Source organism: Lactuca sativa, chromosome 7, assembly GCF_002870075.4.
Source record: "Lactuca sativa cultivar Salinas chromosome 7, Lsat_Salinas_v11, whole genome shotgun sequence".
NCBI classification, from domain to species: domain Eukaryota; kingdom Viridiplantae; phylum Streptophyta; class Magnoliopsida; order Asterales; family Asteraceae; genus Lactuca; species Lactuca sativa.
In genome coordinates, this window is record NC_056629.2 from 170,372,644 (window position 1) to 170,444,732 (window position 72,089).

Below are 72,089 nucleotides of genomic sequence, written 5' to 3' on the forward strand. Positions count from 1 at the left end.
AACAAGGCAACAATAAAGAATAGATATCCGTTGCCGAGGATTGATGACCTATTTGATCAATTTCAAGGTTCGAGCTATTTCTCGAAGATCGATCTAAGGTCAGGATATCATCAGCTAAAAGTAAGAGAGCAAGATATCGAGAAGACTGCATTCAGAACTAGATATGGACACTACGAGTTCTTGGTTATGTCGTTTGGACTAACCAATGCTCCGATAACATTTATGGATTTAATGAATAGGGTTTGTAATCCGTTCCTTGATAAATCCGTGATAGTGTTCATAGACGACATTCTGATTTACTCGAAAAGCCAGGAGGAGCATGGCAGACACTTGCGAGAAGTGTTAGAAGTTTTGAAGCAGGAGAAGCCGTATGCAAAGTTCTCTAAGTGTGATTTTTGGATTCGAGAAGTCCAATTCTTGGGTCACGTGGTCAACCAAGAAGGGATAATGGTTGATCCAGCAAAGATTGAAGCTGTGATGAAGTGGGAACAACCGAAAAGTCCCATGGAGATTCGAAGCTTTTTAGGATTAGCCGGATATTACCGAAGGTTTATCCAAGGCTTTTCTTCGATTGCTACTCCATTAACAGCTTTGACCCACAAAGGAGCTACTTATGCTTGGAGTGATAAGCATAAAGAAGCATTCAAGAAGTTAAAGAAGAAGCTATGCGAGGCACCGATACTTTTTCTACCCGATGGAGTTGAAGACTTCGTTGTTTATAGCGATACGTCTGGTGTTGGATTGGGTTGTGTTTTGACCCAAGGAGAAAAGGTGATAGCATATGCGTCTCGACAGCTGAAGGAGGATGAAAAGAATTACCCGACTCATGATTTGCAGTTAGCAGCGGTAGTTTTCGCTCTGAAAATATGGAGGCATTACCTCTATGGCATGAAGTGCAAACTTTTTACTGATAATAAGATTCTCTAATATCTCTTTAATCAGAAGGAATTGAATATGAGGCAACGACGCTGGCTAGAATTACTTAAAGACTACGACTGCGAAATACTTTACCATCCCGGTAAAGCTAATGTTGTTGCTGATGCTCTCAGTCGGAAAGTCAATCTTGAAAGGAAAAGGCCAAGAGCGTTGAGAATTGAATTTGTCTCGACCATTGTGGAAAGTATAAAGAAAGCACAAAGCGAAGCTTCTAAAAAGAATGACTGAAAGGAGGAACGTTTGGGCAAAACGTTGGTGTTCGGTGTAAACAGTCATGGACTGAAGGTGTTCCAAGATCGGATTTGGATACCTAAGACAGGAGGAGTCAGAGATCTTCTGATGGAAGAAGCTCACAAGACCATGTACTCGATTCATCCCGGTAGCACTAAAATGTATAGGGACCTGAAACCCTACTATTGGTGGCCGACGATGAAGCTTGACGTTGCAAAGTATGCGGCTGAGTGTGTGAATTGTGCGAGAGTCAAGACACAACATCAGAAACCGTACGGGAGTTTAGAACCATTGCCTGTGCCTATGGGTAAGTGGGAAGACATTGCTATGGATTTTGTCACTAAACTGCCCAGAACAAAGAATGGTCACGACATGATTTGGGTGGTCGTTGATCGATTCACTAAGAGTGCGCATTTCATAGCAGCCAAGGAGAAATGGTCTATGGAGAAGCTTGCGAATTCTTACATGAAGGAAATTGTGAGGCTTCACGGTGTACTGTTAACGATTGTGTCGGATCGTGATAGCCGTTTCACCTCAAGGTTTTGGAAAAGTCTACAAGAGGAAATGTGTACCAAGTTATGTTTAAGTACAACTTACCATCCGTAGACTGATGGTCAGAGTGAAAGAACAATACAAACACTTGAAGATATGATGAGAGCATGTACCTTGGAATTCCTAGGTAATTGGGATGAACATTTACCATTGGTAGAATTTTCCTATAATAATAGTTTTCACTCGAGCATTAAGATAGCACCTTATCAAGCTTTGTATGGACAGAAGTGTCGTACGCCGTCTTGTTGGCTTGAGGCTGGGGAAAAGCAGTTTATGGGACCGGAGATGGTCCATCAAACTGCTGAAAAGTTGAAAATAATTAGAGAAAGAATGTTAGCAGCTCAAGATCGTCAAAAGAGCTATGCTGACAAGAAGTGAAGACCGATGACTTTTGAAATTGGAGATTCGGTTTTGCTTAAAGTCTCGCCGTGGAAGAGACTTATAAGATTTGGTAAAAGGGGAAAGTTGAGTCCAAGGTTTATTGGACCGTTTAAAGTTCTTCAGAGAATTGGGAACCAAGCTTACAAGCTCGAATTACCCGAAGAACTGAATGGAATTCACAACACTTTTCATGTGTGTTATTTGAGGAAGTTCACGGGAGAAGTTCCCGACATAATTCCAATTTCTGAATTGAGAATTGATGAGAACAAAAGGTTGATTGAAGAACCAGAGGCAATTGTTGACCGAAAGACTAAGAAGTTGCGACGCAAAATGGTTGGGTTAGTGCTTGTCCGATGGAAACACACGAATGGGCCAAATCTCACCTGGGAGACGGAGAGTGACATGTTGAGTCGCTATCCGCATTTTTTTGTTGATGTGTGATTCCGGGGACGAAATCATTATAAGGTGGAGATAATTGTAACGCCAGTGTTTCCGGGATTGCCATTTTTAGCAATGTAATAGTCTAGGTTAACCTTTGTAACCCGTTTTGAAATAATAAGATTGTATTATTTGAGTATTATGTGTTTTGTGCTTAATTGCTTAATTATGTGGTTTGATTAATTAAGAATAAAAATAAGCGTCAAAATTTAAGTGTAAAATAAACTTGATATCTTTGGTTAATGTTGTAGTAGTTGAAACGAGGTTTCCGAATATATAAAGAACGCCTAAATCTGACTTCGTATGAGGAAGTTATGATTTATCGAAGTTTCGGCTTAGCGGTGTGCAGCCCGAAATACTCGATTTGAGATCGAGCGGTTTTGAGCCGAAGCAATCTAAACGAGGATCGAAGGTCTGGTTGTTGGTATCGAAGCGATAAAAAGTTAGGCGAGAACGGACGTCAAACGAAGAAGTTATGAATTTATAACGAAGTTTTTCTGTCTCGGCCTATTAAAAATAAATAATAAAAATAAAGTTAAAATTAGCTGATGGTGTCTAAACGAAAGTTGTAGAGCGTATTCTCACCTTCGCGTGGATATAAAGAACGTTGAAAACGGAGTTCGTATGAAGAAGATATTAATTTCCGAAGTTTATTAAATATTTTGTATTTAATTTTAATTGAAAAATCCGGTATTATCCGAAGGGGAGTCAGCGATCCGATCTGAAGTACGCCCCGCGTACACCGAAGATGTCGAAACTCGCAGCAAGTGGCTTCGGATGACGAACGCAGTGACGAATTCGGACCAGTACGACCCGCGTACTCCGAGGCTTTAGCCTCCTATAAATAGGATGCGAGGGCAGCCGGTTCTTTTGTTCATTTTCTCTCTTCTCTCTCCCGTTTTGCATTGTTTTGCGTGCCAGAAATACCCCGAAGCCCCGGTATTATTCTCGAGCCCCGAGGCAAGTCCCGAGATCCCGAAGATCCCGAGAAGTGCGGTTCCCGAGCCGAAGCTCTGCCCGCGAGAAGTTCGATTTTTGTGAAGATCTTCCAGATCTGCTGAGGATTACTACTTCTGCAAGTCGTAGTGTTGTCTGATCATCTTCTGATCAAGTGAGTGTATACTACCTTTCATAAACACGATAATAATACAAGTATGGTTTGAGTGTATTAAGTATATTGTTGTTTATATGTGTGAATGTGTATTCACTTTCTTCTATCTCATAGATATGATTTATTCTCTATGAAATACGTGTTATGTGTGTGTGTGCCTCATCTGTTATGTGGAATATGTATTGATTAAAGCATGCTATACAGGTTTTTAAACTATGTATAAAAATGTATATATTTATCTACTAATATGTTGGGTAGAACATGGGTAGATGGTTGGTGTGTAATAAACAGATGAGAGGCCTCATTGTTGTTTGATTTAGTCATCTAGCGGAGTTTAGATGACGACCACAGACTTTTCTAGACAGTCTTGTGGAAACATTAGCAGGTTCGCCACCTATAGGTGTTAATGAACTTGGGTGTTCATTTGTTGTATTCCATCCCCCTCATGGTTGCCTTATTTGACTTATATTGCTGAGGAACCCCTGAAGCATGTGTTGTCGCCCCGATGAAATATTCTTAGACTAGGTCTCTTATGTTAGTTGTTTTAGGGACATAAAGTGAGAATAACGGGAATGGGTAATTGGGTTATTGTTGGTTGGTGAAAATTAAATATGATTATTTATTGTGGGTTGAAAACCCTATATGCTCACCAGGCTCCCAAGCCTGACCCACTCAGTTTTATTTGTATTACAGGAAGTGGCGCGAGGGCATAAGATGGATGAACCATCAAGTTGTTTTGTTTACAAGTCTGTATATGTATATATTTGTTGAATGACTTGTAATGTTATCGTTTATGCTTATTGGTTTGTATCGGAACATGACACCCCGAGTTTTGATTATATAATGAAAAATACATTTCTTTTATGAAATGCTTTGGTAAACATTGTTTTATCATGTTTTGTTTTTGGGAACAAATTCCGCAACTCTTTCAAATCAAAAGGATTTACTCTGAAAATATTTTAAAAGCATAAATGAAAATCGGTCTTTTCTGGCCGAGATTTTGGGGATGTCACACGTTGTATTTATGAGAGTATTTGCTTTATGTGATTAGGCGGAGACTAGATCACATTTCTACCGAGTCAGATATTTACCGAGACACCGAGGTGAGTCTTCTCACTATACGTTACCTAGAGTGGTATATTGTGTGGACCAGAGGGTCTTATGTGTTATGTATGAGATTATGTGCTATGTGTTATATGTATGTTGTATGATGTTATAGACCGGACCGAAGGGTCCAAAGATACAGACCGGGCCGTAGGGCCCAACGAGGTATGACCGGACCAGAAGGTCCAACTAGCTACGGGACTGGAGGGTCCCGTTGAGACACATCGACCGGAAGGTCGTATTATAGCCTCGAGTGGTGTATTTGTTGTATGCGGTATTTTGGGGAACTCACTAAGCATTTATACTTACAGTTGTTGTGTTATGTGTTTCAAGTACTAGTGATGAGCGCAGGAAGGCGCCGGCATGATTCGTACACACACACGCATTGGAGTTTATGTTTGAGATTATGGGGAGATGTTTTGTGATGATAACATTTGATACAATATGTTTTGACATGATTTTATGAGTAAATGAATGTTTTAAAAATGAAAAATTGTTTTAAAAATTTACGTTGTTACAAGTTGGTATCAGAGCCTTGGTTTGAGGGATTCGGATGCATCTTTGGGCGTATCTGAACTCAAACTGAGGATTTGAGGAAAATTTTGATGATGAAGTAAAATTTTTGAAAAGAGTAAAAAGATTTTTTAGACAAAAAGAGCAGAACCGTGTGTACGATCAGCCAGCGCTCGAACGGTGAATCCCCAAAAGTACCCTTACATTATGTGGTATGAGATATGTTATGTTACATTATGCATGCTAGAGTAGGCTAGGTATACATATTAGGACTAGAGTGGCCTGATTTGTAATGCCTTAGCCTAGGAGATTTCTGCTGCTGAGATGCTTTGAGAGCGAGTAGATAGCAGATAGGAGCTCATGAGAATAGAGTACTTGTAATCCAAGATCCAAGGAGGAGGACTTGGAGTGAATGTTGATGCGGTGTGGTCAGTAGTATTGGGCCCGTACTACTGAAGACACTGGATCAGTGGGCATTCCAAGTAAGAATATTTTGGACAACGGAGGACAAGTAGGGTTGCGTCATCGAGCATGAGTATGCTCGATCGAGTCTCTGATAATTTTTGTTGTATTTCAGAGGCATCATGGTTGGGACTCGACACACACCTGAGAGCAGTGGTGTCAGCGACGAGGAGATCCGTCGATTGATTCACGAGGAGGTGGATTCTGCCATCCGGGCTGAGATTCCTGAGATGTTTAGGGACATCAAGACTACTTTCATTGGGACTTTTGATGAGCAGTATGCAGCGTTGACTGAGGCTGCTGCAGCTGCAGCTGCAGCTACTGCTGTTGTTGCTGCTGCCAGACCTCAGGGAGGTGACTCGTTGTTGTTCCGGGAGTTCAGCAACACGAAGCCACCAGAGTTCGACGATACGCAGGACCCGATTGCCACTATGAGATGGATCTCTGACATCAAGCAAGGTTTCTATACGTGTTCTTGTCTAGAGCACTTGAGGGTTCGGTTCGCCCTGAACCAGCTCCGCCTGGGAGCAAAGGATTGGTGGAAGTTCATGACGGCGAACTTCACCTTGGTTGAGATTTCCGAGGTGACCTGGGAGAGGTTCACCGCTATGTTCAAAGAGGAGTATGTTCCCCCGGTGGAGAGGGAACAGTTGATTCAGGAGTTCTTGACCCTCAAGTAGGGTACTGATTCTGTGGCAGTGATCACCAGGAAGTTTCATGAGAGGGCGATGTTTTGCCCTGAGCAGGTGTCTTCTGAGCAGGCTCGTATGAGCCGTTATCTGAGTGTGCTGAGGAGAGATATTCGGGAGTTCGTGGCAAACTCAACTTACCGGACATTTTCTGAGCTCCAGGAAAATGCCCAGAAGAGGGAGATTGAGTTGGAGACTCAGGCCAGGGAGGAGGCCGAGTCACAGAGGGTGGATCAGCGGCCAGCTCAGTCTCAGCCGGCGGCCAAGCAAGCTAGACCCGCAGATTCGAGATCTGGGGGCGCGAAGGGTTGCACTTGTGGGAAGTGCGGTAAGAGTCACGAGGGGTCGTACAGGGTTGGGGTATGCTACAAGTGTGGGAAGGAGGGGCATATCGCGAGGGATTTCCCTAAGGGATTTTTGGTTTGCTTTCATTGCAACCAGACCGGCCATCGGAAGGCCGAGTGCCCTCAAGTTCTTCAGGGGTCTGCGCCTGCTGCTAGGGCTACCGAGGTTCGACCGGTGAAGGCCAAGGCCCCGAAGGCTCGTGGGAGAGCATTTCAGTTGACTGCGAAGGAGGTCCACGCGGCGCCCGATGTTGTGGCTGGTATGTATTCTCTATTCATCTTTTATTTGAGATGAATTTTTATGCTTATATGATGACATCCGTGTTGGATAAGGTGTCTAAGTCCATAACTTATTTGGTATATACTTGACCCGACCCGACATGGTCCATTTGGGTTGCATTTCACCCGAACAAGTTATGGATAATTTATGAGAGTTATACACATATGTTTATTAATATATTATAAGTTATAATATATTAATATGAGGTTATGTTGTTTAATTAGTCTTAGTCTTAAATTAATTATGAATTAATTTAGAGATTAAAAGGAAGACTAATTAGATTATGGGCTATTGGTTTTATATGGTGTGGGCTAACACTCATTTGTTAATGGGCTAGGCTTGGATGGAAGTCCATGGACCTTTTAACCCATGGGTCCTTGGAAAAGGAAAGGTCATGGGTTATTAGGGTTTCACCCTAACCATGTACACTATATAAGCATGCTTATGGTGCATGAAATGGAACTAGTGAACTAGTGTGTGTGCTTGTGTGTGGCCGAAATTAGTGTGTGTATACACTCTCTCAAATTTTTCCAAGTGTTTGTGGTGATTTGTGATTCCATTTGAGGCATTCACACTATTGGTGCTTGGCCCTCAAACTCCTTAAGAATCAAACTCATCAAAAAGGTATGTAATCTCTTCTAACTCTTTTATGTTGAAATGCTCCCCATGCCATGTTAGATAGGTTATGAACCTTGGAAAATTATTATTTTGCATGTATTTAGACAAACATAGATCCAAGGTTTATTAGGGTTGCATGCACACTTAGGAAGTGTTAGATTGCTCAAAACCCAACAGTGGTATCAGAGCCTAGGCTTGCTTGTTTGATACTTGATGCAATATAATTGAAAAAGTCGAAAAACTTGTTGTCTGCCTGATGAACTCGCCGAGTCCATGGGGGGACTCGCCGAGTTCATGTGTATCTTCAACCTACTCGCCGAGTAGGTTCATGCACTCAACGAGTAGGAGCCACAGAGTGCAGATTTTCGACTTTTGCTGCTGGAAATAGACTAGAAACATTACCCTAAACTGTTTTGGTGTTTTAAAACTTGTTTTAGTTGGTGTAATGGTTGTTCTAATCCATTTACAATAGCATATATCAAAATTCCATGATTTTTATGTGTTCATATAATTCTTGAAATTTTGATGATCATGTTCATGTTCTTATGAATTTAGAAGATGATAGGAATTATTTGCTGAATTGTTTAGAATTAATTCTTGATCATTTATGTGTTTTAATGGAGTCCATAATTTGTCCTCAAGTTATGGATATCCAAAGGTCACTTTCTTTAACACACACATTTAAACACATAAGTTACATGAAAATGAAGAGTCTTCATTTTTATGAACCTTTAATTCATAAGTTATGAAATGAAAAGTTTTGGATAGTTACAAAACTTGCCCTCAAGTTTTGGAATTTGTAAAGTTTCACACACTTTAATAAACTTTAATTCCAACCCTTAGAATTTTAATTGTTAAAATTCAACCCTTATACTATTTATAACATTAATGGTTAATTATTATATATATGTATAAGAATAAGTCGTTCTACCATTAGTAGGCCTCATTCACGAAGCCGGTCTATAAGGTGGGTATAAGGTTGTTGCCTATAAAATGGCGACTTAATGGGTGTCCACTCTCGTTAGCCGAACGGGTTGGACAATGACTTTAAATCCTCATTAAAAGTATAATGATTATTATAAAGTAACTAAACCTTTTAATTCCCAATCTTAGTTATTTTAGGAAAAATGTGAACATGGTGCTAGTCCATGGAATTCACACTTTGTACCTTACCAAGTCGTTGGTGGAGCGTGTGTGGTTAACCGGCACACTAACTTGGACTAGTAAGGATCACGAAGGGTGACTTAATGTTTGTCATGGATCAATGGAGCGTGTGTGGTTAACCGGCACATTGGTTAGGTGATAATATTAAGGGTACCAAGTGAATTAGCATGGTTATTCACACCTTGTTTTGTGATCGTCGGCATCCCAGTCACAAAACTTGAAGGGCACAATCGAGATTGAAACATGCCATTGAAAAGTTCAATGAATCTCAAAAGAATCTAGGAATTTCAAATCCAATTAAAACCTAATAATTCATTTTGTTTTTCATGGTGGAAATTGGTGAATCGTCATTCACCTACCTTTCAAATATATTATTACTTAGATTACGACATCCCTCTTCTAAGTATAATATATTGTGATTGGGTCCTAGCCTTAATATTACATTTGGGTGTCTTATTAAGGATTCTATATATCTAATCTAAACTTGCCTTCTTCTTTCAGATGTCTTCCAACACTAATGCTTCGGGCTCTAACCCAACTGGTTCTTTCTCTCTCATGAATCTTTGTGGGAGGGTCATCTTTGATGGTTCCAACTTCATGGATTGGATTAGGAACATCAGGATGGTTACTCGTTATGAGGACAAGGAATATGTTCTCGATAAGGAGTTAAAAGAGCTTGATGAGTCTACTGCTACTCCTGAGGAGATCGCTGAATTCAGGACACATGAGAGAGATGCTACTAAGGTGGCATGTATCATGATGGCCACGATGACAGCCGAGCTCCAAAAGTCATATGAAGATTTCTACCCTTTTGAGATGCACCAAGACCTGATGGAAAGGTACCATCAGAGTGCTCGTCAGGAGCGGTATGAAATAATCTCCTCCATAATAACTACCCGCATGAAGGACGGTGATTCCGTCACGGCTCACATGCAAAAGATGCAAAGGTATGTGGACCGTTTGCTGAAGCTTAATGTGAACATCCCTGAGGAGTTGGCAATTGACATCATTTTGCACTCCTTACCTTCTTGTTATGACCAATTTCGTATGACATATCATATGAACAAGGAGGAAGTTACCCTCAGCAAGCTTCAAGGACTCTTGAAGACCGCGGAAACCGGTCTTAAGGGCAAGGCGGTTGTTACCTCTACTACTCCTACTCCAACATCTACCCCTGTTTTGGCTATCGGGCAAGGCAAAGGGAAAAAGAGGAAGCACCCTTCGAAGGGTACCAAGGGAAAGTCTCTTGAAGGCTCCTCATCGAAGACCAAGAGCGGTTCTGTCACTCCTTCTGCCATTCCCAAGGATGCTGAATGCTTTTATTGCCATGAAAAGGCACACTGGAAGCGAAACTGCCCTAAGTACTTGCAGGATCTAAAGGATGGGAAAGTGAAACCCACCCATGCAGGTATTTACACTATATTGTCTAATTACTCAACATATTCTAACTCTTGGGTGCTTGATACAGGATGTGGTATTCACATATGTTTTGATTTGTAGAGCCTAAGAAGAAGTGAGGATGTGGAGCACGGGAAGATAAACTTGATCATGGGGAATAGGAAGGCTTCACCTGTTTCTAAGATTGGAGTTTATACTTTGTTGCTTAATAATGGGTTAAAATTAGATTTGAATAAATGTGTGTACTCGTCTGAAATGGCGAGGAATATTATTTCTTTTCATGCTTTGTACAAACAAGGTTTTACCTTTTCGTTTGATAATGAATGTGGTGGTATTAATGCTTTCTTTAAAAATGTGTTTTATTTTAAAGCGTTACCTTGTGATGGTGTGTATGAAACTGTGTCGATTGTAGACAACTTAGGAAATAATGTGTTGTATATTGATTCTTCTACTAGCCTAGATAAAGCATCATTGTGGCATTGTCGTCTTGGACATGTAAACAAGAAACACATAGGCCAACTCCAAAAGAGTGGAGTCTTGGAGTCATTCGACCTTAAATCGGATGATAGTTGTGAATCTTGTCTACTTGGAAAGATGACAAAATCACCCTTCACTGGAACTTGTGAAAGGGGTGAGGGTTTGTTGGACCTAATACATACTGATGTATGTGGGCCATTTAAAACCGCCACAAGGGATGCTAATCGGTACTATGTGACTTTTATTGATGATTTTAGTAGATATGGGTATGTCTACTTAATCAAACATAAGTCAGAAACCTTTGAGAGGTTTAAGGAATTCAAACAGGAAGTAGAAAATCAATTGGGCAGGAACATTAAGATGCTTCGATCCGATCGAGGTGGTGAGTATCTTAGTACCGAGTTCCTTGACTATCTTAAGGAGTGTGGGATTGTCTCACAATTGACTCCTCCCAGGACACCATAGTTGAATGGTGTAGCTGAGAGGCGTAATCGAACCTTGTTGGACATGGTTCACTATATGATGAGTCGAGTTTCGCTACCAATCTCTTTTTGGGGGTATGCCTTAGAGACTGCCGCCCATATCCTTAATCTAGTCCCTACAAAGAAGGTTACCAAAACACCTCATGAGATGTGGACTAGGAAGGTTCCTAACTTGAACCACATCAAGATTTGGGGTTGCGAGGCTTTCGTGAGGCGTGAGACTCATGATAAGCTCGAACCCCGAAGTGAAAGGTGTATTTTCATCGGCTACCCACAGAAATCCTTCGGTTACCTCTTCTACAGACCCAGTGAGAATGTGGTCTTTGTAGCGAGAAGAGGGGTCTTTCGTGAGAGAGAATTTATAAGCCAAGGAGACAGTGGGAGGCAAATTGATCTTGAAGAAATTCAAGAAGCAATTGGTGAAGGAACCTCAGACACTAGCAATCAACCTGAGGAGGAAACTCCTGTTGAGCAAGTTGACATGTCTGTACCTCCGAGGCGTTCCACATGGGTTAGGAACACACCTTCGTTTTATTATGGCTTTCATATTACTACGGAAGGTGATACGTTTATCATCGATAGTACACTGGTAAATTTGGATGAACCTAGCAGTGTTAAGGAAGCCATGGCAGGCCCGGAGTCTGCTAAATGGAAGGAGGCTATGGACAGTGAGATACAGTCCATGTATGAAAATCGAGTTTGGAACTTGGTTGACAATGTACCAGGCCGTAAAACAGTCGGGTGCAAATGGATCTTCAAGAAGAAGACCGACATGGAAGGAAAAGTGCATACTTATAAGGCTCGACTGGTTGCGAAGGGTTTTACTCCGACTCAGGGTATTGATTATGATGAAACCTTCTCGCCGGTAGCAAAGATTAAGTCTGTTAGGGTTATGCTAGCCATTGCAACATTTCATGATTATGAAATATGGCAAATGGATGTCAAAACCGCTTTCCTTAATGGAAAGTTGGCTGAGGATGTGTACATGAATCAGCCAGAGGGTTTTGTCAGTGCAGAGTACCCTAACAGAGTATGCAAGCTTGAGAAATCCATTTATGGATTAAAACAAGCATCTCGTAGCTGGAATCTTTGTTTTGATGAGAAGGTCAAAGAGTTTGGTTTCTCGAGAAGTGAAGATGAGTCTTGCGTGTATGTCAGAACTAGTGGGAGTATAGTTAGCTTCTTGGTACTGTATGTGGATGACATACTACTTATAGGAAATGACATCCCAACCTTGCAGGAGGTTAATTCCTGGCTTGGGAAGTGCTTTGCTATGAAGGACCTAGGGGAGGCTGCCTATATCCTAGGGATAAGGATATTAAGAGAAAGGAGTAAGAGACTAATTGGACTTAGTCAGAGTACCTACTTGGACAAGGTGTTGAAAAGGTTCAACATGCAGAATTCCAAGAAAGGAGATTTACCGATCCAAAGCAATGCCAAACTGAGTAAGACTCAGAGTCCGAGTACAGAGGCAGAGATAGCTTAGATGAGCCAATTACCGTATGCTTCCGCTGTTGGCTCGATCATGTATGCAATGACTTGTACCCGCCCTGTTGTGGCATTTGCTTTGAGCATGGTCAGCAGGTATCAGGGGAACCCTGGCAAGGCTCATTGGACCGCGGTAAAGAACATTCTCAAGTAGCTGCGGAGGACTAAGGACTGGATCCTTACCCTTGGTGGGAGTGATGACTTGAGAGTATTAGGGTATAGTGATGCTGGTTTTCAGACTGATAGGGATAACTTCCGCTCTCAGTCGGGCTGGATCTTTACCTTAAATGGAGGGGCAATTTCTTTGAAGAGTTCCAAGCAGGAGACGGTGGCTGATTCGACTTGTGAATCAGAGTATATAGCAGTGAGTGAAGCAGCGAAGGAGGCGATATGGCTAAAGAACTTCATCGAAGACCTTGGAGTTGTACCAGCTATTAAGGAACCTATGGAGATTTTCTGTGACAACAATAGTGCGGTTGCCTTAGCAAGCGAACCAAGAGATCATGGCAGATCCCAACACATTGACAGAAAATATCACTTCATAAGACACAAGATTGAAGAAGGACTCCTCGTGACAAGGAGAATATCGTCGGATGAGAATCCTGCAGATCCCCTTACGAAGGGACTGACGAGGGTTAAGCATTTTCAGCATGCGAGGCGCATCGGGCTGAGGGACGATATTAGTTTTTCAGATTAGATAGTTTTCCTGAAACTTGTAAAATGTAATCGACGTTTGATGATGAATAAAATTTGTGATTTATTTATGAGTAAAGTGTTACTATCATTGTCAATTATTTACTATTGTTTCAGTTTTGCATGTTTTGACTTCCAGAATAATTAATTTATTCAAACCTCCACAATCGGTCATACGTCGGAAGTAGGTATGAATCACGATTGTCATGAATTGGGTTTGTAGATGGCTAAAGGTGTTCAGACATGGCAATGGTTGCTGCAACATTCATGAGTACTCATAAGTTATGAGTATTGGTATAAACCCACGCTCACTTGTATCACTTCATGGAATTTATCTCGAGTGATCGTGAGACGATAATATCATATAAGTCTTCAAACCTAGAGATATGAGTTCTTACCTATGAGTTGGTTGTGCATTGATTGCATGTAAACGCATCAGTAACTTGATGTTATAAAACGTGCCTTTGTGTACAATTCAACAAGTAGTAGAACAAGCATATGAGTCGAAGTTTATCTGTTCCTTCTAGAAATAGAAGCGGTATCTGGGCCCCTCGATGATTTTGTGTTGACCCATGTACCGGGCCCGGTTAGGACTAAACTGATGTGTTCAGTAAAGTTCTTTGTCAAACAAATCGGAAATCAAGAAACAACTACCAGACAATAAGCAAGACATAGTTCCATGTGTTTGTCCGGCTGATATCATGAGAACAGAGGATTAAATGATCACTTGTCTTAAAATGGCGTTTCATAGTTCAACAGAGTTTTCGAGAGCTACGATTGCTGGTTGGTTCCTGAAGTTATATAGGCAAATAGAGTTATTAGACTTATCCAAGTGGGAGTCTGTTGGATAAGGTGTCTAAGTCCATAACTTATTTGGTATATACTTGACCCGACCCGACATGGTCCATTTGAGTTGCATTTCACCCGAACAAGTTATGGATAATTTATGAGAGTTATACACATATGTTTATTAATATATTATAAGTTATAATATATTAATATGAGGTTATGTTATTTAATTAGTCTTAGTCTTAAATTAATTATGAATTAATTTAGAGATTAAAAGGAAGACTAATTAGATTATGGGCTATTGGTTTTATATGGTGTGGGCTAATACTCATTTGTTAATGGGCTAGGCTTGGATGGAAGTCCATGGATGATCCATGGATCTTTTAACCCATGGGTCCTTGGAAAAGGAAAGGTCATGGGTTATTAGGGTTTCACCCTAACCATGTACACTATATAAGCATGCTTATGGTGCATGAAATGGAACTAGTGAACTAGTGTGTGTGCTTGTGTGTGGCCGAAATTAGTGTGTGTATACACTCTCTCAAAGTTTTCCAAGTGCTTGTGGTGATTTGTGATTCCATTTGAGGCATTCACACTATTGGTGCTTGGCCCTCAAACTCCTTAAGAATCAAACTCATCAAAAAGGTATGTGATTCGAGGATGTGTCCTTAAGATCTTCAGTGTGGAGTTTCCGATTGATCTGGTTCCGATCGTGATGGGGGACGTGTGTGTTATAGTGGGTATGGATTGGTTGAGCCGATATGGAGCTGTGATAGACTGCGAGTGTCAATTGGTGACGATTTGAGACCCTAGTGTGGGAGTTCTTACGGTGTACGGCGAGGGTACACATACGGGGTCAGCATTTTGTTCGGCTGCCAAAGCGAGATAGGGTCTACAGCAGGGTTGTAGGGGATTTGTGGCATATGTGATGGATGCGAGGGTTGATTCAGAGAGACCGAAATCAGTTGATGAAGTTCCGATAATGCGTGAGTTTCCATATGTGTTTCAAGAGGAGTTGCCGGGTGTGCCTCCAGAGAGGCAGGTAGAGTTCAGTATTGAATTGGTTCTGGGAGCTGCGCCTATCGCCAAGGCGCCTTATCGCCTTGCGCCTCCGGAGATGCAGGAGTTATCCTCGTAGCTCCAGGAGCTGCTGGGGAAGGGGTTTATAAGGCCGAGGAGTTTGCCATGGGGGTACCTATTCTTTTTGTCAAGAAGAAGCATGGTTTGCACCGGATGTGCATTGATTATCGTGAGTTGAATAAGCTAACGGTCAAGAACCGTTACCCATTGTCGAGCATCGATGATTTGTTCGATCAGTTGCAGGGAGCATCTTGGTCCTCCAAGATCGATTTGAGGTTTGGTTATCATCAGGTGAGGGTGCGGGAGGAGGACATCCAGAAGACAACATTCCAGACTTGTTATGGGCATTACGAGTTCGTGGTGATGCCTTTCGGACTCACCAACGCACCGGTGGTGTTTAGGGATCTCGAGAACAGGGTGTACAGGCCGATGTTCGATCGCTCAGTGATCGTGTTCATCGACGACATTTTGGTATATTCGAGATCCATAGAGCAGCATGAGGAGCATTTGAGGGAGATCCTCGGAGTTCTGAGATCGGAGAGGCTTTATGCCAAGTTCTCCAAATGTGAGTTCTGGCTACGAGAGGTTCAGTTTTTGGGGCATCTCATTAACCAGAATGGGATATTGGTCGATCTGACCAAGATTGAGGCGGTCATGACGTGGGAGGTGCCGAGATCACCCACCGAGATCAGGAGTTTTCTGGGTTTGGCCGGCTATTATCGGAGATTTATTAAGGATTTCTCCAAGATCGCCGTGCCACTCACCAAGTTGACCCGGAATGGTGTTGCGTTTTCTTGGGGTCCGGAGCAGCAGACCTCGTTCAAGACACTTCGCCAGAAATTATGCAAAGCCCCAGTGTTAGCCCTTCCGGAAGGGATGGAGGATTTTGTGGTATATTGTGATGCATCGATATCCGGAATGGGAGTGGTGCTTATGCAGAGGGGGCATGTGATAGCATATGCATCGAGGCAGCTTAAGCCTTATGAGTCGAGATATCCCACTCATGATTTGGAGCTGGGAGCGGTAGTGTTCGCTCTCAAGATCTGGCGACATTATCTGTATGGGGTTCGGTGTACGATATACACTGACCACAAGAGCTTGAAGTATTTTATGGACCAGCCCAACCTGAATATGCGCCAGAGGAGGTGGTTGGATGTGGTCAATGATTATGATTGTGAGATCCTGTACCACATGGGCAAGGCTAATGTTGTAGCCGATGCACTGAGCCATAGGGCGGAGGGCGCCCCAATGCGAGATGTTTGTTTGAGATTAACAGTGATGACCCCGATGTTGGATGCTATTCGTGGGGCACAGGCTGAGGCTGTGAAACCAGAAAGCCAGAAGAGAGAGCGAGTTGTCGGGCTGGTATCGGAATTCGTTACCGATAGCCGGGGGCTTATGACATTTCAGGTTCGGATATGGGTATTGTCCGTGGGCGGAACACGTACCATTTTGATGGAGGAGGCTCATCGATCGAAATTCTCGATCCATCCCGGGGCCACTAATATGTATTTGGACTTGAAAAAAGAATATTAGTGGCCCTGTATGAAGAGGGGTGTCGCATGGTTTGTAGAGAAATGCTTGACCTGTCACAGGGTGAAGGCCGAGCACCAGTGTCCACATGGTAAGCTGCAGCCATTAGATTTTCCCAAGTGGAAATGGGAACAGATTACCATGGATTTCATCACCAAATTGCCAAGGACCATGAGGGGTGTCGATGCAATTTGGGTGATTATGGACAGGTTGACGAAGAGTGCTCACTTTCTGGCCATCAGTGAGAGCTCTTCTGCGGAGAGGTTGGCAGAGATATACGTGAGAGAGGTGGTATCGCGGCACGGAGTGCCGATCTCGATTGTCTCAGATCGAGATGTTCGTTTCACTTCTAGATTCTGGAAGAAGTTTCATGAGGAATTGGGTATGAAACTGCATTTTAGTACCGCATACCACCCACAGACTGACGGGCAGAGTGAGAGGATGATTCAGACGCTCGAGGACATGCTCCATGCATGTGTGTTGGATTTCGGCGGGAGTTGGGACACGTATTTGCCCTTGGCGGAGTTTTCTTATAACAATAGCCATCATTCGAGCATTGGCATGCCGCCCTTTGAGCTGTTGTATGGGAGGAGGTGTCGGACCCCTATTTGCTGGGGAGAGGTAGGGCATCGTGTGATGGGTAGTACCGAGATTGTGCTTCAGAAGACAGAGCAGATCCAGCAGGTCAGACAGAGGTTATTGACCGCTCAGAGTCGTCAGAAGAGTTATGCGGATAGACGCCGGTCCGAGCTCGAGTTTCAGGTCGGCGACTTCGTGCTCCCAAAGGTCCCTCCTTGGAAAGGAGTGATCCGATTCAGGAAGAGGGGCAAGTTGGGGCCTCGATATATTGGTCCTTTCAGGGTGATCACGAGGGTAGGCAGGGTAGCCTATCGTTTGGAGTTACCGGCGGAGTTGGGTTAGATTCATGACATTTTCCACGTGTCGCAGCTACGAAAGTGTATAGCCGACGAGTCGGCAGTGGTGCCATTAGAAGATATTTAGGTGGATGCGAGCCTGAATTATGTTGAGAGACCGGTAGCGATTAGGGATCGGAAGATCAAGGTTTTGAGGAACAAGGAGGTGCCTCTGGTACAGGTCCAGTGGCAGCATCGGAAAGGGTCAGAGTTAACATGGAAACCGGAGCGTGAGATGCAGGAGCAGCATCCATAGTTGTTTCCAGAGTCAGACTTTGAGGGCGAAGTCTGATTCAAGTGGTGGAGAATTGTAACATCCGGATTCCTAGGTATTATAATCTGTTCTTTTATTTTTGGGTGTTGTGGGGAGACTCGGCGAGTTGGCGTCTAAACTTGCCGAGTATGGTCGCGGATTCGTATGCGAGTTCACAGCTGGACTCGGCGAGTTCATGAGTGGACTCGGCGAGTCCATGCTGTTTAATGACACCCTAATTTACAGGGTTTGAGACCTATTTAAAGGGTCTTAGGGTCGTCATTTGCGGCCACCAACCCCCAGAGAGAAATCCTAAGAGATCTAGAGCGTTTGTGAGGAAGGAGAGGCCATTTCTTGATCCTTTGTTGGTGTTTTTGCAAGAAGGTGGTGACCAAGGCAAGAGGCGGCTGAAGGAGGTGCGATTTTGGCGATTCCTGAGCTCATAGAGACCATATTGAGGTATTTTGCTCAGACCTTCTTCAGTTTTGGTGTTGATTCTTAGTGTTAGGGTTTTCTAACCCTTTTTGAGGTTGAATAAGTGGAGCATTGGTCCTTTATCGAGTCTATGTTCGGGATCTGGACCCAAAGAGGTCCAGAGACCTTAACCCTTGGAGCTTTATGAGTCATTTTGGGAGCCATGAGCTTGGGATGTCATTTTTGGGGCTAAATCACCAATTTGGACCATTTAGATGTTATATGACTGTCAAGGTCTGAACTTTATGTGATTATCATGCTTGGGAAGGCCAGATCTATGAATGTATGGAACAGATCTGACCTCAGGAGTTGTATGGAGTTTGTGCATGGCATGAACTCGCTGAGTCCGAAGAACAGACTCGACGAGTAGTATGCAGGTTTCCCGTAAATCACTCAGTGAATGGACTTGCCGAGTTGGGGAATAACTCGGTGAGTCAGGGTGAGTCAGGGGGACTAGAGTTCAAGGCGGAACTCGCCGATTTGTTCTTGAGACTCGGCGAGTTGAGTCGGGGTGGCCCCGCGATTCATGCCAGGTGGAACTCGTCGAGTCAGGGGAAGTACTCGACGTGCCAAGAGAGGGACTAAGAGAGTCAGTGGGCACGTGTGGACTCGCCGAGTCGCCCTAGTGCACTCGACGAGTCGGGTCAAAGTTTGACCGTTGACCTTGTTGACTTTTAGGGTTGAGTACAGTTGTATTTATGAGAGTATTTGCTTTATGTGATTAGGCGGAGGCTAGATCACATTTCTACCGAGTCAGATATTTACCGAGACACCGAGGTGAGTCTTCTCACTATACGTTACCTAGAGTGGTATATTGTGTGGACTAGAGGGTCTTATGTGTTATGTATGAGATTATGTGCTATGTGTTATATGTATGCTGTATGATGTTATAGACCGGACCGAAGGGTCCAAGGATACAGACCGGGCCGTAGGGCCCAACGAGGTATGACCGGACCAGAGGGTCCAACGAGCTACGGGACTGGAGGGTCCCGGTGAGACACATCGACCGGAAGGTCGTATTATAGCCTCGAGTGGTGTATTTGTTGTATGCGGTATTTTGGGGAACTCACTAAGCATTTATCCTTACAGTTGTTGTGTTATGTGTTTCAGGTACTAGTGATGAGCGCGGGAACGCGCTGGCATGATTCGTACACACACACGCATTGGAGTTTATGTTTGAGATTCTGGGGAGATGTTTTGTGATGATAACATTTGATACAATATGTTTTGACATGATTTTATGAGTAAATGAATGTTTTAAAAATGAAAAATTGTTTTAAAAATTTATGTTGTTACACACACCCTAAAATTTAGGGTTTAGGAACTGGGCGGGTACGCTTGGCATACTCATATGTACGCCTAATGTACTCCCTCCTCCACCTTGACTCATTCGATGACTTATGTTTGGTGTACAAGGCTAGTACGCCCAACGTAAGTGGCTAAAATGCAAATTTTCTTTTAAATAAAAATATCACAAAGTGCTTAAATACCATACCTGGAAATGGGGTGTTACAAATCTCCCCCACTAGAATCAGACTTCTCCCTCGAAGTCAGCCTCTACGAACAGATCCCGGTTAATGCTCTCGCGTCTCATCCTCAGGCTCCCAAGTCCACTTAGAGATTCTTCGATGTTTCCACTGAACTTTAACCAAGTTCACCACCTTATTCCTCAAGGTTTTCACTTTCTGATCCAGAACTGCCACCGGCCTCTCAATGTAATTTTGGCGACCATCGACCTGAATGTCCTCCAAAGGAACGATAGTTGTCTCATCAGTTATACACTTCCTCAACTGGGAAACATGGAAGGTATCATGAATCTATCTCAACTCTTCGGGTAGCTCCAAGCGGTAAGCCACCTTGCCCACACGAGCTAACACTTTGAAAGGGCCAATAAACCTAGACCCCAGCTTGCCCCGCTTCCTGAAGCGGATAACACCCTTCCAGGGTGATACTTTCAGAAGCACCAAATCTCCAACCTGAAACTCTAATTCATAGTGTCGCCGATCTGTATAACTATTCTGGAGGCTCTGGGTCATCAATAAACTCTATCTGACTTGCTGGATAAGCTTGGTCGTCTTGAGCATTATCTCAGTGCTCCCTATGATCCTCTGTCCAACCTCGCCCCAACAAATAGAAGTCTGACACCTCTTCCCATATAGAAGCTCAAAGGGAGGCATGTCAATGTTGGAATGATGGTTGTTGTTGTAAGAAAACTCAGCCAAAGGAAGGTAGGAGTCCCAGCTCCCACCAAAATCAATGATCCAAGCATGCAACATATCCTCCAGTATCTGAATAGTCCGTTCACTCTGCCCGTCAGTCTGCAGATGATAGGCAATACTAAAATGCAACCGGGTGCCCAATTTTTTGGGAAACCTCTTCTAAAATCTAGAATTAAGACGAACATCTAGATCCGACACAATAGAAGTAGGCACCCCATGCTAAGCTACCACATCCAGAACATAAATCTCAGCTAGTTCTCTGCAAAAGAGCCCTCACTCATGGTTAATAAGTGAGCACTCTTCGTCAAACAATCCACTATCACCTAGATAACATCAAAACCCTTTGTAGTCTTGGGCAATTTAGTAATGAAATTTATCGTGATATGCTCCAAGTTCCATAATGGAACCTCCAAACGCTGCAACTTTTCGTGAGGGTGCTGGTGCTCGGACTTGACCTTCCGGCACGTCAAGCACCGCTCTACAAACCAGGCCACATCCCTCTTCATACACGACCACTAATAATTATGCTTCAGGTCAAGATACTGTTGGATTAGTGTCTAAGTTCATAACTATTTTGGTATGTACTTGACCCGATGGTGCATGGTCCTTTTGGGTTGCCTTCACCAAAGCAACTTGATAGGATGAATTATGGAGAGAAAGGATTAAATATGATTTATTAATATATTATGAGAATAATATATTAAAAGAGAAATCATATTGTTTAATTAATATTAGTCAAGAATTAATAAGAATTAAGTTTGTGGCTAAAAGAGATTAATTAAACTTAAGGGACTGGAATTGTAATTATAAGATAATTGCAATTTGGGCTATGGATTGCCTTATATTAAGGCGTGGATGAATTCTATGGGGAAACCCATTAGAAATCGTCCAAGGCCTTTAAGGAAAGGAGTCCATGGGTTGCTTAGGACTTAAGCATCCAAATTAGGGTTTCCTTGTTAGATAACCCTAATAGTCTCACTATATATAGAGCCCTTATGCCCCAAAAACGTGGACAAGCTTCCTTCTAGGGTTTCCGCACGTTTTGGGCAGCCTCCTTCTCTTCTCCTCTTCATCCTCTTCCTCTTGGTGTTTGTGAACCATTAGAGGAGTGACATTTGTGACTCTAAGCTTTCTAAAGTCAATACAAGGAGGATTTGAGATTGTTATTGCTACATAACAATCAAGGTATGATCTAAACCCTAATTATATGTTATATTGATTATCATATGCTGGATCTAGGGTTTATAGTCTTGGATAAATTGCATGTACAATAGAGAAACCTAGATCCAAGCATTAGGGTTTGTATGAGCACATAGTATGTTCTTATGATTAAAACCCATCAATGGTATCAGAGCCTAGATTGGTTTCTATTGTATTGATGCATATTTGATCGAAATCAGCACTGAAAATCGAATTTTTTTGGGTTCTGAGTGTTTGACTCGTCGAGTCACTTGGTGCACTCGCCGAGTCAGGTGTACTCGACGAGTCCAAGTCCAGACTCGACGAGTCGAAACGTCTGACAGCTAATTTTCGCGATTTTCTTCTTGTTTTGGCTTTGGATAATTACCATAAATATGTTTTTGCTATAAAATCAGAATTTTATCAATATTTGGTGATTATCCTTACCTAAATAGAAGATAATTGTCAAAATTTAGATAATCTTTTGTTTTATTAGATAAAATTTGATTATTTGTAATTTAGATTGGAATTATCTTGTATGAAAAGTTTCAATTTTCCCCTTTAGGTTTTATAGTTTAAATTTGAACTCAAAAGTTTTGTTTTGAAATTTAAATAGTTGAATCATGATGTTTTGAAAAGGTTTCAAAACTTGCCCTCAAGTTTTGGAATTTAAATTTTGATTAAAAGTTTAATTTTGATGTATATTTAAATTCTAAACCCTAATGTTTTGAAATGTTTCAAAACTTGCCCTCAAGTTTTGGAATTTAAAAGTTGATTAAAGGTTTAATTTAGGAATGTTAAATTCTAAAACCCTAGTATTGTTTTGAAAAGTTCAAATCACACCCTTATGGTTTCATTAATTAATTAAGGTGTATAATTAAAAGAGGTTTAATAAATCCATAAAAATTTAGGTTTACAATTTAATTGAATTAAAAGTATAATTATTAAATTTGACCTCCTAGTATTTTAAAAGTGTAAAATACACCTTATACTATATATAACATTAAAAGTATAACATTGTAAAAGTCAGTCTTACCGTTAGTAGGCCTCATTCACGAAGTTGGTCTATAAGGGGTGTTTAAGGAAATTGCCTATAAAATGGCGATTGAATGGGTATCCACTCTTACCCACCGCACTCTTGACTAGTGGAGGGTCGTTAGTCGAACGGGTAGGATACGACACAAACCTTCCATTCTAAGTATAATTAAGTACAAAAGTAACTAAATGTTTTACAAATTCCCAATCTTAGTTACTTAGGCAAAAGTGAATTGATGCAATTCCATGAAATTACACTTTGTTCCCTTGCGAAGACGTTAGTGGAGCGTGTGTGGTTTACCGGCACACTAAATGGTTCTAAGCAAAGGTAGCAAAGGGTGACTCAATGTTTATCATAGTTCGGTGGAGCGTGTGTGGTTTACCGGCACATCGAATAGGTGATTGTAACATGTGAGGGCACCATGTAAGTTTGCATGGTTATTCACACCCGCTTTGTGATCCTCGGCATCCCAGTCACAAACTAGAGGGGCATATCGAGATTTAAACATGCCATTGAAATGTTCAATGAATCTCAAAGGATCTAGGAGTTTTCATAGATTTAAAACTTAAATTTATTTTTCGTTTTTCATGGTGGAAATTAGTGAATCGTCATTCACTTACCTTCAAATATTCTGCAACTAGATTACGGCATCCCTTTTCTAGGTTGTAGCGTATTGTGTTGGATCCTAGCCTTAGTATCTCATTTGGGTGATTTACTAAGGACTCAATCAATCAACTAACTTGAATTCGTTTTCTCCCATTTTGTAGATGTCAAAGTACAACAACTATGGTCTTCCCAAATCCCGTGGAACAAGCATTCCACATGAAGATGATATTCTACGATTCGATCGAGGAACAAGAGATCATGCTTCACTTCCTCCACCTCCTCCAATTATTCTCCCTAACCCACAAGTTCGAAGACTTGAAAAGTTCAAACTCACTCAAGCCCTTTTGGCAAGTAAACATAAAGAAGGAAAGTCGGTGTGTGCACACGACCTAGGGATGAAGTCACACATTGATAGGTTAAGAATGTTGGGATCCATTGTCTGTGAGGAGATGGCTGTTGATTGGGTTCTTCAGTCACTTCCTAACTCGTATAGTGAGTTCGTAAGAGAGTACTATATAATGAACCACGACGTGACCCTTATAGATCTCACTTATATGCTTGTTGCTGCTGAATCAGCAATGGTTTGGCGCAATGGAAAAGCAAAGTTGATTGGTGAATCTGCCTTCCAGACCTCTATGGATATAGGCAATGGCAACGAAAGACATGCCATGATCGAAGAGTTTGATCATAAGAGAAAGGCAATATCTGAAATAGTTCCATGTGCAGTTCCAAAAGAGTCAATTTGATTTTATTGCCAAGAGAAGGGGCATTGGAAACGAAGCTGCCCTATTTACCTAAGAGATCTAAGAGATGGGAGAGTCAAAACGTATGGCTCTGCTTTAGGTAAAATCCATTGACTAACTCTTTTAAGCTCCTATTCTAGATTCTTAATACATAATGTGATAAGATTACAATTGATGTTTTGTAGGATCGAAAAAAAGAGAGGAAGCTTAAGGGAAGAAGTGAGCAGAATCTAACCGAGAAGGAATGGATTTCGATCGCATTACTTGAAGATTAGATTCTCGAGCTGCTACTTAGAGTTAGAATTAGATTGCTAAGAAAGATGTATTAGCATAGTTTTTCAATGAATTGCATTGTAAGGACAAATTTTTCCGCAATAAAATAAATTTTGATTTTTTATTTATCCTTGCAATGGCGTGTAGGAAAAAATTGATGTTTGAATGTTTCTATTATTAGCAATGATGGATTTGATTCTTAATTATATTATTTGTGGAAATATCGAGAGTTTACCAAATAAGGAGAGTTTCTCATCGCCCAAGTTTCAATTGGACAGAAACTTGGAATCATGCAACTTGGTTGCACGATGAATGAGAAATTTCATATTTTGAAATTAAACTAATTCATTGACAAAGTGTCAAATGAAGGACTAGGAGATCGAGTACATAAAGTTGCATGTTGATCAAGTCCACCATAAGAGTAACAAAGATATTCATCATGATTTACTAAAGGTTTAGTAAATATGATTATACTTATAAGATTAAGTGTAATCTGAATTGATTGAAAAAGTTTAAATCAATAGCAGAACGAATAAGAAGAATCAAGTAGGCAGAAAGATAAAAGTTTATCCATTCTAAGAAGAAGGGAGAGTACCTTTTATGCTTTATTGTAACGCCCGGGTTTCAGGGCTAAGCATTTTTGTCAATGTAATAGTCTAGGTCAACTCTTGTAACTCTTTTTGAAATAATAAAGATGAAATATTTGAGTATTATGTGAATTATATGTGTTTATTATTTAATTATAAATGTATAATTAATAAAGAATAAAAATGAGCGTCAAAATTAAAGTGTGAGATAATCCCGATATCTCTACATAAAGTTGTAGAATATGTCTCAAGGTTTCCGTTCATATAAGGAGCACCGAAATCCGAGTTATAACGAAGAAGTTATGACCCGTCGAAGTTTCATGACAGAACCGACACGATACTGGGAAGCGTGAATAGTGAATTTACGATAGAGCGAGATTTAGCCTTAGTGATCTAAACGAAAGTCTTAGAATATGTTAAACTAAGAACATCGATAAAAAGAATGCCCAAATCTGACTTCGTATGAAGAAGTTATGAGATTTTAAACAGACCAATCCTGTCCCGGCTTGTTAAAAATATAACTTTAAAAATAAAGTCAAAATTAGCCGACGGAGTCTAAACGAAAGTTGTAGAGTACGTCTTCACCTACGCGTGGATATAAAGAACGTCAAAAACGGAGTTCGTATGAACGAGTTACAAATTATAATAGCATATTTACGTATTAAAATAAAATATAAATCATGTATACGTACACATATATATACATATGTATATATCATTAGAAAGGTATCGACGATGCGGTCATTATAAGACTAATGTTGAGTTCTTTCGACATTAGCTTAGTACAAATATCATTAAATCCATTTATAATAGTATTATAGAGGGGTGTTTAGTTGTTTATATAACTAAAAGGTCATTAAGTAATTATGGAGGGTAGTTTTTGAAAATTCAATTAGTATAAATAAGAGCCTTGGGCTCTCATATTTCTTGCACCATTCTCTTGATTCAAGAGTCTTTCTCTCCTTATCCCCCGAGCATTTCGGTCCCTCGTGATTCGACTTCTCTTTCTGTAGCTTAGTATAGTAAGGTGAGCGCTGAAGCGCTGCACGAATCTTTCTTAGAAAGATTCAGCGACGAAGTTCAGCCCCTGCAGAGCCCGACTCCTAGCTAAAACCCCCTTGTAAGTAAGTTATGCTTACCTTATTTTAATATAGCTTATATTTAAAATTAGTATTGTTATTATGAACTTATAATAAATATTTGAGCTATTATTATAACTTATATAAGTGTCGTTATAATATTTTTTTTAACTACTCGCGGTACGGGGAATCTGGTTTAAAGGGCCGCATAGGGTTGTTGGATTTCAGAAGTGCTATATGCCAAAATGGTCCTGCCCTCCGGTGTTTTATGTCTGGCCCCTGTCTGTACATAGTGGTTGGAAAATATTGTTTAACGCTTATATAATAATAATAATACTAAGACTAATAGTTGGTCACGGTAAATATTAGACTAAAATTTAGCGATAATAATGCTAGGTTTCGTCGAAGGAAAATAGAATCGTTAGAAGCAAGCGCTGCCCGATTTTGGAATCATCACCTTAACAAGTGAGTGCATAGTTACTTTCAACTTACACATAGATATGAAGTATTTTATATAAATTACGTGCTATGTGTGCATATTATCTGAATACTTGCTATCTATGCTAGATGAACGTTGTTATACATGTTTTCAATGATTTAAACTGTATATGTATTTTATATCTACGAAAATGTTGGGGTAAAACATGGGTAGATGCAATAGGTGATGTGTGATAAAATGATGAGAGGCCTCGATGTTGATGTTGTTGATTCTGTCATCTAGCGGAGTATGGATGACGACCACGGACTCTTCTAGACAGTCCAGTGGAACACTAGCAGGCTCGCAACCTGTAGGTGTTTGTGAACGATATGTTCACCGGTGTACTCCATCCCCCACATGGTTGCCTTTAGGACATTTATTGCTGAGGAATCCCCTTAGCAGTAGTGTCCGTCCCGATGATGATCCTTAGGCTAGGTCCCTTATGATAGGCGTTTAGGGACGTAAAGTGAGGATAACGGGAACGGGTAATCGGCTTATTGTTGATCGATGAAATTAATAAACTTATTTATTGTGGGTTGAAAACCCTATGTGCTCACCAGGCTCCCAAGCCTGGCCCACTCAGTTTTATGTATTACAGGTAGTGGCGCATGAGCATAGGTGTGATGTTTTGGACGAGGGATTACGGATATAGGCCTGTAGATATGAAATAATGTAGTAAGGCTTATATTGTACTGTTTATGCTTTTGATCTGTACGAACATGACATCCCGAGTCTTTTAATGAAATACATTTCTATGGAAATGCTTTTGATAAATCTTTATCATATTTTTGTTTTGGGACAAATTCCACAACACTTTCATTTAAAATGTAACTCTGATTTTTAAACAAAGCATAAACAAACCGGTCTTTTCTGGCCGTGATTTTGGGGATGTCACAGTTGGTATCAGAGCATTAGTTTAAGCGAACTAGGAATTTGTAGGATTTCTAGACTTAAACTTAGAATGCTAAGCGATGATTGTGAGGTGTGAGCACTAGCCTATTTTAGGAATTGTGCCTAAAATGCTTTTATGTGCTAAATGCTTTGTGCATAATATGCTGTTAATTGTTCAGATCTATGGTCTGTTGCCGACCGGATCTGGAAACTTTATGTGTTTAGGATTCTAAACGTACGACTACGATATTAGAACTAACATGTAAACGTTTCGGAGTGATAAGGACGATTTAAACGTCTATCCTAAATAAAGATCTAAATTCACCTTATTCGGTGTATAGATCAAGATGGCAAGGACTCGTAGCGGAAACGTGAACGCGAATGGAGATAGGAACCAACCCCCAGTGGTTCAACAAATACATGTTGTAGAAGAAGTTGCACCTGAGCCAGTCACGATGGCCGGAGTGCAAGCGATGATCCAGGCTATGTTGGATCATCAAATGGAGGAAACTAGACGTTTGCTCCAGCAAAATCGAGAGGAAGGCACTATTCAAATCGAACAGCCCGAGTTGAACGAAGGGCAGACTGAGGAAGGAGACTACAGTGGAACTGTTGGTCAAGTCAACCAACCAATAGTTCAAGAAAATAACCAAGATGACGGATTCGAGAGAAATGGATGCAAGTACAAGGATTTTCAGACTTGCAAGCCATCGACTTTCACGGGAAAGGAAGATCCAATCGGAGTCATGGATTGGATCTCGGAGATGGAGTTAGCTTTCATGACATGCGGTTGCAGAGGGAAGCTACAAACCACGTTTGCAGTGCGTCAGTTTCGAGGAGGCGCTGTACGTTGGTGGAATAATTTGGGGAAGACTTTAAGCCCCAACAAACCCCTGGAACTGACATGGGCATAATTTCTGGTACAATTCAAACGAAAGTACTGCTCAGCTCAAAACCTGCTCGAGCTAGAGAACCAGTTTCTAACCCTAAAGAAGGGGAGCATGTCAATCGATGAATACACGAACAACTTCACAGAAAAGATGGAATTTGCCTTGCGTCTTGTTCCGGATGAGCTGACGAAAATTGATAAGTATGCAAAGGGATTACCATGGGAGTACGCGGTGCCAGTGCGTCAGGCACCTACTTTGGAGGCAGCTATCTGGGCTGCCAAGTCTGTGGAGGATATGATTAAGGGAAGAGCTGCCAGCAAAGTCGAGGTTGGAGAGAAAAGGAAATTCGACGGATCCTCAAGGTCTAGTAAGAAGGGTAGATTCTCGAAGTCTGGTTCGAGAGGAGGAGGATCAGAAGCGAAGTGGTGTGACAAGTACAAGAAAAAGCATTCTGGGAAGTGTGACGGAGGGGTCACTTGTTACAAATGCGGAAAGCCTGGGCACTATGCCAATGAATGCACGTTCACTAAGAAGGTCTGTTATGAGTGCAACGAGGAGGGGCACATTTCAAGGGATTTCCCGAAGAAGAAGGAGACAGGAAGACCCAACATACCACCGAAGCCGAAGGCGAGAGCCTTCCAGATGACGCTCGAGGCTGCAAAGGAGGCAGCAGACGTCGCTTCAGGTACCTTTCTTGTAAATGGTTTGCCTACAAATATACTATTTGATTCCGGAGCCAACTACTCCTTTGTGTCGCATAAATTTGGTGGGAAATTAGCATTGCCTGTAGAAAAACTAGATAATGCCCTGATTGTAGAAGTTGCCAGTGGCAAATTCGTACCTGTTAGTAATCGTATTAGGAACATCGTCATTGACCTAAACGGAAACGAATTCCACGAAGAGCTATTACCCATAGAGTTAAACGGTTTCGACATCGTTTTGGGTATGGATTGGCTTAGCGCCAACGATGCTGAGATTCAATGCCGAAAGAAGATAGTAAAGGTAAACCCACCCGGAAAAGAATCATTTATGGTGTATGGGGACAAACGCAGAGTGAATTCTTGAATCATCTCCCTGATGAAATCCAGGAAATGTTTGTCCAAAGGATGTGCATCATACTTGGCATTCGTAATCGATGCCAAGAAGGAGAAGAAAGAGGTGCAGAATATACCGGTTGTGTGTGATTATCTGGAAGTCTTTCCCGAAGATCTTCCCGGATTACCACCTGATAGGCAAGCGGAGTTTCGTATAGACTTGTTACCAGGAACAACACCGATAGCAAAGGCACCTTACCGATTAGCACCGACGGAGATGAAGGAGCTCATGACGCAACTTCAGGAGCTGTTGGACAACGGTTTTATTCGACCTAGTTCATCACCCTGGGGAGCTCCGGTGTTATTCGTGAAGAAGAAAGACGGAAGTATGAGAATGTGTATAGACTACCGAGAGCTGAATAAGGCAACGGTGAAGAACAAGTATCCATTGCCGAGGATTGATGACCTATTCGATCAGCTGCAAGGTTCGAGCTACTTCTCAAAGATCGATCTTAGGTCAGGATATCATCAGCTAAAGGTGAGAAAGCAGGATATTGAGAAGACTGCATTCAGAACGAGATATGGACACTACGAGTTCTTGGTTATGTCATTCAGGCTAACCAATGCTCCCGCAGCATTCGTGGATTTGATGAATAGGGTTTGTAAACCATTCCTCGATAAATCCGTGATAGTGTTCATCGACGACATTCTCATCTACTCAAAAAGCCAAGAGGAGCATGGAAAGCATCTACGGGAAGTATTAGAAGTGTTGAAGAAGGAGAAGCTTTTTGCAAAGTTCTCCAAATGCGACTTTTGGATACGGGAAGTCCAATTCTTGGGTCATGTTGTTAACCAGGAGGGAATAATGGTTGACCCCGCAAAGATCGAGGCTGTGATGAAGTGGGAACGTCCGAAAAGTCCCACGGAAATTCGAAGCTTTCTAGGATTAGCCGGATATTATCGACGATTTATCCAAGGCTTTTCTTCGATAGCTGCTCCATTAACAGCTTTGACTCATAAAGGAGCTACATATACGTGGAGTGAGAAACACGATGAGGCATTCGAGAAACTAAAGAAGAATTTATGTGAAGCACCGATACTTTCTCTACCCGATGGAGTCGAAGATTTCGCGGTTTATAGTGATGCTTCTGGAGTCGGGTTGTGTTGTGTTCTGACCCAAAGAGAAAAGGTGATAGCATACGCATCTCGACAATTGAAAGAGCACGAAAAGAACTACCCCACTCATGATCTGGAGTTGGCAGCGGTAGTATTTGCCTTAAAGATATGGAGGCATTACCTCTACGGCACGAAGTGCAAGCTCTTCACTGATCATAAGAGTCTCCAGTACCTCTTTAATCAGAAGGAGTTGAACATGAGGCAACGACGTTGGCTAGAACTTCTCAAGGACTACGACTGTGAGATACTTTACCACCCAGGTAAAGCAAATATTGTTGCTGATGCTCTCAGTCGGAAAGTCAATCTTGAAAGGAAAAGGCCAAGAGCGTTAAGAATTGAAGTCGTCTCGACGATTGTGGAAAGCATCAGGAAAGCTCAAGAAGAAGCTTTAGAGAAAAATGACCGAAAGGAAGAACGTTTGGGAAGAACGTTAGTGTTCGGTACAAACAGTCGTGGACTGAAGGTATTCCAAGATCGAATTTGGGTACCTAAGACGGGAGGAATAAGAGATCTTCTAATGGAAGAAGCACACAAGACCATGTACTCGATTCATCCCGGTAGCACTAAAATGTATAGGGACCTAAAACCCTACTACTGGTGGCCGACGATGAAGCTCGATGTTGCGAAGTATGTGGCCGAGTGCGTAACATGTGCGAGGGTTAAGGCACAACATCAGAAACCGTATGGGAGTTTAGAACCCTTACCTGTACCCATGGGTAAATGGGAAGACATCACCATGGATTTTGTGACTAAACTGCCCAGGACGAAGAACGGTCACGACATGATTTGGGTAGTCGTGGATTTTGTAACGCCCGGGTTTCAGGGCTAAGCATTTTGTCAATGTAATAGTCTAGGTCAACTCTTGTAACTCTTTTTGAAATAATAAAGATGAAATATTTGAGTATTATGTGAATTATATGTGTTTATTATTTAATTATAAATGTATAATTAATAAAGAATAAAAATGAGCGTCAAAATTAAAGTGTGAGATAATCCCGATATCTCTACATAAAGTTGTAGAATATGTCTCAAGGTTTCCGTTCATATAAGGAACGCCGAAATCCGAGTTATAACGAAGAAGTTATGACCCGTCGAAGTTTCACGACAGAACCGACACGATACCGGGAAGCGTGAATAGTGAATTTACGATAGAGCGAGATTTAGCCTTAGTGATCTAAACGAAAGTCTTAGAATATGTTAAACTAAGAACATCGATAAAAAGAACGCCCAAATCTGACTTCGTATGAAGAAGTTATGAGATTTTAAACAGACCAATCATGTCCCGGCTTGTTAAAAATATAACTTTAAAAATAAAGTCAAAATTAGCCGACGGAGTCTAAACGAAAGTTGTAGAGTACGTCTTCACCTACGCGTGGATATAAAGAACGTCAAAAACGGAGTTCGTATGAACGAGTTACAAATTATAATAGCATATTTACGTATTAAAATAAAATATAAATCATGTATACGTACACATATATATACATATGTATATATCATTAGAAAGGTATCGACGATGCGGTCATTATAAGACTAATGTTGAGTTCTTTCGACATTAGCTTAGTACAAATATCATTAAATCCATTTATAATAGTATTATAGAGGGGTGTTTAGTTGTTTATATAACTAAAAGGTCATTAAGTAATTATGGAGGGTAGTTTTTGAAAATTCAATTAGTATAAATAAGAGCCTTGGGCTCTCATATTTCTTGCACCATTCTCTTGATTCAAGAGTCTTTCTCTCCTTATCCCCCGAGCATTTCGGTCCCTCGTGATTCGACTTCTCTTTCTGTAGCTTAGTATAGTAAGGTGAGCGCTGAAGCGCTGCACGAATCTTTCTTAGAAAGATTCAGCGACGAAGTTCAGCCCCTGCAGAGCCCGACTCCTAGCTAAAACCCCCTTGTAAGTAAGTTATGCTTACCTTATTTTAATATAGCTTATATTTAAAATTAGTATTGTTATTATGAACTTATAATAAATATTTGAGCTATTATTATAACTTATATAAGTGTCGTTATAATATTTTTTTTAACTACTCGCGGTACGGGGAATCTGGTTTAAAGGGCCGCATAGGGTTGTTGGATTTCAGAAGTGCTATATGCCAAAATGGTCCTGCCCTCCGGTGTTTTATGTCTGGCCCCTGTCTGTACATAGTGGTTGGAAAATATTGTTTAACGCTTATATAATAATAATAATACTAAGACTAATAGTTGGTCACGGTAAATATTAGACTAAAATTTAGCGATAATAATGCTAGGTTTCGTCGAAGGAAAATAGAATCGTTAGAAGCAAGCGCTGCCCGATTTTGGAATCATCACCTTAACAAGTGAGTGCATAGTTACTTTCAACTTACACATAGATATGAAGTATTTTATATAAATTACGTGCTATGTGTGCATATTATCTGAATACTTGCTATCTATGCTAGATGAACGTTGTTATACATGTTTTCAATGATTTAAACTGTATATGTATTTTATATCTACGAAAATGTTGGGGTAAAACATGGGTAGATGCAATAGGTGATGTGTGATAAAATGATGAGAGGCCTCGATGTTGATGTTGTTGATTCTGTCATCTAGCGGAGTATGGATGACGACCACGGACTCTTCTAGACAGTCCAGTGGAACACTAGCAGGCTCGCAACCTGTAGGTGTTTGTGAACGATATGTTCACCGGTGTACTCCATCCCCCACATGGTTGCCTTTAGGACATTTATTGCTGAGGAATCCCCTTAGCAGTAGTGTCCGTCCCGATGATGATCCTTAGGCTAGGTCCCTTATGATAGGCGTTTAGGGACGTAAAGTGAGGATAACGGGAACGGGTAATCGGCTTATTGTTGATCGATGAAATTAATAAACTTATTTATTGTGGGTTGAAAACCCTATGTGCTCACCAGGCTCCCAAGCCTGGCCCACTCAGTTTTATGTATTACAGGTAGTGGCGCATGAGCATAGGTGTGATGTTTTGGACGAGGGATTACGGATATAGGCCTGTAGATATGAAATAATGTAGTAAGGCTTATATTGTACCTTTTATGCTTTTGATCTGTACGAACATGACATCCCGAGTCTTTTAATGAAATACATTTCTATGGAAATGCTTTTGATAAATCTTTATCATATTTTTGTTTTGGGAAAAATTCCACAACACTTTCATTTAAAATGTAACTCTGATTTTTAAACAAAGCATAAACAAACCGGTCTTTTCTGGCCGTGATTTTGGGGATGTCACATTTATGATAGGTATTAATGATTAAGAACCATATCTCAATTGATCCTCTAAGTGAGTCTTAGTACAATTGTATATCTAAGAAGAGGAATCGAGAATTGAAGAAATGGTTAAATCAAGAAGTCAATCATACTTCGTTCCAAAACAAGTGTTAGAGTTTAGATTGTGAAATTTAGTGATAAGTATTAAGAAGGTTTATAACATTCATCAAATGTGGAAAGTTGTGATGTCTTGGATAAGACAAAGACCAACTAGGACCAATTTATGAAGTGTTTTGATAAAAAAAACTACACTAACTCTTGAATATTTGTTTGTCAAGAAATGTTTATTGACAAGAGAATCTTATATGTCAAGGAGTCAGTGGGAGTCTTAATGGTCTTGAAAGGTTTCAAGAACAAATCAAAATAAACCTTATCGATCATCACTAGCACACGAGTTGAGGTTTACAACCTATCGTGTTGACACTATTTTGTTTCTGTGCCATTCCAATTGAGTTAATTATGCATGTGAGTTCTATGAGTTCTCATTTGAACGCATAAAAGGCAGGCACCTTGATCAATGGAAAGTACATTGATAGGAAAGGGTAAGCTGCTTAACTACTTGGAAGACATGGTGGGCAGCTGTGTTACCATAAGGCAAGAAGTCAAGATTAAGAAAGTTCGGTCCATATGAGTTTGAATTTGTCGTAAACTTTGGTTTTGACAAATTCACATGGATAGGAACACATACATCATTAAAATCTAAGTGTCATAAGATTCCCTCCTTCATGAAAATGACTGTGAGGAAATGCTTTCACTAAGAAAGATTTTAAAAGATAGTGATTGTGAAAATTGTATTCTCGAATTCGATTATGGTTACGGTATCCCTTTCCATGATTTGAATTGTGAGGTTTGGAAATTAGTCTGAATTGTTTAGACATAGATATAAGCTATCTAAGGCAAAGGTGTATAAGCTTGATAAAGGATTATCAAAGCATTAGGTATTAGATACATGAACTTAAGAAATTCAGTAAGTATTGTTTTTCTGAAAGTTAAGCTGTTTCTGAATTCATGTCAAAGCTAGTGGGGGGCATAAGTGTTATGTTTATAATAATCATCATGATAGTGGGAGCATAAATGTTATGATTGTATGATTATTAAGGAAAGTATTGCAAGATTAGCAATATTAATTATAGAAAAACAAGAGTCGTACTTTGCAAAGTTGTAAGGGTTGAATAGTTGTTTTGCTATAATTAAGGGAGAGAATATTATGCTTCATTTCAAAATCTAAAGGCTTAGGTTGTGGAATTTTAATAAATTTAGTCAAGGATACATAGTGTGTTCTCAAATTTCGATTATGATTACGGCATTCCTCTTTATAGTTCGAATTTTAAGAACGTAGCACATAAAATATTATGGCAGAAGATTAATAAAGTATCAAATCTTTATGTCAGACATTATGCATCGTGTCCCATACGCTTCGGGTATAGGATCGATTGAAAATGCTATAATATTTGACCATTCTAAAATTTTCTAAATGTCTAGCGCATTTAGAGGGAAAAGGACAAGAATCGGTTTTGACTAAGATAATTAAACAACTATCAAAGGACAATCCAAAGTTCGTCGATGATTGGTCGCTTGTGGGTAGTTGGAAGTATAGTATTGGATGGACCATATCGACATTATTATGAATAGAAAAGATTCTATTAGGAATAAGTTGTCATATGGAAAATATGGAAACGTGTCCATATTGGGAATTGAATATTGAAAATCTATGTCTAGATTAGAAATTTTATGCAAAAGGATGTTCAAAGGAATGTACTTTGAGTGAGAGACATCACATCTAAGGAATTGTCTTGTAACAATCTACGATAGTGGACTTTGTAATATCATTGGCAATAGTCATTGTGACTTTAGTGCAGTGACATTACAAAAGGATCATTGCATAAAATGTTAGAATCTAGCATATTCCATAAGTGGCAAGAATTTGATATTCTTTCACTTGTGAAAGGATTGGGAGTTGTGAAATGAGTATGATTCGAAATGTGTTCATTTGATCTATTTCACAAAGTAAGAACCATAGGTAAACATTGTGTGCATGCTAGGAGCATGGGACAAGTGTAGTAATAATTCAAGTAAGAAGTTGATTACCTGAAACAACAAATAATGAGTAATCGATATGGTGATAAATAAAAGGTGTTTTATTTATACTCAAAGGTTTGAGGCCATATGGGATTAGTATTATTCTTATGTTTCACTTTGCATGTTTTGACTTCCTGAATAATTTAATTGGTTAAGAACAGTCAAATTATTCGAACGGGCCACAGTCGTTCATATGTTGGAAGTAGGTATGAATGAAGACTGTCGTGAATTGGTGTGTGGATTGTCTAAAGTGTATTAGACATAAGCAAATGTTTGCTACAACGTTCATGAGTGCTAATGAATATGATTTGAGCATTGGATTAAACTCACGCTCACTTGGATCACTCCATGAATTGTATCACGAGTGATTGGTGAGACGATAACATCTTATATTCTTGAAACCGAGATGTGTGAGTTGTATCTTGCAAATCGGTTGCAAATTGATAATATGTAAACGCACCAGTAACTTGGTGTCATAAAACATATTGTTGTGTGTGATCCACTATCACCTAGATAACATCAAAACCCTTTGCAGTCTTGGGCAATTTAGTAATGAAATCTATCGTGATATGCTCCCAGTTCCACAGTGGAACCTCCAAACTCTGCAACTTTTCGTGAGGGTGCTGGTGCTCGGCCTTGACCTTCCGGCAGGTCAAGCACCGCTCTACAAACCAGGCCACATCCCTCTTCATACACGACCACTAATAATTATGCTTCGGGTCAAGATACTGTTGGATTAGTGTCTTAGTCCATAACTATTTTGGTATGTACTTGACCCGATGGTGCATGGTCCTTTTGGGTTGCCTTCACCAAAGCAACTTGATAGGATGAATTATGGAGAGAAAGGATTAAATATGATTTATTAATATATTATGAGAATAATATATTAAAGGAGAAATCATATTGTTTAATTAATATTAGTCAAGAATTAATAAGAATTAAGTTTGTGGCTAAAAGAGATTAATTAAACTTAAGGGACTGGAATTGTAATTATAAGATAATTGCAAGTTGGGCTATGGATTGCCTTATATTAAGGAGTGGATGAATTCTATGGGGAAACCCATTAGAAATCGTCCAAGGCCTTTAAGGAAAGGAGTCCATGGGTTGCTTAGGGCTTAAGCATCCAAATTAGGGTTTCCTTGTTAAATAACCCTAATAGCCTCACTATATATAGAGCCCTTATGCCCCAAAAACGTGGACAATCTTCCTTCTAGGGTTTCCACACGTTTTGGGCAGCCTCCTTCTCTTCTCCTCTTCATCCTCTTGCTCTTGGTGTTTGTGAACCATTAGAGGAGTGACATTTGTGACTCTAAGCTTTCTAAAGTCAATACAAGGAGGATTTGAGATTGTTATTGCTACATAACAATCAAGGTATGATCTAAACCCTAATTATATGTTATATTGATTATCATATGCTAGATCTAGGGTTTATAGTCTTGGATAAATTGCATGTACAATAGAGAAACCTAGATCCAAGCATTAGGGTTTGTATGAGCACATAGTATGTTCTTATGACTAAAACCCATCAGCTACATCTTGGTAGCCCCCAAGTGAATGGAGAATCTCGACTTATGGGCCTCCTCCATCAATACCCATCAAGCCCCACCCATATATGTCACCCAAACCCATACATGAAAAGTCAAAAGCCCCCTACTATCAATATCAAAGGCTGAAATCTGACCGAAAACCCGCTCACTCATTCGTTTCTCTTCCTTTATGGCCTTTGATTGTGCTTCCTTAATTGCTTCCAAGGTTGGGGTCATTACAGTCATCCTCAAACACACCTCCTTAACTGGGGCACTGATTGTTCTCCGACTCAAGGCGTTGACCACCACATTGGCCTTTCCTAGGCGATACAGAATCTCACAGTCATTATCTTTCACTACATCCAGCCACCTTCTCTGCTTCATGTTCAAGTTAGGCTGATCCATAAGGTATCTCATGACCTGATGGTCCGTGTAGATGGTACACCGAACTCCATAAAGATAGTGGCGCCAAATCGTGAGAGTGAAGACCACCGCCCCCAATTCCAAATCACGAGTGGGATACTTCGCCTCATGATGTTTCGGTTGCCTCGAAGCGTATGCAATCACATGCCCTTTCTGTGACAACACAACACCCAACCCTAAAATGGATTCATCACAGTAGACCACAAAATCCTCAACTCCCTCAGGGAGGGAAAGCACTAGTGCCTCACAAAGTCTTTGTGAAGAGTCTCGAATGACGCCTGCTGCTCAGGCCTCCAATTGAACACAACATCCTTCCTCGTCAACTTAGTTAGAGGAACTGCAATATTGGAGATATCTCGAATGAATATCCGAAAATATCCTGCCATACCGAGGAAGCTCTGAGTCTCAGGTGGAGACTTCGACACTTCCCATCGCATCACCACCTTTTTCTTGGCTGGGTCAACCAAAATATCGTTCTGGTTGACGAGGTGTCCCAGAAACTGCACCTCGTATAACCAGAACTCACACTTGTAGAGCTTGACGTATATCCTCTCCATCCTCAAAACCCCAAGAATATCACGTAAATGCTTCTCATGTTGCTCTCTGGTCTTCGAATAGACCAAGATGTCATTGATGAAGACGATCACTGACCAATCCAGCATAGGCCTACAAACTCGGTTCATGAGATCCATGAACGTCGTCGATATGTTGGTGAGTCCAAAAGACAACACCACGAACTCGTAATTCCCATAACGAGTTCAAAATGTCGTCTTCTGAATATCCTCCTGTCACACCCTCGTCTGATGGTAGCTAGACCTCATATCAATCTTGGAAAACCAAGATGCCCCTTACAAATGATTGAAGAGATCATGAATCCTCAGCAATAGATAACGGTTCTTCACCGTCAGTTTATTCAACTCCCGGTAATCAATGCACATCCGGGGTGAACCATCCTTCTTCTTGACAAAAAGGATCGATGCTCCCCACGGTGAACTGCTCGGTCGAATAAACTCCTTTCCTAACAGCTACTGAATCTGGGAGGATAACACCTGCATCTCAGGAGGTTCAAGACGATACAGTGCCTTGGCAATTAGCGTCCCACCAGTGATCAAATGGATTCGGAACTCACTTGCCTTTTAGGAGGCACACACGACAACTCTTCCAGAAAAACGTTAGGGAAATCACGCACAATAGGAACATTAGAAATGGAAACCGGTCTCTTCTCATCAACTTGGGTATTCACAACATATGCTAGATAACCCATACATCCATGATGTAAACACTGCCTCGCCCTGGTGGCAGAACAGAAAGCTAATCATGACCTAGTACCCTCGTCGTAGATGGTCAGCACTCCCCCACTAGGATCTCGAACTGTTACCAATTTCCACTCACAGTCGGTCAATCAGAGTCCCAAACTGACTCCACAAATCCATACAAATGAGAACACATACATCTCCCACCATAATAGGGATAAGATATATTGGATACCCAAAAAAATCTCTAATATACAACCCCGATAGATGTCAGTAGCAGAGACCGGATGTTCATAAGTTATAGAAACTCTCAGTGGCCTGATCAAGGCCTCCCATGCAATACTAAAACCATGACAAAAATACGATGACACAAAAGACTGACTCGCATCTGAGTCACACAGCACTAATGCGGGTACAAAATTTACAAGGAAAGTACTTAACATGAACAATATCATGAGCAACGATAAATAAATCAGTAGAAGTAGATAAAGAACACATACCAGCCACGACGTTTGGAGCTGCTCTGATCTCCTCTGTTGTCAACTGAAATGCTCTCCCTTGAGCCCGGAGGCCTTCCCCTTCCGGACATCAGTAATACGCAGCGTCACAGGAGCTGGAGTCTGAACAGTCCTGGATACAAGTTGCGAACGCTCGACCTTCACATGACTCATCTGGTTGAAATCGAAGCAAACCCGAAATCCCTTGGGGAAATACTTAGCCATATGCCCCTCATTGCCATACATGTAGCAAATAGTCCTCGATCGACAGGGTCCCTTGTGACCCTTGTCGCACTTGCTACAAGTGCAGCCCTTCTGGCCTCCAGCTCTCAAGTCAGCGGTTTGGGCTACTTAGTCGTCAGCTGTGACTGAACCGGTCTCCTATCGTGACCCTTGTCGCACTTGCTACAAGTCCCACATGGGTCTCCAGCTCGATCTCTCTCCTCCTAGCATTGGTTTGCAGCTCAGCTAAGGTCCGATACGAAGTGCTCACCACAAACTCACGGATATCCATCCTCATAATACTCAGATACCAACTCACACATGCATGCTCATTTGACATGTTCTTAGGGAAAAACAGAGCCCTCTCATGAAACATCCTGGTGATCTCAGTCACTTTCTCTGTCTTCTGCTTGAGAGACATGAACTCCTAGGCCAACCTCTCTCCCTCAACCACTGACACAACGTCATCTTTGAACATCTCAGTAAATCTCTCCTAGGTCGCTGCTGAATGCTCTGCAAGAGTATAGTCAGCTGTCACAAATTTCCACCAATCCTTCTCTGGACAGGGGCAAGTGTAAAAATAACCCTCAACATAAAAAAAATCCATCCCATCATAGTAATCGGGTCCTGGGTCCCATCAAACTTTGGTGGCTTTGTGTTGTTGAACTCCTGATACCACAATGAATCACCCCCTATAGCCTCGCATTAGTAACGGTTGCGGTCGCTGCGGCAGCAGAAGCCTTAGTGACGACGGCATAGCGCTCGTCAAAAGTCTCAATCGGTGTGGTCTTAATAGACCCAAACATCTTTGGTATAGCCCTTCTGATTGTCGCAACCACTTCAGCGGCAACGATCCTATGGATCTCATCATCACTGGTACTCGGCCTCTCGGGGTCGCTGGAGCCTGAACCTCGAGTAACCACCATACTAAATCACACAAGAAAACCATCAGAATAAAGCTAAAGCACATACACAAATACTTACACACTCCTGCAAGTTCCTTAGTTCCTCAAGATTCCTTCTTGAGCCATATACGGATCCGGCGCTTTCAATAGCATGGGCCCAATACTACCTTCCACACCAACCCGTATTTGTCTCAAGTCATCCTTTCAAGACCCTATGTTAGAAGAACTCTATTCCTCAAGAGAATCTATACACCCGACCTGTTGGTTCCTCAAACCCACTTCTAAGCATCTAGGTACTCATTCTAGATTGCTCCCCTGCACCGTTTTGCCTCACAATATCTCTACTATCCTTACCATTCGCTTCGCGCATGCCAATCGTACACAATATGGGACTCGATAAACGGTCGAATAAATGATTCTACCTCAAGTCCACAACCAAATAAGGAACATGAAGAAAGGCTAAGTAAGGCAATATAATACTATAAAATCCTCAATGTGTATAATTATGCAGCATACACCACGCAAATAACAACGACAGGTTCAATCTTATGAAAGCAACTTCCTAGGCTAAAGGCCTCATAAATCAGGCAACCCTGTCACACTTTTACTATAGGATCCTGAGCCTATCACTAGCATGCAGTTCTACCAGTTTATAAGTTATCAGCTCTACACTACTCATAGAAATAATAAATATATTTTGGGAAACTACTGCTCGATCTCTGGTTGATTGTACACACTGCTTCACCGAGTTTTCTTCTTGGAAGTCTTCGTTTCTTTTGAAAAGTTTTTATAAAATCCGCAAATCCTTAGCTTGATTTTGGAATTCCCTTAGGATTCATCCAAATCCCTCAAACCATGACTCTGATACCAATTTGTAACAAGCAAGAATACAAATCCACATTAAAAATATCAGAGTGTCCCAAAAATATCCAATAACGAAATCTCCAATCGAATGTGTACAATCAAGCCTTTGCTTTCCCGCAATTCTCAAAAGTACCTGAAACAAATTTAATCCACAACTGTAAGCACAAATCTTAATAAGTTCCCTAAAATATCACATACATCACAACACATAAAACAACTATGGGTTATCAGCAACCCTAGAGACAACCCGAAGTCTCAGCACATATAAACAACACAAACACAATAATAGCATTTAGACCGATTTGGTCATCATATATATATATATATATATATATATATATATATATATATATATATATATATATATATATATATATATATATATATATATATTCTACCACACAAGTAAGAATAAATGAGGAAACTCACCAGGTACTGATAACTGATAGAACCTACACCCGAACTATCGGAACTAGACTCTGCCTAATTAAATACACTATTTAACCTTAATTAATAATTAAGGTATCTCCACACATGCTACTAAGCCCAAGACAATTCTAGTCCATACTTAAAGTAAAAGATCATTTTACCCCTCACCATTCACTTATTACTCAAATGGTAAAATTCCAAAAAAGTCAACAAAATTCAACATTGGTAACTACGCTCGGCATACTCAACTCTACGTTGGGTGTATAGTGCAACACCAGAAAAAGGGCTCGCATCTGGCTATGCAGGGAATAGCCAGGTGTACGCTCAACGTACGTAAGTTGTTCTCAAAACCTTCATGCAAAACGTCTTAATCCTTAAGATATCCATTCCAAACACATATATGGCCCTTAAAGAACGTCTTAATCCATAAAGTCTTTGACTTTAATCCTTTGCATGGCTACAAGGAGCTAAAACCCAAAACCCTAACTTTTTTACTTCATTAAAACCCCATAACTCTTGCATGGGAGAAAAAGGGTGGCCAAGATAGCCTTTTTATGACTCAAGACATCTTAGAATGTGTGAAAGGATGACTTAATAACTCTGGAGTACTCCATACTCACAAAGATCCAAGCTTTGGGACAAAAAGGACCAAAATGCAAGAGTAAATAAGATCTACTTAAACAAGCTCCAAGATTTGAACTTTACACCTTGAAAAGGTGCACAAGAAGATAAAGTTTTTGGATCTACAAGCTAAAGTGCACCACCACCTCTTGAATGATCTTCTTTCTAGTACCAAACACTCAAGATTCACTTTCCAAGCTTCAAATCTCTCATACATAAGCTAGGGTTTCATTCTAGGGTTTAGGTGGAGACATGGAGTGGAGGTTGGATGAGAGAATGTCCAAAGGAGGGATAAGGTGATTAAATATGGGTCACACCCTAAATTTAGGGTTTAGGAACTGGGCGGGTATGCCTGGCGTACTCATATGTATGCCTAACATACTCCCTCCTCCGCCTTAACTCATTCGATGACTTTTGTCTGGTGTACAAGGCTAGTACGCCCAACGTAAGTGGCTAAAATGCAAGTTATCTTTTAAATAAAAATATCACAAAGGGCTAAAATACCATACCTTGCAATAGGGTGTTACACTTAGGTGTTGTTTGTTTTTTCTAAAAAATCACTTTTGACCACTTATTGTTGCGCCATGCAACACTTGGTCCTTCGCAGCTGTTTGTTTTTCAGAAGACTTATAACTTTGTTGCGCGTGTGTTGCGTGGTGCAACACTTGACCCTTTGCTTCAAACCTCTCCACACCTTACTTTAACTTATTGCAACAGTTTGCAGAGGTTAAAAAACAAACAAACTTTTTTTAAATGTTGCAGCCGTTTGGTCCCTCTCTTCTGCTACAGAGGGTTGTAGAGGTGGTCCGCAGACTTCAGACATTTTAGCTTCAAAAAAACAAACGGCGCCTTAGTGTCATTTGTGAAAAAAAAATAATTTTGACACGTCATCATGCCATGTCACTATGCCACGTCATCATGTCACATCAGCAAGCAACTGGTTTGACCGGTCGAGTGATCAGAATTGTAACAATTGGAAAACACGGCGTCAAATTTGAGACAAAAAAACACAGTGTCAAATTAGAATTTTGATGTAAACATAGTGACTTTTGTGCTATTTACCCTAATTATATTTAACCATTTTTCAAAGACTTTTAACAATGGATCCAACTGTAACACACCTCGTTCCAACACAACACCTATCGATCTTTTCCGTTTAGATATTCCACCCTAGTACATGCAATGTCATCACCCCAACAATACCAACTTATTGTATGGAACCAACATTACTTTATGTCTCCTTAAAACCTTTTCCAACACGAAGCCCTACCCCAAACCAAAACACACGATGGAGATTTTGAAGTGATCCCCTAAACACAATTTAAAAACTAACTTGATTCCCAACCAAAGGGATCCCGACAAAAACAAAAGGGCAACCTAATAGAAGAGGCAGCGTTGGCAACCGCCTACATTGACATCACACTGGATTCCGTTAAAGGAAGTGCTTAAAAGTCTGAATGTTATTGGAATGACATTATAGAAACATTTTACAAAGTAACGGGCATAGAAAAACCGTATCGGTCCAAGTAACTATCATATGGAATGATTTACATGAAATTTTTTCCAAATTCAGCATCGTCTACAACAATTTGGTTGTGAATTGAAAAGGTGGTGAAAGCGAGGATACTATTTTCACGAAGGATCTCAAGGAATATTGTTTGACAAGCAACGACTTCGATGATGAGGTTGAAGAATCACATCACTCTATCGGGAGAGATAAAGTAAGGAAGTTGGTTTATCGTAAAAAAATTAGGTCCTACCAGACGGAATGGTGCTAGAATTAGTTGGTAACATAAACAAATTTGCTAGCATTTACGATGAACATTTACAATTCGAAAAAAAAGACATCCTTAGAGGAAAGAAGAGCGCGAGAAAGAACGTGAATTGTGAATTTTTACGTTGAACAAAGACACAGAAGAAGCCCAAACTGTGATTCGAGCAATGCAAACGTAAATGCTAAAACTTATCAAAATAATAGGATGTTATATTTTTCTTATTTCGTTAATAATTTTGTTAAATTTTATTTAAAAGCAAATTTTTATGTTTTATTTTTTACATTTATGATTTTTTTTTATAATTTTAAATGCTCTAAAATGGTGAATTATGCAAAAGAAGTAAAAAAAAAAAATTTATGAAAAAACGTGGTTGTATGCCCTCTAAACTGAAAGAGTGTGAAAGATTAAGATTTGTCAAACTTATAAAAGTAGAGAGAGACATGATAGATAAGTGCGTGGTGGAGGGTGGTACCACAGGAAACACCATCCCTTCCTTATGGCACCGCATGATTTCATGGGTTCATCGGGTTTCCCAACCCACTCCTCCCGCTCTCCTGATTCTTCTTTTACATGTACCGTATGAATATAAATTGTACCAAAGTGTACGGGTTGAGATAGATGTATTGTAGGATAGGAGAGATAGGAATGAAAGATTTTTTTATGCAACGCTTAAATGGCATGTGGGTTATGAGAGAATGACTCCCTCCACTATGGGGTGTGGCCTCGTCATTGTTGAGGTGGCCCGACAAACACCGCCCCACGTTTGAACCATGCCAACCTTGACATCTCCCAACGACATTAGCGTAACATGGAGAGAGAAAAATACTTCATTTTTTGTACTCGCTTTTTTACCAAAAAATTCTAATTTTTTACACTTTTAACCAATATAAATACTAACATCAACCTTCATTTCTTACATCACTATAACCAATACTAACATCAACCTTCATTTCTTACATCACTATAACCTTCACAATTATGATTACTTCTCTAAAACCCTCCATACTCGAGCTTCAAAATGTCTTCTCCAAACAACCAAAAAACTCCAAGAAAAAAACTACAAACCCTTCATCACCCTTGTGGTACCAACCTCAAATGGAGCCTCCCCTCTCTTCACCAACAATGTTCCATTATGTCAAAATTGATCCATTTTATAATCCATGTGGACCAAATAAGTTCCAATCCCAATCTCAAACTCAAATATGCCCATACCCAATCCAGTTTGAACTATTTGAGACAATTCAAGAACCTAAATTTCAATCTCAACCTTGACTCCAAATTGATTCTTCAACCAATTCTAATGGTGTACCCAATCCTCAACTCGACGCAAACAAAAAAGGGAAGGCTTCTAGTAAATTGTGGATCACAAAAGAAGTGTGGACTTGACCGAGAATGAACATCGAATTACAGAGAAGATGAAGGCAAAACTTACGAAGAAATATAATCTCAAAGACATAGCCTTTAGTCATGTATTAAGAATTTCATCATGTTTTTCCTACGTTTTAAGTCACGTTCTAGGTTATGTTTCAAATGTTGTCCATTTAATTAATGATATGTTTGTTTTTAAAAATTTTAGTTGTTTAAATAAAAAATAAATAAACAAAAATAGGGTAACCAGCCCCACTTAAACAAGTTGAACATGTGTGAGAAAACCAATATGAAAGTTATGTGATATACAAAGAGATGAGGTGACAATACAATAAGTGTGGCGCCACAAAGTTTAAGCAACATGAAAAATGTGATGCAAAAAACTCTTATAAGAGTTTGTTTGACTTTCACAAACTTAATTCCTTGTAAAACAACTAATAAACTTATGTTCGCATGCTCTTAGACATGACAAAATATTATATTGCATTTCGAATTCACTTAACTTAAACTAAAATTGATAATTCAATACAATAGAAATTTTTTAGCCAATCCAAAAAGATGAAACAAAGAATTGTAAAGTAGTCACAGTCTCAATCATTTGTCTATGCAAAAAGACGTAAATGCCCTCTCACAACAAACACAATCACAAGTTAAACCAACAGAAAATAAGGATGCATTGTGACTCCGTTTCATAACTCTTGTTCTTCTACTCTAATTGTACCAAAATAACACAACTCAACTACACAAGAAAGACTAGTCTAAGAAAACATCACAAAAAAAAAAAAAAAGATAAATACATTTCACACACAACTTTAAACAAAAACCTTCTTAATTCTGCAATCATCCTCTGTACACATCCCCACAACACCAACCCTGGAGAGTCGATACCACTCAACAAAATCATTACCTCCTTTTCATCTCTGCTTTCTGCGTTTTGCCTCCATCTACAAATCACAAATAACACACTTTCAAAAACCACAAAAGTTTCCTTTTTTTTTTTTGTAGATTTAAACCCAAAATTACAATTAACTTTTACCTTAGCCTCAGTGGATGGTGAAATTGGGAACGAGTTTAATGACCCTTTTGCATCATCATCAGAAGAGCAATCAGAACACAAAAACTGATCCAGTTTTTTTGCTTCTTCAATTGTCATTCCCATACAAGATGGATGAAACCTATAAAACAATGGAAAAGATCGTTTCTTTATATCAAGATTCAATTTGAAAATCACGTATTACTCATATGGTAAGTATTCTTTCTTAATATGGCATATAAACTTTATGACCTATATATATATATGATATATCATGTAATTCTTGAAAACTAGGGCATATTTCAAGAAACTTTTTATATTTTATATTTTATATATTGTATATACCAGTCCTTGCATCCTTCACATTGTACCATCAAATCATCCGGGTTGTATGGCATTTCACATTTGCAGTACCTTTTCATATATCGGAAGAAGAAGATGATTAGTTCATGAAAGATGAGAAGAAAACTGAAAGATTTTGTAAAAGAGGAGTAGAGGACTCAGTGACTCACACAGCAACACGATCAGGGGTGAAACCACCAGTAGCGGCCTTGTATTCAAAGCGACAGAAATAGTCTTCAGTGCCAACATTGTCGAGCTTTGTGTAGTTTTTGAATGAATGAACTATGCATTTCCCTTCGATTGTATGAGCACTTTGCATGTCGTAATGATCTGATAAAAACAGCTCCTTCACGCCATGAAACTGTCTCCTTCCTCCGATTGACTCTTCTGGCCGGTAATACCACCGAACCCTTACCTTCACATTGTTCCGGTGATCAGCCTCCAGCTTCTCCACACGCGCTACGTACGGAGGCTTATCTGAATCAGCAGGCCTCATCAATACACAGTCTCCAGCTGCCAAAAAAGAGTAGAAGCTCGAAAAATCAAATATTTTAACAATATACGACACACAAACACGATCTGTATCAATTAAAAAGAAATTACAGTCGCAACATCAAATTTTGCCCTAGCATACGATACGCACTATAGACAATAACATATAGATAAATAACGAGGAAGATGAAGAGAGAGATAACGTACGTCTAACGAGTTTGTTGGTTCCCTTGATAGTGTAAGTATCTAAATCTTTCTTTCCAGGCTTTGTCTTCGCCATTGAAATATCGAGCTAGGTCTAGGCTTGTCGATGCTAAATCAAGACGAAATTTGTGAGAGAATTAATGAAATCTGAGCTTGAAAGGATGATAAAAATGGCGGAAAGATGCACAATGTGCGGAATTGTAGAGGAATAGGGGTGGATTGAGGGAAGAAAAGCAGAAACCCTAGGTTTTAGCTAGTGGTCGGAAGAAAGCGTCTGAAAGAAGAGTGGAGTTTTTGATCGGGGTAGGGAGTGCGCACTGCGCATCATATTTGATTTTTTTGGGAAACTGGAGTTTAATAAAATTTATTTTTCTTCTGTAAATTCCTTAATTCATGTAGATTGGTCAATTTTATATAAACCAATAAATTTAATTGCTTTATGTTATATCTCTTCATTAGTATTGTTTATATTAAAAAGCTTTTCAGTTGTTAGTTGATAATTTGTTATGAAACACAGCTTAATGATACTTTTAACTTTTGTCAATAAACTATACATTGTTTAAAGTATTATTATTTAAAACATGCTCCAAAAAATCTTGTAGGGTTACTCTAATCCAATAGGTGTTAGGAAGCCTTTCAATGGGATTACTTCTTATTTAAATCCCCTTTACAAGTCATTGAAGCATTAGAGCGAATTAGGGAGAATTGTTTTTGGAGGTGCAAGAATATGAACTCAAATATTTGTTGGATGGCTTGACACAAAGTTTTATCCCCAAATGACCATGATGGTCTTGGTGTCGGTAGTTTAAAAGTCTCAAACTTAGCTCTCGTAATTAAATGATGGTGGAGGTACAAACCATCGGCTTTTTGGTCCATTACTTTCGTGTGAATACATTGAGGAAAGTCATTGGTCTAATAATTTGCATTTTGGATAATTTAAACATTGTTGGAACAACCCGTTACCCATAAAAATCAAATGTTTCGGATGAAGGGCTACATTGGACAAGATTCCAACCTTGGCAACACTAGCTAAGCGAGGTGTGAAGTTAACCTCCTCAAATTGTCATTTTTATGGGATTTTAGAGGAATCAATGGATTATATCTTTGTCGATTGCAGCTTTGACAATAGTGTTTGGGACCTTATTTGCACCTAGTGCTCGGTGAAATAAATTCCCCAATCCCTTAAAATGCCCGGTGGACCTCTCATGCAAGTTAAACTTTGCTAGAAAATCTTCCTCGCCTCTAGTCGATACATTTGCATGTTAAAGAACAAAAGGGAATTCAACAATAAACCACATTTCCCTTTAGTTATTAAAGAAATTAAGGTTGAATTCCTAGGTTTAGGCAAAAAAAAAGGGCTGGGAAATCTTGTTTAAACCGAAATCTTTGTGTAATTCTTCTTTATTTAGATGTTGTTTGGTTTTTTTTAAAAAACACTTCTGACCATTTATTGTTGCGCTGCGCAGCACAGGGGCAACACTTGGCCCTTCGCAGCTGTTTGTTTTTCAGAAGACTTCTAACTTAAAAATTGTTACGCGTGTGTTGCGTGACGCAATACTTGAACATCTGCTTCAAACATCTTCACACCTTACTTTAATTTATTGTAGCAATCTGTAGAGGTTAAAAAACAAACAGATTTTTTATTACATGTTGCAGTCGTTTAGTCCCCCTCTTCTGCTACAGAGGGTTGCATATGTGGTCCACAGACTTCATGTATTTTTGTTTCGAAAAAACAAACGACACCTTACATTTCTTGTGTAATGACATTGTATTGATCATCTTTTGGAGCATTTATTTATCACCTTGCTAAAATTTTAATAAAAACATCTTTCGTCATTTAAAAAAATATATATCATGTACTTTGTTCTTGATAGATGCATTTTGTTTACTTCTTTTAATAGTATATTTTAGCATATTTTGTTTTATTTTTAGTTAATTATCATATATATTTTCTTTTTTATCTATATTTTCCTTTTTTTATTATTTTTATCTATATCTGATATGTTCTAGTTTTTTGCTTAATTGGAGATTTTTTAAAGACTAGTGCAAAGTGGAGATGATTCAAGATTACGAGAATTAAATGGACTTAAAGATTGAAGAACAATGGGCCTGTGACATTTGAAGACGGTGCAAAAAATAGGGTAATTAATTGATGAAGAACTAAAGTATCTTGAGTTATGGAAGGTTTGAAGAGGATTTGGGCTCATTTTGGAAGTATAAATGTTTTATTTGGGCTTAAGAGGTTGATAGAAGCATAATATTTGAATCTAATTAATTGATGAAGAACTAAAGTATCTTGGGCTATTGAAGATTTGAAGAGGATTTGGGATGATTTTGGAAGTACAAATATTTTATTTGGGCTTAATAAGTTGATGGACACATAATATTTGAATCTAGAAGCATTTTGGTGAGTAGGGTGAAGTAATGTATCTCATTGCCAAATATGAGAAAGTAACACGGTCCATGTTGGTTTGGTTCCTGTTTGCGTTGGCCCAACATGGGCAATTTCAAGATTTCCATTATAGCAGTTATATGGAGAAAATTGGTGGGTCTTTTAGGGGATCTTTTAATCTGGTTTTGACTAGTTCCCTGGTGTTTTTGGAGAACATCTTGAGCTTGGAAGAACTTGGGAAGAACACTTGAAGATTGGAATTTCTCATATCATTTCATCTTGGATTAATGTGTGATATTTCTAAACTCTTTTCTTTTGCTTTAACTTAGCCATGTTAGGTTGAGTTAATATTTTATTGATGATGGTATAATCCATGGATAATTAGTTGCTTTGAAGAAGTTTTCATGAACTTATGGTTGGAATTTATGGAAGTATTTTCTAGTAAAACATTTTTTTATGCTCATCTGTATGTAATCATGAGTTTAGATGTGTGAATGTTTAATTAGTTGGTTAATTTTTGATTAAATAATACATATCTTCAAATTAACAAGCAACAAATGATTTATGTGTTGGTGTTCGTTTCACTTAAATCATGAAAAGTATTTCCTTTATAATGGTAGTGAAATCATATTGATTTCCTTTGGGATTTTATGACTCTTAAACCTTAATGCTAGTCAATTTTCACAAATTATATCTTTTATTAATTTGTGACTTTGACTAAGAAAATATGTTATGAGCTTATCTAGCTATTGTATTATTTAAAAAGAGTCTAGGTGAGTTAATCTTTTAAGTTTTACTATAGCTAAATTAAATTATGTCACAAGTATTACACCATGACATCTAATGATAAATTAACTAGATATCTATGCGGTGAAGTCCAATGTCAACCTCTCTCCCAGGTTGATTTAAATCAAGCCTTGCTCTTGTTTAATTGTAATTTCTTAGTCCTAGTATAACTTAGATTTTTAAATAACCAAAAGAATAAAATCCTCATGTTTACTTTTATTGTGGTAAAGTACTTTTACAAAGAGATTTTTATAGAGTTTACAAATTGAACCAATCCTTGTAGATTTGATGCCTTTATCAGTATACATTATTTTAGCTTGCAAGATTTAGTGTATTGGCCTTGACAACTACCAGTCCCTCATGATTATTTATACAATAAAAATAAAAAATTGATTCACTTTAAGCTTAAGTGTGTAGTAGAATTCAAGATGGTTTAAGCATAAGAAAGTCATGACTTTAGTTTTTCTTTATGATTCCAGTGATGGAATCATTCTTAAATCTTAAGTGGTGGCTAATTGTAACATCTATATTTTGGGGTTAGATTTTTAACCATTTAAATGAAAATATTTTGTAAATATTTTATTTAAAGATAAAACAAATAAAATATATAATTAATGATGTAAATAATAAAAATATAATGTAAATGTCATAAGTTTAATGAATTTAATATTAAATGGGTCAAGTTTGGATATTAAGGGAATGGCTTGGTATTTTAGGAAAAATCACATAATTGACTTTGTTTAACCTAAAAACCTATCAGAAACCTATCATGAGGATTAATTTGTGAGGAAATAGTTAATTAAGATTATTTAGTGATTTTATAAAGTTAGTTAAAAATTAAGGATGTATATCATGTTAGGTCAAATGAAGAAAAAGAAAACTAGATGGAGTAAATGTGTAAATTGCTTAGACTCTAGAGAACATAAATCTCATGTTTTTCCTTTTCTTTTATTTGAAAATAATTATGGAAGCTTGCAGATAGGGAATGAAGATTTTGAAAAGTTATTGAGATTAACAAATTGCGATTTAGGTTCAATTGGAAGGATAAAAGCTTGAATGCATCTCTAAATAGAAGAAGGTACTCAATTCTCGTTCATACTCTCCACATTTCATCTCAACCTTGATGACACCTTCATAAATTCAAAGATTAAAAGAGATGTTGATATAGAAGAGAGTATTGAGGATGAATATATATATGTTTAGAAACCAATTGTTATTTCAAATCCTCATTTATAATCTTGAATTTGAAGCAATCCATGAGTTGGGAACTTTAAACCCTATAAATGGAGGATTTAAAATTTGATTGTTATTAGAGAGATTTGATACTTAATTTAGCTTTTATTTGAGTTTCCTTAACTCACTTTTAGCTAATGAATCTATCATAAGGAGACATTATCATCTGTTGATTTAATTGAGGCTTTTCAAGTTATCAAAGAGCATCAATGGAGTTTTGAGTTTGGTTCATGAAATGACCTAGTTCTAGACTCATTAGAAATTCAAGTAATATCATAAACCTAATTTATTAAGTCAATTGGAACCATACTTGATGTTACACTAAAGTCTAATGCAGTTTATTTCTCAATTTGAAGTTTGCACTTTTTGTGAGCTTAGTCAAGTTTTTAAAGCAATAAGTCATTAAATTATCATATTAGAACTTAGATCTTTTTTGTATTGTTAATGGATTAAGAGGTTAAGGACATGTATAAGATTGTTAACATATATTTAGGATCACTAGAAGTTCTTTAAAAGTATTTGCAATTGTTTTGAATGACTTTGGACAAGTTAGGAGAAAAAAAATACTCAAAGTGGTGACATGAAGGCTCCACTAGATCGGGTCGTCTTCCAATGAGGCTCCACTCAGTCAAGTACCTCACTGTGAGGAGTAAACTTACAATTTTTCTCAAATCACTTAAAATTGGTTACATGGCTTCCTTACTAGTTCTTATATGTAATGTAAGGTTGAAAATAAGATTTTAAGGTTATAAGTCATGATTAAGATGATATAAATGTAATTAGTCAAGTAGTCATTAATGACTTGATTTATTATTAACACCAGGTGGCTATTAAGTGCTCTTACAATATTTGAGGTGAAGTAAAGTTCTTATAAGTTCCAAGGTGAGTATTTTAACCAAGAGTGTATGTCTGTAAACTATTTTGAGTTGTGTGCCATCTTATAAATGCATTTCTATGTGTATGGTTCGTTTGAACCATTATATGTATTATGTGCTCATGCATAGAAAAGAGTTTTAAAGAACGGGGAATGTTTTTTTAAAGAGTTTTGAGCCTAATAATTACTTTCATTTAGGATATTTTATAACTTGAGTGAAGGAAATGAGGCTAAATCAAACATTCTTAGACTATAAAATCTTAGTTATGTATAATTATGATTCATACACCAAGCAACTACAGTAATGATGTCAATTTCATCTAGCATACAAGAAATTCTCCTAGGCTATCAGGCATCATACATCAGGCAATTCTATCATGCAATTCCTGAAGATCCCTAGCCTACTACTAGCATGCAGTTCTATCATAATCATCATAAGCAAATAACAGTGTGGGTATCTTGGGGTAAACTTTCTTTCTCCGGTTGATCGTACACATCTCATCATTACTTGGTTACTTTTGAAATAATTTCAAAATAATTTGAAAACTTTCATAGATCCTTAGTTTGAGCCTGAATTCACATGAATGTTCATCCAATTCTCTCAAACCAGGGTTCTGATTTCAACTTGTAACAACTCAAAAATCAAAGAAATTTAAATTTTTCAAAAACAACCCATTTCATCTGTAAAGTGTTTACAAAACCATTGTTTAAAAGTATTATTCAAGATCAGAGTATCCCAAGATCCAATGTCATAAAAATAAGAAGATGTACAGGATCATGCCTTCGCTTTCCTACAATCCTCTAAAGTACCTAAAACAATAAACTGAAACCGTAAGCCAAAGCTTAGTGGGTTCCCTCAAAGTACCAACACACCACATGACAAACAAGCATAAAAATATGAGTAGCTAGCCTGAATGGACCGCCTCGTAGGGCCTACAACCTATATGGACCGCTCTACGAGCCTTCAGCATGACTGGACCGCCTCACAGGGCCTATAGCCTATCCGGACCGCTTTACCGACCGCCGGCCTGACTAGACCGCCTTATACAGCCTACAGCCTATCCGGACCACTCTACGGGCCGTCGGCCTGACTGGACCGCCTTATAGGGCCTACAGCCTATCCGAACCTCCCCGGGTGTCTTGGCCTACAACACAAAGCAGGACCGCCTCAACCCAACTCAATATGTCGACATATAACAGACAAGCACAAACACATAACCAACAAAATATAGATAATCATACATATCTACTAATCAGCCACATATTAGCATAACACTATCCTAAACAGGATAAATAATCTAGTGGGTCGGCCTTGGTGCCTTCGATCCACGGGTACAGTGAGGAAAACTCACCTAAAATGAAAAAAAACTCGAGAACACTGTGATACACTTCCTACTACATTGCTTGCTCCCGCAGATTCACTAACACCAGAACCATATAAAATCTTAATCAGCAGTCAAAACCCTCAAGTTTGACCGAAAGTCAAACATGGTCAAAAAGTCAACGGTCAACGGAGTCAACAAAAGTCAAAGTCCAAGGTTGGTTGAGTATGCCTTGCGTACTCAACTTATGCCCAACGTACATAGGATGGTTTAGTACGCCCAACGTATGAAAATTATGCACAACATACACGAGTTGGTTCCATCCTTTCCATTAAGCAGTTAATCCCTTAAGGACTTTTCACCCACACTTAGATCTAGCCTTGAAACATTGTCTTAAGTCATAAAGTTTCCATATTTATGACTTTCCCTGGCTAAGGAAGGTCCAAAAGCTAAAATCCTAACGTATTAATCCATTAAGACATCACAACTCTTGCATGGAAGGGATAGAAGGACCAAGATCACATTTTCATGGTTCCTAATAGCTCCATAATGGATAAAGTTTCCAACTCTATCCATTAGAATGGTCCCAACAAACAAGATCTAGTCTTTAAGTCTCAAAGGGACCAAAAGTGCATCTTTTTCAACTGAGTCCATTAAGTCCAAGTCTCTAACCTTCATATCTGAATCAGTATGATGTTTAGATGGATAAAGTTTCCAACTTTATCCATAACAAGGTCACAAACTTTCAAGATCTAAACTTTATGCAGTTAAAGTGACTAAAAGCTCATAACACCCAAAACTAGCTAGATCTAACATTTCATCATCAAGATTCAAACTTTATACCTTCAGAAGAAAGATCAATGTGAACAAGGTCTGAATCTACAAGCTCCAATGCAACCATTGTTTTTTCAATGAGTTCCTTCTTCTCCAATGTGCACCAAGAACACTCTAAAGCACTTAAAAACACCTTCTTTTTGCTCACAAGGCTCAAACTAGGGTTATGGTTTCAAGAAAGCGTGTTGAAGAGGTGGAGGCTGAGAATGGAATAGATTTGGGGAAGTTAAGGAGCCTAAATATGACTCAAACCACGAAAATAGACAATATAAAGAAGAAAATGAGGTAATACCTTATCCGTTTAGTAATTTATTTAGCCTAACATATAGACAATATAAGGAGGAAATGAGGTAAAAAGAATCAATCCAACTGGGAATAAAGTGAAGAACCTATGAAGGTTAGAAGTTTGTTCTAAACTCATTCGATATGAATAGAATGGGGAAATAAAATGACTACAATGGCCAACTTTGGATGATTTATGGTGTGTATAAGACTTGGAAACCTTTCGTAATGATTAATAAGTGATTTGGGGAGAATAGGAAGGGTTTATGAAGCACTGATAACGAATTTCATAATTTTTGAAAAACTTCAAAAATGCCCTAGGAAGTTGCTTTGGAGCCTAATAAGTACTACTTTTTGATGTCTAAATTATGAGTGTGATATATCAATGGATATACAATTTCATGCAGAAAACAATTAAAGAGAAAATGGGATCAAACGAAGATCATATGAGTAAGATGTGAATGTTTAAAGTTGGAAGAAAATCATAACCAAACAAAGTTGAAAATTTTTCAGATGGTTACACGGTCAAGTCAGAGCTTCCACCTAGCCGAGTCAACCGTTTAGTCATCGACTCGTGGACGGATATGAGTCCCTTCCTTCGGTGTGTGGCGACACGTGGCTAGGTCCCATGTGTTGAAATTTTTACATGAACTCTCTGACTCGTCCCTTTTCACATTAACATCTGGATCACACTCAACCGACGTCATTTGATCCTCCAAACATATTAATTTATATACAGCTACTTACATTTCCATCCAAAAATATTCTCTAGGCATGTGTGTGTGTGTGTTCTTGGTATATTGAGTATGTGTAAGGGATCTCAAGCAAGAATTCAAGGATAGGTCAAAGGGATTTTGTCATTCAACACATAAAACAAAGGTATGAATCTTTTATATTTAATTTGTCTAGTTTAAGTTTGAGAATTTATAAAAGCATAAATGAACCCTAGTTTTTAAGGTTTGGTTATGTGGTTAAATTAAGGATATATAATCATAACATAAGTTGAATAAACATGTTATCCATGAAAAATAACATGTAATAAACAAGATTACTTGGTTAGATATTTAGGAATTTAATTTGGAAGTATAATAGCTTAAATGAATTAATTGTTGTGTGTTCCTACAAATCATTAATAAGAATATTGGTGTAAGGAGCTGATTGATAGTTATTAATTGAATTAGATCTAATTGAGTCAGAGGCTTTACTGGGTATAAAATCTGACTGAATCTGAAACCGTACTATTTGATTATGTGTCTGACTGACTATGTTGAATGATGAAAATAACCATTTTATCATTTTTGTTATGTTTGCAACTCAACATACATTTGTTCAAAGATAAATCATAACACATGACTTGCAACTCAACATACATTTGTTCAAAGATAAATCATAACACATGACCAACCAAATCGAAATGATAATTTAGTACATAGTTTGTATTTATACATCAGGGTTATACTAAAAATACACTTCCCTATTGTTTCTTCTAAATTGACCAAACTTTTTTTGTGATTTTTCAACTACAACTTGCAAGCTAAAACTCATTTCAACATCATTAAGTTTCAGTTTCATGCGACCTTTTATGATTACAAACAATGGGAATACGATATGTCTAAAACAAGGTACTTATGTACACATATGATTAAAAACAAGGTACCTTTTATTAAGTTTTCTTCTTATGCTATTGTGCTAAATTGCTAATTGCTAATTGAACATTAAAACACTACCTCAGTTGATCTTATATAGTAATCGTTTGTAGAAACATAGTACCCCAATATGATCACACTATAGCTAGTAACGTGAACATAATAATACAAGACTCTTACCTCAAACTATGTGAATATGAACTAGAAAATGATGAAAATAGCAAGCAAACTGGTCATGGAATACCACAATGTTGGTGTTGATTTTGAAAGATAAGCAACAATGAAGGTTTCGCTTTTATTCTCCAAGGAATAGTCAAATTGGTTAAAATGAACCAAATGATCAAACAAGTCATAAAGAGTATTACTTTATTACTACTAATTACTAAAACTCTAATAAACAAGTCATAAAGAATATTACTTTAATACTAAAACTCTAATTAGCTTATTAAGATCCTAATGTATCAATTCTATACAAATTAAACAAGAAAAAGAGAAAAAAAAAAAAGGACGGGGAATTCTAGTTAGTCTTATCCAACTATTAAATTTTATGTTTAAAGTTAAATGTCATAAAGGCTTTGTGATACTTGCTAATGTTTTTATGTGATATATATTATTAGTTTATTGTATTGAATGGTCATTTGCATTGGAATTATCTAAGACACTTTGTTCCAATGTAGGATTCATTTTGGAACAAAGGGTTGCGACTTGTGATCAAGCTTCCGACAATGTAGTAAACATTGGAAGCGAAGTACCATATATTCTACCTTGAGGTACATTATAATCTTTCGAGTGGCTCATAAAAAAATCGATGTTGACTGGTTTTCTTGCTTTTAAGATAATTGCAAGTTTGACTTTCAATTTTTGTATGTTATGCCATTGATATTACATGTATAGTTGTTGAAAAATGTTTTTCATAAACATGTTGCCCTTATTGTGTCATAAAAGAGGATGCACATCTTTTTATTAGCTTTAGCAAAAATTATATTTTAAAACATTTGAAATGCAATTAGCGGATATCCAACATGTATTAGTTTCAAAATATACACGACTTCCTTATTTTCAATAAAACGTATTTTTGTATATTTTTATTCCTACAAACACAAACCCAATATAATCAATCATGTAACAATCCAATATCAAGAGCCAAAATAACCCAATTGTTTCACTTCATGTATTATATGAAAAACAAACAAAGAACAAATCTAAAGTAGTAAGTAATTCAGCAAACAACTTGTTACCTCACACACTAGAGTTTCTGTATCACAACCGAATTCGCTAACCCAGCTCCTTCAATCGTCTGATTCAAATCATTAAGCTGCTTTGGCGGGAACCCCATTGTCAAAAGCTGATAAACCCTAGATCCTCCAGGCCTTGATGCATCAATGAAAGATCGGATATCACCAATCGTGTGGTGGAAATTGAATCTAGAAACCATACGGGTCCCATCGCCCAATCTCAGTTGAATTGAGGTTGAAGGTAGTGCGTCATCCACCACTAGCCCCGCCAGTGGGGTTGGTGCAGCGGTGGCAGGCGGCGGTGTAATGGTGGCGTCTTCTGATGAAGTGGTGGTGGTGGTGCCTAGGGTTCTACCCACACCCACAAACGCAGTGTGGCGTTGTTTCTGAACCTGTGTATGAACATGAACATGAACATACATGTATGTGAGAATGTATTCAAGAAGAGAGTTTTGTAGAAGAAATGAAGAATTAGGAAAGATTACTAACAGGGAAGTCTTCAAGCTTCCTCACAAGACTGACATGAACAGGAGCTCTTCCTTTTGCAGGCCTAAGCTCTTCTGGACATTCAGACTTCCTTATGCTCTGTTAAAGAACATTAGAGAACACATCATGTAAGGGTAAAATGGGAATTGGGAAAAAGGAAGAGAAGTTATTAACTTAATATGGTACCTCCAAGAAAGATGCATTTTGGGGATCATCGAGTCTTCTCAAAGGGCCATCGTTAACAGTGAAACCATTGGTCCAGAAAGTGATGGTGTGAGTATGAACATCAGGTTCAGAGACTTGAGGAGTGGCTGATGTTGTCTCTCCAGATAGTAATCTTCCTCTTCCTGCAAAGCTTCTGGAGCTTGAAGATGGTTGGAGTTGTTCGAGTGTTCCTTCTTCTGCTCCTGCTTGTCGAGCTTGATTGAACAATGATTCCACATCATTTACCCTTGATGGATCTTGAACAAGCATTCCACTGCAATCATTAATAAATGTCAGATTATCGGATTTGGTTGTGTTTCGATGAAGCACTTGAAACATTATTGAAGTAGAGCACAATCAAGATACTAATTGATATGAATCATCGTGAAAGAACCAATGTCAAGAAACTGATCACTCATCATGTGTTAATCTGCATGATACATCATCGTTAATATGAATCAAATGTAGATTATGATATGAAACTCCAATTGAATGTATAAAGATAAGATTAGCAAAGAGATCTTGTTCTGTTTGCACTAATTTCCTTGTCAATCAACTCATGGACGGAAACCTAATAAACGGATGAACCCTACATTATTTACCTCTTTTCACCACCGGTATAATACTCCTGGGGCTCATCGGAGTCACTTCCGGAGTCATCGCCCTGTCGATTCAGATCTGAGAAAGTCCGTATGCGTCCAGTAGACCGACTACCTGATGGTTTCTTATCCGTAGCGGTGTTCCTAGATCGTAGATTGTAAGGATTTTGTAAACCAATAGCAGGAGGTGGGGAGGCTGATCGGGAGCGAGACGGAGAAGACGACGGAGAGAATGAAGGGGAATGTGTATCAGAAGGCCGGTTAGGGTTTCGGCCAGGTAAGGCAGACACAGGAGCCTCTTCTACGGCGGCAGCGGTTTCGAAGAAGGTGGAGACGGCGGAATCGAGATCGAAGTTGTGCGATTCGAGGAAGAAGGAGGCTTCTTCTTTGGTAGCAGAAGTAATCTCTGAGAATGCTGCGATCATTTCCTGGTGAGCGTCTCCGCCGATGTTGGTTGCCGGTGTGTCTTCCATTCTTGGTTTTCTTGCGTGAGAGTTCACGTATCAGTCTCGCCGGGTATATATGATAGATCCCATTGACCCGCTCCATCACACATGGGCCGGGTATTGGATTTGAGATTCAACTTTTCCGATACAATTTTGGTTATTTGTAAGTGATTATTTGTAAGTGAGACGATCATGTTACATCATGGACTAACCTCAAATCAACATATAAGAAGAATCCAAAGATGTTCAAGGTTTGGATCAAGATGAAGTTTCATTGGGTGGGCCGATATGCCAGAATGCCTTATGTCAACATTATTCCAAGATTGTTGAGGTCCAAGAACAAAATTCAAATCATGTTCCATTTTTTGTGTTCTCTTTCTTTTGAGTAATGTTTGTTGTTCATTTTTTGTGTTCTCTTTCTTGTTAGTAATGTTTGTGGTGTTTTCATGTGTTTTGTGATCTAAATTAGAGGTGAGTATTTGGACATATAGACTATATCAGACCGGACTGGAAATTGGACATGGACCGGAACCGAATTTGGACCGATTTATTAGATAGAGCTGGTTCTCAGTTCTTTGTATCATGCAAAAAAATAGCTTCTGTAAAAAATTGGGCCGGTCCAGCCAGGTCCGGGTGCAAAACCGGTTTGGACTGAAAATTTAAATGAAGTATTATTTATTTTAAAGTTATATAAGATTTTTAGTTTTTTGTATTTTGTATTTTGTGAAAAAATTAAAACATGCATTTCATTCATTCAAAGTCGGTTTAGCATGTAATTTTTATTGAGCGTGTAGCTTAGTGTTTGTATATGAGTTAGACTCTACTTTTGTTTTTTTGTTTTTTTTATATTTAATGACTTACAATCCTCAAAGTCAGGTTATCAAAGCTGAAATTTTTCAGTTTTTCAGATATTTTTTTTATATTTTGTATTGTGTGAAAAATTAAAACATGCATATATCATTCGTTTCAGTTTGTTTTGAGATGCGGTTTTATCTATTGTGTAACTTAATGTTTATATATGATTTTAGACTATAATTTTATCGTTTTTAGTTTTATCTTCAATGACTTACAATCCCTTGAAATCGAGATATCAGAAACTGGAATTTTTCAGTTGTTCAACTATTTTTTTGTATTTTGTATTCTATGAAAATTTTAAAATATGTGTATCATTCATTTGAAGACGTTTTTGTGTGTGGTTTTTTCTAACATGTAGTTTAAAGTTTGTACATGATTTTAGACTATAACTTTTTTGTTTTTTGTTTTATATTCAATAACTTATTGTCCCTTGAAGTTGGAATATCAAAGCCGAAATTTTTCAGCTTTTCAACTTTTTTCTGTATTCCTATGAAAATTTTAAAACATGCATACAACATTCGTTTGAAGTCATTTTGGCATGCAGTTTAAGTAATCATAACTTTTTTTTTCTCTAAAACGGACATTCAAACCCAAAAAATGTATTCGTCTTAACTCTTAAGTCTCGTAATAGATAAATTTAACTTTAACATCAAAAACTAACTTTTCATAGGGCTTCAACGACCTGTATCATATGCATTTAAAGTTGTACCAGTCCAACGAGTACAAAAACCGGAAAACCTGGCCCAGACTGGACCCGATAAGCCTCCTGCCTTCATAAGTCTAATCCACGGTCCACTTATTTTTGTTAAACTGGTTTTGGTCCAAATGCTCACCCTTTGAATTGTTCGAGTATAACTTTCGGGTAGTCTAGGTTTTTCAAATAAAAAACATAATCGATAACCGACCTTGCATTGAAATTCAGCTATGCGGGTTTGAGTATATCGGGTACGAATTCGAGTTCAAATATATCGGGTATTACCTGAAAAAACTTGCTATATTTTCATTTAAAAAATACATATGGCATAGTTGATATGTGTAAGCTATATCGGGTATTACCTGAAAAAACTTGCTATATTTGCAAAACTTGAATGTTGTAATGATTTGTATTTTGTTTCTCGATAAATGAAAGCATTTTGGGTACATGAAATGGTATAAATGGTGATATCCATATAATGTGAAGGAAAATTTGCATATATTTTTGTGATGTAAATGAAAGAAATGTACTAAATATGGTTATGTGCATATAATGTGAATGAATCTCATGGAACATGAATACTCAAAGGTTAGGCATAAGAAGCACCGAAAAAAACAAAATATAGCAATTTAATGGCTGTTTAACTTGTACCGGTCAATAATGGTACTATAATACTATTATAGACACCTTTTTCGAGCATAAATGAACGAATTAGGAAAATGAATAGGTAACAATGCTAGACAAACCAAATGATGTTATAAATTTGGTAAAATGGAAAATAGTATATATATATATATATATATATATATATATATATATATATATATATATATATATATATATATATATATATATATATATATATATATATATATATATATATATATATATATATTGTCATTACTTTTGGCTACATGAAATGGTCTACATATTAAGACAAAGTACGTCAACCAAAAACCTATTCCATATAAATGGTCAAACAATGTGCATGTAGTTATTTTAGGGGTGACTGTTATACAACTTTATCCATCATGCCAATTAAACAAATCACAACAATAGAAAACCAGTTAAGAACATGCCTATTTTACCAATTAAACAAGTGTGCAACAATTTTTTTTCTCATCATTGATATAAAAATTACGCCTAAAATTAGGCAATTGTTCCGGTTAGCCACTATCAGTTTGTCATAACTCATAAGAAACAACCAAACTAATGTATTGTACAAGAAAATTACCAACACATAATTCCAATACCATCAAGTAATATAATAAAACCTAAGTTTAACACCACTTCACCATTTCATATTGCAACTTCACTCCCTCACTACTCCTGATCCTCTACATTGATCATTCGATCCCCCACTTGCCCTTAACAGGTCTTGGAGTTGCGACTCTTGTTATAGAATTTACTACATGTTACAGTTATCTATATCGTTAACAGCATGTGATCACCAGCCTAGCTGGTTGTGATGCATCATGGGTTATAGGCCTCAGTGGGTGAGGTCAAGAGTTCTACTATTGGCTGAGCACATTTGGGGGATTTTCCCTGGATTGGCGTGGGTTCGATTCTTCGTTCCCTTTGGTGGTGAGTGGTGCCCCTCTGGTGGCCCGCCAGGCATTCCTGATCCATCGGGTCGGGTTACCTTCTATTTGCCGGTTCAAAAAAAAATCTATATCGTTAACAACAATGAATTAGTAACAACAAAATGGAGGGGGGGGGGGGGGGGGGCTTAGAGGGGGGGCAAAGTGGGCAGCTGCACAGGGCCCATTTTTTCATTATATATTTTTATTTAAAAATACAAAATTATAATGAAGATAAGGGCCATTTTTTTCTTATTTGCCCTGGGCCTTTAAGAATATTTCAATTTTCAGAACCGGCCCTGTTACCAACCTATGTTCTGCAAAGTGATAAAGGTAATCACAACCATTAATTAGATCAAAATTAAATCTATTTATGTCCCCCGAGTTTCCATTTTCTAACATGGATTCACCTAATGGTCTGGTTGAATTGCTTTTCACCCTGTTTACTTCATGCTTGCATGGAATCCTGGCGATGTTCACTTTTTACAAGTGTAGTTATTAGCTTCATCCTTGATTGTTTCCATGGACTTTTGGTAGTAGGTGTTATGTTACCCTTACACTTATTAAGCACCCTTAGACAATGTAATTTTTTTCAATTAAGTATTCCATAATAAAACCTAAGGCATATATGATTGGCTTATATCTTCCTCATGTACTTCACCTTTAAAGGTCGTTGGTTTTCCTCAAGTGTAATAACATCCTCTTTCTGTTATACTCTTGATAACCACAATAATGAAATTGTTTTCTATCAATGACTTTAGTGTAATTCCTTATGGGCCCCACTACCCAAAACCTTCACACCCACTTTTTTATTTGAAGATATTTATACAATTAATAAATAATAGATAAATAAAATCAACCAAATCTTATTCCATAAACTCAATACTATCAGGAGTAAATTACACGAATGGTCCCTATGGTTTATGATAATTTACACGTTTGGTCCCTAACTTATTTTTTTAACTCGGAAGGTCCCTGTTGTTTGTTTTTGTTACACGCTTGGTCCCTGTCTTACCTAAAAAGACTATTTTTTCCTTGATTTTTTAATTTATTTAAATAAATACGCCCACAACCACATCCCCTCACCTTACCTTACCTACCCCATCATTTTTCTCTATTTAAATAATAGCCTTTTTAGGTAAGATAGGGACCAAGCGCGTAATGAAAACAAATAGTAGGGACCAAGCGCGTGACAAAAACAAACAGTAGGGACCTTCCGAGTTAAAAAAATAAGTTAGGGACCAAATACGCAAATTAACCCTAACCATAAGGACCATTAGTGTAATTTACTCTACTATCAGACTCCTTTCAATGAATTAAAATATAATCAATCTTGGATCATCTACATCTAAATGAAAGTTTAGGGTCCTAGCCCATAATCATAACTAAATAGCTAAAAAGAACAAAAAAAAAAACATAATGCAAACCAAAATTCTTTAGAACTTCAACTACGTAAATCTTCAATTCTTTTCTACTATTTTGGTGATATCTTCAATTTGAATATTGCTTAATTTTCAAGTTACGTATTTCTTCCGAATTATGATCTAAATATCTTCTATTTTATCTTTTCACGCTTATAATCTGCAAAATACAAATTTATATATCTGAAGTACCAAATATCTCTAAAAAAGTGTAGAAAAGTATTAAATATAACTCTAAAAATATGTATAATATCACATATCAAAACTCACCACAAAATCTTAGAAACATGTATGTTAAATGTTAATATTATACGAGTTACATACTTGTTGGTTCTCTTGTAATTAATCAAAAGAACCATTTAAAAATATGGATACCGAAAATAATAAATTCTCAACTTACAGTCAGCCATTTTTAGGTTTAAGTGACTTAGTAATATCAAGGAAGAAGTTAAACAATTGTTGACTTACCTTTTTTAGTAACAAGAGAGTTGTAAGGATATGAAAAATAATCAACATAATCAAATCGAAGTGGAACCGTATAGGAACTATGTATGCGAATTAGCTCGGCTCTTTGTAACGTCCCAAATTTCACAATAAATTTTTCATTTTTAAAATAGAATAAAAACCCATTTGCATAAATATATAATCAATGTAAAACTATTTGTTCATAAATTGTAATCTAAAATCAGATTTATAAGGAAAAACAACATGAAATCTTGAATTATAAACAAAGTTCTTGCATATACTCTTTATTCCACCAAATAACTAAATCTGAATATTAATCATGGACCAAGAGGGTGTTTGGTTTAACTTCTAAAATGACTTTTGACTTTTTCTTTTAGAAAAAGTCAAAAAGATGTTTGGGAAGATGAGAATGACTTTTCCACTAGAGTAAATTTGGTCTTTTTGAAAAGTCATGAAATCATGACTTTTCCAACTTTTCAATGGTGTTAAACATTAAAATTATTTTTATATCTCTATCTACCATCAATAAATATGTAAACATATCATTTTTAGTCATTTTGTATGTAAAAATTAAACCAAATATTTTAACTTTTGATTTTTTCTCTTTAAAAACTAATCCAAACACATTTTAAAAAACAACTTTTTTAAAAAGTCATTTTACAAAAATTCTTTTGCAAAAAGGACTTTTGCCCCACAAAAACTAAACCAAACACCCTACAAAGCTCATGGAGTTCTTTAAACTCCAAGGAACAAATCACAAAGGGACCAAATCTCATTAAAATAGAACAAAACACCAAATTCTCATAGATCTAATGAATGAACACAATAAAGCTTGGATATTTAAGGCTTACTAAGGTCTAGAAAGAGACAAAATTTTGTATTCAAAGTTTATAAACGTAAAAAGACGATTTTTCCCTTATATGCTTGGCACGTGACATGATTTAACGGGAATTGGCGAACGACGTTTGAACAAAGGGACCATCCAAACACGTGATTAAACGATACATATCCTCACGTGTTAAAATTGATATAAATAGACTTGGTTCAGAAAAAATATATAACCTAGGGGACTAAGTATGTAATTTACTCATAAAACTTGAATGACTTTCAAATTAAATCGAAAATTGACACATAGAAAAGCTATGCATCACTTCAGTCTGCTGCAGCGGCGCCATAAATAGCCCTAACCAGCACAAATAGTTTTCGTCGACGGCGGCTCATTCAATTACGCAGATCACTTCACCTCTCACAGGTTCTTCTCTCCCTCTCGCCGGTTTCTTTGTTATTATTACTTGGAATCGGCTATGGTTTATCAACATTTCAGCTCAAAAGTTGAATTGCCTCCTTTTTCTTTTTTATGTGGTTTTATCATTCGATTAGCGTGTTATGACTTTAATTGATTCAGTTCCAGCTTAAGATTTCACCATCGTAACCTAATTAGTTGGTTTATTGCGTTATGCTGATCAGATGTTTATGAAATCGTTTGATTTGATAATCCGGTCAGCTTTTAAAAGTTGTAAGGGTCTGAAATCGGATATGGATGCGATTGTACTCCAACAATCAAAAGAGTAACCAGATTGTATGTTAGATTTTCAGTCTGAATGAGTGCACTGAAACTGTTTGTTGAAATGTCTGTCTCTTCTTATCATGTATAGTGTGTAACTGATACTGTATCAGGTTAGTAACAAGTAGTGTTGCTGATTAAGTTTTTTTAATGCAATTTCAGGTTTCAGAAGACATAAAGATGAATGCTTACAAGGCTTACAAAGCATGTGCTCCAATAGCATGGAGTCCCAACCTCTACATAACTCTGGTGAGGGGAATTCCAGGAACCAGGAAACTTCACAGGCGCACTTTAGAAGCATTGCGTTTAGGAAAATGCAATCGAACTGTTATGAGATGGAATACTCCTACTGTTAGAGGAATGCTTCAACAGGTTCTTAAAGACTTAAACAGTGCATTTGTATCAGATGAAGTTTTTCTTTGGTTCTATATAGATTGATTAATCATTAATCCATCTAATGTTTTATCAAGGTTAAAAGATTGGTTGTAATTGAGACTGAAGAAATGTTTAAAGCACGTAAAGAAAAAGAAGCACAACACCGTGCCTGTCGTCCACCTTTGGTTGTGACCCATGTTCCTGTTCCTGCAAGCAACTCTTCTCAACAGGCTGCTTAAGTCATAAGTGCTTAATATCTTTTTGTGTAAGTACTTAATTTACTTCACATCATTTGATTGAGTTAATTAGTTCAAATTCTATTGTGAAATTTACATGTTGTACATTGTTTTTGTGTTTGATATCACCCTCTTCTCGTCTCTTCTCTTTCCTAATTCTGTGTTTTTATTAATTTGTCAAAATTCAGGATTTCCTTTTGGGTATCAGATGCACATTTCAAGCTGATGTGTGGAAGGTGGTCTAAGTTCTTTTCTGATAAAGCACTAATATCCTGTAGTTGATAACATTTGCAGATCATTCAGTTTAGTTAAGGTACACATAATATGAAGGAAAGCTACCTTTTTTTTTTGAAAATGCATAAATTTGTAATGTTCTACTTCTACTCTTCTAGCTATAGACCTATTCCTTATATGAAATACTTGATTTGTTTCTTGGCATATTTATAAATGCTCAGATGAATAAGTACTAAAGTAATACCTTGAATCTTCTAAAGAATATTATAATCTTTACATTTTGTGGTAGTATACTAGTATTAGAGAAATTAGTTGTCTTTGGTGGACACTAGTGGTGCAACTTGAGAAAAATAGAATCAATGTTGCCATAACCATATCCACATCTACATCCAAAAATGTCCAAAAACCTTATATTCATGGTTACAATATAAACAATCACAAATTAATTTTTGAAACAACAATACAAATTCATCCAATTACCAAAATCCAAGATATAAACTAATTAAAAGTTATGCAATTATGCAATTTAAGAATGCTAAAGAGAATGGGAATTACAAAGAAAGGGTGTGTATTAATAATATCTTACAAATACCCTTTTTCACCAATCATATAAAAACAACTCAAATCAACATAAAACATCTACCACCAAAACTATATAAACTATCTAAACACACACACAAACACACACTCTTAAGCTTCTTCCTTCCCACCCATAACAGCCTTCTTCACTTCTACATCATCAACCATTTCAATACCCCAATTCTCAATCTCTTTTTCACTTTTAGGCCCAATAAAGTTTTGCACTTTATACTGATGCCTCGATGCCAAAACCAAAAAAGCGAAAAAGTTTATTGCTCCTAGAATCGCAAGCAACCAATAGAAATTCTCCAATTTACCTTTGTTCAAATTATTTGTAAGCCAACTCCCATTAGTCGCCATATCTGTCAACGACACCAACACACTGCTCATGAAATACCCCATAGCCAAAGTACTCAAAAACAACCCTGTACTCATGGACTTCATCCTCTCGGGTGCTTCCCTTATGAAAAACTCAAGTTGTCCCACATAAGCAAACGCCTCACCCGCTCCCACCAAGAAAAATTGAGGAACCAACCAAAAAGCGGAAATTTCTGTCATTTTTCCATGCATTACCCTTCGTCTCTTTTCAACAACTGCAGACGCCACCATACCTACAACCGATAAAACAAGCCCAATCCCAATTCTTTGTAAACTTCTCAACCCTTTTGGATCATGAGTTATCTTTCTCGCTATAGGGATAACCACCCTTTCGTTCAGAGATGTGAATAGGAGAATTGATATGAAGAGAAATACCGAAAACGACCCTGCGGGTATGCTAAAACCCGCGACGCTTCGGTTCATTAAAGTAGCTTGCTCTATTGTGAAAGTGTTCATTTGTGAGTACACAGTCCAAAATAGAATACATGTTGACCATATCGGGATTAAATTTATGACCATTTTGACCTCCTCAACTTGTGTCACGGTTGACACTATCCATGGATTGTTTCGGTTTTCTTCTGAAGACGCGTATTCATCTAGTATTGCAGCCTTGTCAAGACACCTATAATAATATAAAGGAAATAAGTACATTTTTTTATAAAAACCTAGCTGATAGCTGAAAAGCTAGCTGATAAATAAGTACATTATTGTGAAAGTCTAAGTAGCTTTTTAAAAAGCTACTTTTTGGTTTGCCAAACATGACAACTTAAAAAAGCTCGAAAAATAAGTTAGCTTATCAGCTAGCTGTGGCGAGCCAAACACAGCCTGAGTACATTATTTATAAGTGGTTAAATTACAAAATTGCCCAAAGGGTATAAGTATATGTATACCTGAATCTCTTTGTGTGTGGAACTTTGGAGTTGCTATAATCATTTAAAAACTCGGGATTTGAATAAGTCTGCTTCCGATTTTTAACAGCCAAAAACACGACTCTCCAAATAACCGTCAACGGGCTTCCTTGCGGTTTCTTAAACCGATACAAAGCGGTCCCACAAACCAACACGACAACCGCCACAATCATCGTACCCGCCGAAATCCCGTACCCCCAACCGCGTCCCACATTGTCTTGTATATACACCAACACAGTAACCGCAAAAAGGGACCCGAGACTTATACAGAAATAAAACCGGTTAAAAAAATAAACCATTTTTTTCTCCTCTTTAGGGTCAGAAATGTCAAATTGGTCTGACCCGAAACCCGAAACGTTTGACTTTATACCCCCTCCACCTAACGCGATTGTGTAAAGTGCAACATAAAGCATTGCTAGTTGGCTTCCGGAAGCTTCTATGCATTGTTGTTTCCTAGGTTGATCACAATGAGGTGGCCTCATGCCTGGAATGCTTGTTGCTAATGTCAACAGTGTCACCCCCTGTCATATGTCACAGCAAAATTTTTAATTTAAAAAAAAAAAATTTTTTTTTTTTACTATTAAAGTAAAAGTAAACAAAAAGTTTGTAGCCTAATTGACCCAAAATGGGTTTAAGTTTAAGATCCTTATTCAACCTAAATTTTGGCAAAGTAGTTTCACTGGTTAATATTGATAATGCTCTTTTGTTTCCTTATATTTCATTTTTGCAAAAGCAGTTGCATATAATTTTATGGAAATTGGGTTATAGATTTGTGGGAAAACAACAAATTACAAAACAACCATTGTATTTTCGGCATTTTCGCTGTTTAGCTACTAATACTTTATTTTTTCAATCAAATCAAAATTCCATACAGTTATCGAAATTAACCACTTTCACTTCTAAATTCTGTTATATCAGGTTTCAACATTTTTTGAAATTACTATTTTGACTTGGGTCAAAATGGTTGATTTGAAAAAAAAAAGGTATAGAATTTTGATTTGATTGAAAAAAAAGTAGAGTAAATTACATTTTTTGGTCCCAAAAAGTTTTTTCTTGCAATTTCGGTTTTTGGTTTCTGTTCCAAATTAAATGAGTATAATTTTGGGACCAAATTTGCAAAAGTCAGCTATGCTCAGGGACCAAAACTAGTTATTTAACTTGTAACACTACAGGGACCAAAAATGCTACAAGTACCTCAAAAAAAAAAGACAAATTACAGTAGAACTTTTTTGGGGTCAAAATTGCAAAAATCAGGTATACTCAGGGACCAAGAATGTAACTTTACTCTAAAGTACAAATGGAAATGGTTAATTAATTTGGTCTAGATTTGGACATAGAAAGAAAAATGAAGGACGAAAATGAAAAATGATTAATTGAATTGCTTACCACAGCACATATAGATGCAAATATAGCAATGGTGAGGTAACGTCCAAATTTAGCATCAGCCAAAAACCCACCAAAAAGGGCTAAAATGTTTAAAGCTCCCATGAAATTTGTCACAGTGTTTGCAGATTTTGATGATGAAAGATGCAATTCCCCCACCAAATATGTCACCAAATTCATCGATATACCCATCACACATATTCTCTCAGACAGCTCAGTCCCTACAAGAGTAAAATTACATTTTTAACCCTTGCGTATACTTGATTTCCTCAATTTTTGTTCTCATTTTCAAATTATTTTTTGGAAGCAAAATCAGCTATAGGGACCAAAAACGTTACAAGAACATTAAATAAGGATAAAAAATGCAAAAAATAGATATACCCAGGGACCAAAAGTGTAAAAAAACAAATAAATAGTTACCTAAAATTAGTCCGGCTGCAAGCCAACCACCAGTTTTCGAGTTGTCAGCTGGGTTTCCTTTGTAATCAAGGGAAACCGTATCGTCTTTTTCCCCATTTGAAACATCCAAAACCTGATTGAAAAAAATATATATAAAATCAATGATGATATATAAAAGAAAATGAATAATGAGATGAAGTTTTAGAAGAGAGTAATTAATTATTCACCATTTTAGGAGCTCTTTTTTTTTTTTTTGAGAGAGAGAGAGATAGAAAGAGAGAGAGAGAGAGATGGTGAAGAGGGGATATAAGATTTGTTTGATATATTGAGGAGAAAAAGGTGAAGGTAGGGGAAAAGTATGATGCTATGATAAGATTTTTAACAAAAAGAGGTCTCCTAAATCTTGGGGTCTACCACTTGAATGCTGTTTTCAGGTGGAGAATAATCTTATAATCCTTTCTTCAACTGTTTTAGAAAAACAAAATATGGGTTTCGTCTTCATTTATAATGAAATGAAATAAAAAGGGTACTTTAGTAATTTCACAAGCATATCTCAACCAGTCATGAAGTAAGTGGTGGTGATTGGAGTTTGGGTTGGTTTTTGTCCTATTGCTAATTACTTCATGTGGATGAACTGGTTACACCTAATCAAGTTAAAGTGTGGTCCTTTGATTAGTACAATGGGAATTTGCATCCAATCTCTGTAAAAAAACGACTGAATAGGTCCAGTCATCAAAATAACACGTGGCAATTTGTATGTATGGATGCAAAATAATACAA

General features: G+C 38.1%; 4 protein-coding genes across 4 annotated transcripts; 1 reads left to right on the forward strand and 3 right to left on the reverse strand.

Annotated features, from left to right (window-relative positions):
• Positions 1–46,456: 46,456 nt before the first annotated feature.
• LOC111912027 (chromatin remodeling protein EBS) lies at positions 46,457–48,230 on the reverse strand. The gene is made up of 5 exons (XM_023907784.3): positions 47,903–48,230; positions 47,374–47,716; positions 47,207–47,275; positions 46,865–47,003; positions 46,457–46,772 (listed from the first exon to the last, which is right to left on the reverse strand). Exons 1-5 carry the CDS (start codon positions 47,973–47,975, stop codon positions 46,743–46,745), a joined length of 654 nt encoding a protein of 217 aa, XP_023763552.1. The 5' UTR covers positions 47,976–48,230; the 3' UTR covers positions 46,457–46,742.
• A 10,149-nt stretch (positions 48,231–58,379) lies between these two features.
• LOC111912029 (plant UBX domain-containing protein 4) lies at positions 58,380–60,294 on the reverse strand. The gene is made up of 4 exons (XM_023907786.3): positions 59,796–60,294; positions 59,176–59,467; positions 58,993–59,088; positions 58,380–58,895 (listed from the first exon to the last, which is right to left on the reverse strand). Exons 1-4 carry the CDS (start codon positions 60,263–60,265, stop codon positions 58,515–58,517), a joined length of 1,239 nt encoding a protein of 412 aa, XP_023763554.1. The 5' UTR covers positions 60,266–60,294; the 3' UTR covers positions 58,380–58,514.
• A 6,054-nt stretch (positions 60,295–66,348) lies between these two features.
• Positions 66,349–67,924, forward strand: LOC111912030 (uncharacterized). The gene is made up of 4 exons (XM_023907787.3): positions 66,349–66,505; positions 66,980–67,189; positions 67,288–67,457; positions 67,617–67,924. Exons 2-3 carry the CDS (start codon positions 66,998–67,000, stop codon positions 67,429–67,431), a joined length of 336 nt encoding a protein of 111 aa, XP_023763555.1. The 5' UTR covers positions 66,349–66,505; positions 66,980–66,997; the 3' UTR covers positions 67,432–67,457; positions 67,617–67,924.
• Positions 67,925–68,156: 232 nt separating this feature from the next.
• On the reverse strand, positions 68,157–71,775 carry LOC111912028 (protein NRT1/ PTR FAMILY 6.4). The gene is made up of 5 exons (XM_023907785.3): positions 71,537–71,775; positions 71,331–71,442; positions 70,914–71,131; positions 69,510–70,048; positions 68,157–69,241 (listed from the first exon to the last, which is right to left on the reverse strand). Exons 1-5 carry the CDS (start codon positions 71,537–71,539, stop codon positions 68,353–68,355), a joined length of 1,761 nt encoding a protein of 586 aa, XP_023763553.1. The 5' UTR covers positions 71,540–71,775; the 3' UTR covers positions 68,157–68,352.
• Positions 71,776–72,089: the final 314 nt, after the last annotated feature.

Coding starts and splice junctions, on each gene's coding strand:
- LOC111912027 (XM_023907784.3), bottom strand. CDS start 47,975: ATGGCGAAGACAAAGCCTGGAAAGAAAGATTTAGATACTTACACTATC. Junction 47,004..47,206: donor TGTGAAGGATGCAAGGACTG/GTATATACAATA, acceptor ATTGTTTTATAG/GTTTCATCCATCTTGTATGG. Junction 46,773..46,864: donor CACCATCCACTGAGGCTAAG/GTAAAAGTTAAT, acceptor TGTGATTTGTAG/ATGGAGGCAAAACGCAGAAA.
- LOC111912029 (XM_023907786.3), bottom strand. CDS start 60,265: ATGGAAGACACACCGGCAACCAACATCGGCGGAGACGCTCACCAGGAA. Junction 59,468..59,795: donor TATACCGGTGGTGAAAAGAG/GTAAATAATGTA, acceptor TAATGATTGCAG/TGGAATGCTTGTTCAAGATC. Junction 58,896..58,992: donor GGAAGCTTGAAGACTTCCCT/GTTAGTAATCTT, acceptor GTTCATACACAG/GTTCAGAAACAACGCCACAC.
- LOC111912030 (XM_023907787.3), top strand. CDS start 66,998: ATGAATGCTTACAAGGCTTACAAAGCATGTGCTCCAATAGCATGGAGT. Junction 67,190..67,287: donor TTAGAGGAATGCTTCAACAG/GTTCTTAAAGAC, acceptor TGTTTTATCAAG/GTTAAAAGATTGGTTGTAAT.
- LOC111912028 (XM_023907785.3), bottom strand. Junction 71,132..71,330: donor TGCAGCCGGACTAATTTTAG/GTAACTATTTAT, acceptor TTACTCTTGTAG/GGACTGAGCTGTCTGAGAGA. Junction 70,049..70,913: donor TTGCATCTATATGTGCTGTG/GTAAGCAATTCA, acceptor GACATATGACAG/GGGGTGACACTGTTGACATT.